Below are 72,089 nucleotides of genomic sequence, written 5' to 3'. Positions count from 1 at the left end.
AAATCACACGGGGCTGCTGAAAGGCAGAGCAGCCAGCCTCTCCCGCCTTGTCCCAAACTTTCTTCCTCTCACACCACAGCTGCCACTTTGCAGCACTGAGGTTTTGGAATTTAGCTCATTCAAATGCAAATATTTTGTGTGCTTCTTTAATAGTGCAAGGTTTCTTGTACTGAGTGTGAACTGGAGGTTTTAAAATCTCCAACCTCTTTTAAAGAGTCATTCTTTTTCCTTTGTTTCTACTAATGATGTGAACACTTGCTTCTTTTTCTTCCTTCAGCAGGAGTGGAAGACAGCAGTACACCACCTAGGCTGTCTTGTTCTCGTGCAAGACACCAGCACAGAGGATGAGGTCAATGACAGCTGCAGCTTTCAGGAAAGTGTCCCCTGTTCCCAAGCTCACCAGTCCTTCAGATACAGACCAGCCAAGTCGTTGCTATGAAACAGCACTGCAGCTGGGCTGGGTGGTCTCTGGGTGGTCTCACAGGGGCTGGGATAGCAGCAGCTTCAAGAAGCTGGATATGTTCTGGGCCTCCAGTACCACACCACAGCCCAAGTGTGGTCGAGTCGTCTTTTAGTCTTGCTGTTCATCCACGATCAATTAGTTGTGGAAATCAGGCCGAACCCCAGGTATCCCACTAGGTTCTGGGGGTGTACTACTCCCGCCCCTTCAGAGGAGTAGACAGAGGGGCACACAGGTACTGCAGTGCTTTGCCACGTGACAGACGCTGTGATGGGATGACAGGGAGTGGAGATGACCACACCCAGCACGGCATCTAACCACCTCTTCCCAGGCCAGCAAAGGCTTTTGGGAAGAGAAACTATTTAAGCTGAGAATAAAAGAGCTTGCATAGATTAAGGTGTGGAACAGAGGATGTTCCTGACAGCAGAAGCTGCAAGTCCAAGGCATGGAGGCCCAGGAGAGCCCACAGAGCGCCGGAGTCCAGGATGCAGGGTGGGCGGCGGGAGGCCACATGCTGGATGGGCTGAAAGGGCCTTGAAGGCCTTGAGACCTGTGCTGGGTTGTGCTGTGCAATGGAGGTGACAGAAGGTGCCATGAGGTCAGAGAAGAGGTGTGTGGCCACTCTGGAAGGGCAGGGAGCGCAGTGATCTGACTTAGAACCTCAGAGACTTTGAGCAAGCACTACAGCAAGGGAGCTAGGATCAGCTGCAGCTAACAGAAAAAGAAGGACTTCAAAAAGCAAATAGCTGGAAGGAGCAGACTTCTGGTCCTTGTGTTTGGAAACACTATACAGGCTCGACCTCAGGAGGCAGCTCTGCCTAGGAAGGCTCAGCACCTTCACTTCTGGACCCACTGCCTTAGGGCTTTGATCTCAGTCAGAGGCAGGGCTGCTGGAGGTGCGGGCTTCAGATATGGACTCCACACAGCCGGCCAGACACCGAAGCCCTTTCCAGACGGCTAAGGCATCTCCCTGTTTGTCTCCAGGTCTGTCAGGCTCTTTGCTCTGGACCCCCGCGCGTCCTCATCCTCCCTCCCCACTTTGGTGGCCAGGAGCTCCCAGGATCGCCCATCAGGTGGCTCAGGTGCCTGGCAGCCACTCACCACTATCTCCTTTGCTGCTGTCAGCACTTGCCTGTTTAAAAAAGATAAATTCTTTAACTTTTCTTCAACTTTTTATCTTTAAATAATTTAATACTAACCAAAAAGTTGCAAAGAAACTCCATATGTTCTTCTCCCATCTTTCCAAAACATCACTGTCCTAACCATAGTATAATAATAAAACCAGAACTTAGATTGGTGGAATACTAAGGATACGTCCATATACCTTATTTGAATTTCAATGTCCTTTTCCTTTTAAAACAAAATCGAAATATTAAGAAGGTACAAATGTCTTTAATACATAGATACCTAGAGCTTTTAGTGTACCCATCGCCAAAATAGTGTTCACTGTTCCCAATAGGTAAGATTTTGCCCTCCCTTTTTGGGTTCCAAGGTCTATTCCTGAGATACTTTGCTTAGGATAGTGGTTACCAGTTCCATCCAAGTGACCGTAAAAGACATTATTTCATTCCTTTTATGGCTGAGTAGTACTCCATAGTACTATACACCACATTTCATATACCACCATATACATTGCATAAACATTTTGAATTGTTATGTGTCTGTTGAATTGCTTTCTTAACCATTATATAATGGCCATGTTTGTCTTTTTGTACTGTAGTTGATTTAAACTCCATTTTATCTGTTATGAGAATTGTTACATCTGTTCTCTTTTAGTTCATATTTGCATAAAGTTTTTTTTTTTTCCCATCCATTTACCTTGAGTCTGTATGAGTCCTTGCAAGTCAGGTGTTTTCTTGGAGAGAGAAGATACCTGAGGTGTGTTTTTACATCTATTCAGCTAGTCCATGTCTTTTAAGTGGGCGTTAAGAGCATTTATTTATATTTGTGTTAGTGCTGATAACGTATACTTCTCTGTTCACCACATCGGATGACATCTTGTTTGGTTTTCCCGTTTGAGCTACTGTTTTATAAGAGCTGAGAGCTTTAACTTTTGGGTGTTTTCACCCTGGTGATATCTACTGTGATGTTCCATGCACTTTGCAGTTCTGAATATTTTCTGTAGGGCAAGACTAGTCGTCACAACTTCCCTTTAGTGTTTGTTTGTCTGAAAAAGTCTTTATTCCTCCATCATTTATGAAACGTAGTCTTTTAGAATATCAAACTCTTGGCTGGCGGTTGTTCTGTTTAAGAGACTAAAAATGAGGCCCTAGTCCCTTCTGGCTTGTAAGGTCTCTGCTGAGAAATCTGCTGTTAGCCTGATGGGTTTTCCTTCATAGGAAAGCATATTTGTTGCTTTCATCTTGCAGGGTGTAGAATTTTCTCCTTTGTTTTGACTTTGGCCAGGTTAACTCTATGTCTTAGAGATGTGGTATTTGCTATGAATATTCCTGGTGTTTGATGACCATCTTGTATCTGGATGTCTGAATCTCTGGCAATATCAGAAATGTTCCTCAATAATTTCCTCAAATAGATTTTCCACACTTTTTTGCTTTTGCTTTTTCTACCTCAGGGATACTATAATTCATATGCTGACTTGCTTCACATAGTCACATATTGCTGAATGATTGTTTGTTTTTCTTTGTTCTTTTTTCTGCATCTTTGACTGGGTTAGTTTGAGTCTGTCTTCATGCTTTGAGGTTCTTTCTTCTGCTTGGTCTAGTCTATTGCTGAAGTTTTCTGCTGTAATTTGAAATTCCTAAATGACTAATTTCTTTAAGTTCTGTTACATCCTGTCTTGTGTTTTATGTAGTGACTTTGTTATTTTTTGTTGATGTCCTGAATTGTATTTTCGGTCTCGGTTGTCAACTTTCTCTTCAATCTCATTTATCTCGACTGGCATCCATATTCTGAATCCCATTTCTGATATTTTGACCATTTTTTTTGTTTGTTTGTTTGGGTCTATGGCTATAGATCCATTGTGATTCCTTTTTTTTTTTTTTTTTCCATGTTGCCCGTGTTCTTTTGCTGGTTTCTTCTCATCTGAAACCTCTTCTCTCAGCTCAGGGCAAATAGTTCTGCAGGGCCCCAGGAACTCCCCTACTTAGTTAGATGAGAGCACTCCCTAGAGGTGCTTTTGTGACCTATTGTGAAAATCTGACTTCCTTGGGAGGGCTGATATGCCAAGAGCCTATAATGCAGCTGATTGGTGTTGTCCTGTTTCCCATGGGTGTCACAGTCCAAGCAGGAGCCGGAGGGTCTTCATGTGGTGTCCCTAGGCCATTGTTGCAACCCCGGGTTGGGGGCCGTGTGAGGCCCTCTCCACAGAAGCTGGCTCTGTGGGATCTTGTCTACCTAGTCTCCCCTCTACAGTGACAGTGGATGCCAAGGGTGTGACTTTGCTCCAACTGGGTCCAGGTGCTATGGGGCCTTGGGCCAACAGGTTTTTGGCAGAGCTTTGGACCATGGGGCTATTCCTGCCAGCCACGTAGTGGGAGCTGCAGGGGTGGGGCCACAGGTTCCAGTGGCAGTGGGGGGAGCCCCAGAGCTGGGACTGCGGAACCTGACAGCCCCATGAGTACCACTAGGGCAGAGCCTGGAGTGGAGTGGTAGCTTTGGGATCTCAGAGGCCGGCTGGACAGCTGGGCTCTCTCCTCGCCCATGTCCCTCAGAGCCAGCTGCTGTAGGGCATCTCAGGTGTCATCTGTGGTACCCCTTCTGCTCAAATTCCCTGTGTGGCAGGGAGGTGTGGGGCTCCATGTTAGTGGGTACATGAGAGCCTCGGCTTTTCCTGCCCCCTCTCTGGCTGGGGCAGCTGCAGCAAAGCTGAGCCCTGTGTAGACGGCCTGTACCTGCGAACTAAGCAGGGTGTCTGTTGTAGCAACCTGGAACCAGAGCTCGCAGGGCCCTCCCTGCCCACTCTCAGGTACCGTACCACTGCATAGACTCTGAGCAGCTACCCGATCAGTTTGGAGGTCTACAGTGGTGGGGGCCCCTCACAGCTGGCCCACAGTGCCTACCATGAGGTGGGGGGACATGGAGCTTTGGGGTTCCCTCCTCCTGTCCTTGCCCAGTAACCTTGATCTTGTGGAGTAGATTGCCCTGTTGCCTGCTCATTCACCAGGGATTCAGGATGCTCTCTCCAGGACAGCCCATAGCAGGTAGGCATCTACCTGCAGCTTCTGGTTGTTTCCTTGAGAGCAGCACATAGCTACCCCTGGTCTGCTGTCCTACCCCTGCCCCAGAGCCCTTTCCTTGGCTCAGGGTCCTGTCCAGAACCACAGGTGGCCTTAAGTTGTCATGTCCCTTCAACCTCCCCCAATGACATCACTTCTGTGCCTCCTAAATCAGAAGACATTTGATCTCCATGTTTCTCCACACTAATAACACGCTCTTCAATCTGATGGTTCATGGTGGTATCTGACAGGCTTCTCCACCATAAAGTTTGCTATTTTCCCCCATTTCAGTTGTGAAGTATGATATTTTGTAGGGAGGCATATTGAAACTGTGCCAATATCCTTTCCCTCACTGGTTTTATCACCTGTTAATGACTTCTGCCTACAACAGTTACTACTGTGATATTTATCATGTGGTGGTTTTTGTTTTAGTCTTTTAAAGAGCTGTGACAAGCTAAGGCTGGGCGTGGGACTATCTGAGAGTTAATTCTTGCTAGACCTTTATCCCTGGAGCAACTCCCTGGTCCTCCAAGGCCACCTGTGCCAACTGCAGACACAGCTCCGTGTCTGCCTTATGAAGCCGCCACAGGGAACAGCACCTGTTCCGGGACTCACTTTCTGCTTACACTTGATCTGCTGCTCTCACTGTCCTTCCCATTCTGGATCTGGATTCCAGGTTTTATTCCTGGGATAAATCTGAACCTGAGGCTTTGCATTTTCTTGGTTCAGGCTCCGTTGCCCCTCGTCTTTGGTTTATTGAGCTTGACCTCTTTCTAGGTTCTCAACTTGTGCAGTGCTCTGAATTTGGAGTCTGTCTCAGCCCTGATCAGGTAAGTCCTTCACACAGGTCCAGCTCTTCCAGTCCCCACACATTTGCTGAGGTGATCCCTAACATGTTCTCTTCAGCAGAGTAAAAGCCAATGTTGGACATAGTTAAACTGAATCAGGGCTACTTCTGTCATAAAAAACAAACTATGCTCACCCTGATCATCCACATGGGGGGGGAGCTGAGCAACAGGGAGAGGGAGGCACGTCCACAGAGGAGAAGATCCAACTCTGGGAGAGCTGGGCGTAATATTTCCATGTTGAAGTGTTGGGAAACAGTGTCTTAACATGAAGTAAGCTACTTTCAAATCCAGATGTGGGTGTAGGTGAGAACAGGATTGGGGTAAAGGAGTCAAGCCAGCCTCAGCAGCTGCAGTGCAGGAAAGCAGAAAAATGGCAGTGACAGTAATGGCATCTTTACTGAGCATTTACTCTCCCCCAGGCACCCTCCTGGGCTCATGACAAAGACTGACTCTTCTAGCCTTCCTGTCACTCTGCAGGGTGGGGCAGCTGCAGCGCTCACTTCAGCACTGCTGACTCTGGGCACTGGAGGAACCGAGGGCGCTCAGGCAGCAGCAGGCAGCTGGCTCAGCCTGCATCCCAAGCCTTACCAGGCATGAAGCCAGAGGGACATTTTCTTTGACTCTTGGGCTGCCCACCTGTGTGCTACCGTGTTGAGGAAAGAGAGTGGTGAGCTTCCTGGGTCAGTGTTTTTGGCCTAGAATTGCCACTGCTGGGGTCCAAGAAGGCCATGGTTGATAAGGAAACCCCTACTGATGACTGAACTTATACCTGCAAGGAGGATGCTTCCCCTCATCAGAATGTCCCTGCCAGCCCTTCTCTGTCACTGTGGGTGTCCCCTGGCTTCCTGCCTGTGACAGAAGCAGCCCCTGGCTCATTGGCAGCTGAGGGTCTGACTTTGGCTGTTGCATCCCTCAGTCTCACCTACCCAGTCCTGACCATGCACAAATCCACTCGAGACAGGAAGTGCCCCAAGTGACCTCTGAGCAGAGGAGAGGGGACCACACTCTGCAGACCAAAAAGAGGCCGTAGCCCCCAAGGGGAAGGAGAGAATAGGAAGGACTAAGGCCAACAATTGGTTAACACTTACCAATATGGCCGTGCCTTGTGTTAAAATCTGGAGATGTTGGCAGATGGCCACTGCCCCAGGCCCACCCCTGCCCAATACCTGTCAGCCTCATCACTTTTTCTCCTTCCAGCAACTAAAGGATTAATGTGTGTTTGGTTCAGAATTATGAGGCCCTAACCACTTGATACATATTTTAATAGCAGCACAAAGGAAACTAATACTGAAAATTTGGCAGAAGTGTAGACTTTCGTCTATCTTTCCTTGTTTTACTACAGAGAAGAATTTCCATGAAGCACAATGGCTCTCTGTGGAAATTCTGTTCTGTTTGGCAGCTTTTATCATGCAGCCCTAGTCCTGGAGATTCCTCCTCAAGTCCCTGCCTGGGCAGAAATACCAGCAGAGAGAATCCCTGTCAGCTGTTCAGGGTGGCCTTGCTCCTTGGAATTTCGTCTCCTAAGAAAGAGAGGCCGCCGGAGACCTGTGCCTCTTCCAAGGTGGTGGTGGGCTGTCCCTGCATTTGTCTGCTGGAAGAGAAAGGGACTTGTCAATTCTTATAGCCCTGTGTGACTTTCCTTTTTTTATACAGTTAATAGTTGAGATAAGCAGCCAACCTTTTAAACTCATTTAAAAGGCATTCCAGTCAAGGTATAAGGTGTGATGATTTGATACTCATTCACACTTTGTGATGACTGCCACAATCACATTAATCGACACACCATCGGCACCTCCTCATCTCTCGCAGGCTTGGGTGTGTCAAGGTCACTGAAAGGGTCAGATCTATTGTATTCAAAAGCAAGGGCAACACTCCTCCAAGTCCCTTGCTCCAGTCCCCTGTGCCCTTCCACCCTAAAGCTGCTCTCCTGCGACAAGCCCTCCACCGGCCTTGGAGTCCCCTCGCCTCCCCTTCTGTCACGGCCCCGCCGCACAGCTCACCCTTCCTCTCAGGTCCCCCTTTTAGATGACTTGTCAGAAAAGACTCACAAATTGTGTGATTGAGGAGGTGGAGCAGCATGAAGCAAGGAGAGGGAGGAGGAGAGGCAGAGGGAAAGCTCCACGTTCTGTCTGCTCTCAGAAGAAATGATCTGCCAGTCGTCCTCATGGCTGCTGCTCTGTGACTCTGTTTCAATCTGGGAAGATTCTACAAGTTAAAAAACAAACTCTGAACATGTTCGTTTTCATACATTGAAGGAGCTTAGGGATGACTGCAGTTAACAGCCTGTCATCACCAGGTGGGTCAGTGCTCAAGGAGGGCGCCCATGGGGGTCGCTAAGTCAGTCTACAAGCACACCCACTTCCTGTGAGCAACACAGCTCATGCAGTATTGGTCAGAGGTCGGAGGTGATGAGCAGGTGGTTCTCGAGCCTCCGTCTGTGCCTTGCATGGAACCTGGGGCCTCTCAGGCACCACGCCAGCCTATGCCTTCTGCTTTCCTTATAAGTCCCCCTTCCCTCTGCCTCGTCCACTGCTATTCCAAGTGGTAGGGCTCTCTCATCACCCAGCCCTCTCGGCTGGCCAAGCAGCACGATCAGTCATTCAGAATAGTCCCATCAGCCCTGTACTTTTCTCGGGTTCTTGTCTTCCCACCAAAACTGAGGTGCCAGTTCCCCGCTCTTGGGCACCTTCCACCTGTCCTTGCTCCCTGTTTGTCTAGACAGAGCTCCAGGGCTGCAGAATGCATCAGGATAACTGGCTGTCCCCGAGTGAGCACTCAGGATCGGTGCAAGGGTACCGGAGACAGGAGGTGTCCGGTGAAACTATAGAAGGAAAACTATATCTGAGAGCAGGGAGAGACAGAGTAGAGGAATCTGATCTCAAAAGCCTCCATCTGTGGAGTTTATACATTGCCTTTTCCAAAGCTGGTGACGGTTCTTCCCAGAAGTAGCAGCCCAGTTCACAGAAGAGGGAGCGAAAGCTCAAAGTCAAGTCACCTGTTCTGACGGCTTGCTTCCAGCTCTCAGTCCACTATCCTGTGCCTTTGGACATCCTTGCAACTGAGCAGAAGAACAAATGAATAAAACAGTCCTGCCATGGTGGAAATTTGCAGCTTGTTGAATGACTGTCTGCTGCCACAGCTCCTGCTCATCTGATCTCTGCATCCAGAATCCCAACGCTGACCTGCGCCTGCTGCCCACGTGGGTCAAGTAGGTACAACCCCACTGGCTCGGCCTGGCTGCTCATCCTGGCCGGGGTCTGCACTCCTGGAGTGGGCACTCACACCCCTGCAGGGACTCCGCTCTCCTCCTTGTCCCTGCGCTCTATGCCCCCAAAATCCTGCGCCAAGCCACATGGTGGCCCTTCTGGGCTGTGGGTTTCTGCCTGGCCATGTCCCTGTGACCTTCCTCCTGTCAATTATTTCCAGAGGCTATTTTCACCTCTATTTTTTATAGAATGGCCTTCTATTTTGTGCAGAAAGAGGCCATGACAGCGCAGCCCCCCACCAGTCCCTGCAGCTGGGCTCTCCTCGCGTCCTGGCTCTCAACAGGCTTTGTCACAGGCCCCAGGTCTGCCTACTCCTTACCATCCCAGAATCAGGGTATCTGAAGAATCAATAACCTCACCCTACTCTGTTTTTTCCCCAGGATACTTTTTGCTTTCTAACTGCGGCATACCTCCTCCTTGCTAAACGTCTGCCTGCCTGAGAACAAAAGGGCTCAGAGACAGGTCACCGTCCATGTTGTTCACTGATCCCAAGTGGACAAAACACCTGCTTCTTGCCAGCTATTTAACCAATAGTTGTTAAAGAAATAGTCTCACTGACTATTGTTCATGGCATATGAATGGATAAAGCTCGTGCCTGCCAAGTGTCTGGGCAGCACGGACTCATGTACTTGCCAGAGATCAGGCTGTGGCCGGTGATAGAATCAGGGTCAGTAACCGTCGGGTCAGGGCAGCAATGCAGGAGATGAACTGTGGTCTGTAAAAGGGTCTAAATTAAAGCTGCCTTTGGGTCCAGAAAACCAGACAATGGGATGAAATGACATGGCAGAGGAAAGAAGAGAGCTTTAGTATTTGTTTGGAGGATTTGGGGGGTTATTTTTCATTTTTTTTTTTAATTTTTTTTATCTGTTTCTTTATTTATTTTTCAGACAAAGTCTCACTCTGCCCTCAGTGGAGTGCCATGGCATCATAGCTCACAGCAACCTCAAACTCCTGGGCTCAAGTGGTCCTCTTGCCTCAGCCTCCCAAGTAGCTGAGATTACAAGTGCCCAACACAACATCCAGCTAGTTTTTCTATTTTTAGTATAAACTGGATCTCACTCTTTTTTTTTTTTTTTTGAGACAGAGTCTCACTTGTCACCTTTGGTAAAGTGCCATGTGTCATAGCTCACAGCAACCTCAAACTCCTGGGATTAAGCAATTCTCTGGCCTCCCAAGTGCTGGGATTACAGGCGTGAACCACCACGCCTGGCCTCCTGGTCTCACTCTGGCTCAGGCTGGTCTTGAACTCCTGAGCTCAGGTAATCCACCCACCTGGGCCTCCCAGAGTTTTAGGATTACAGGTGTGAGCCACCATGCCCAGCCTAGGGGGGACTATTTTTTAAATTACACTTTGAATTGTAGTACATTTGTCATTATCAATGAACTAATATTAACTAACATCTAAGCTTTAAAGTTGGGTTTGCTCTTTGTGTTGTATAGTTTTACAAATTTTGACAAATACATCTTATATATCCCCCATCACAGCATCACACTGAAGAGTTTCACTGCCATAAAAATCCCCTGTGCTCCAGACATTCACCTCTCAGTCCTGGCAACCACTCACCTTTTTACTATTCCTATAGTTCTTTTCTCTGGAATGCCATAGAGTTGGAATCATATGACATGTAGTCTTTTTAGACTGGCTCCTTTTACTTAGCAATACTATACATATAAGATTCCTCTATGTCTTTTCATAGCTTGACAGATCTTTTTTATTGCCAAGTAATTCTATTGTCTGAATGTACTGCACCTTGACAACCCATTCACATATCAAAGGAAGTTTGGTTGCTTCTAGTTTCTAGCAATAGTGAAAAAGGTTTTTTTTTAGGAGGAAACATGTGGCATTGCTCTCTGCTGGTGCTGTTCACAGAGCCCTGGAAGAGCGAGCCTCTCACACAGCCAGCCTGCTCCTCTCTGCAGGCCCCAGACCAGGTCTAGAGCTTGTCATGATTATCTGTCAAGGAATCTTGTGCTGAATTCTGAACCCAATATCTTCTGATAATCTGGCACATTTAGAAAACACCAACAAACAGCCATAAAGACAATTAATTAAAGGACGCAAAATGCTAAAGCTACTAAGGAAGCTCTTTTGAGGAAATGCTAAAGCTACTAAGGAAGAAGAGAGAACCCTCAGAGACTCTGGCAACCACCCTCCTTGACAGTCAAGGTGCTCACAGGAAAGAGGCCTCCCCTGTGCTGTAGGACCGTGAAGGAGGGAGCCCCCGAGTGATCCCAGGTTTGGAGAGAATGCTGAGGACACCCACACATTCTGTGTGGGATGTTGCCCCAACTCTGCATTAGAGAGTTGTCATCTGATAGTCTGGTAAATCCTCCCAGACACCTCATGTGAGCATGGTTCCAAAACTTGTCAATCAAGAGCATTTCTGAGTTGGAACCTTCCAAAACAACCTTGAAATGGGTCCAGTAACCTATATGATACAATTCTATGGTAATATGTCTCAAATGTCACGAGAAACGCTTGAAGGTAACTGAAGTTGATTTTTTTAAGTTAATTTTTAAAACTTTTAAATATGCACATCAGCTCTAGCTAGGGGTGTGGCCCTGCTGGGAGGAGGCAGGCCTCACTGCTCCCTGCAAAGCCCCTGCATTTCACATTCAGAGTGGAGCTCCTCTCAACTTCCCTTCAAGACTTTCCTGCAGGTCACGTCCATGGAGCCCCATGGTGCTGTCCACTGGGTGATGTGGGGTCCCTGCTTGTCTCCCATGTAGCTGCCCTCACCCAGCAGCTCACTCCCCTGCGGGTCCCCTCCTGGGTGGATGGGTAGTGCCAAGTTGGCTCCCGGCCAGGGCACAGTGGTTACAGCAACTCTTGAGAAAGAATCCCTGAACTAAGATGTTCAAGGCCTTAATTTTATGCCTGAATCTCCCTTTATCTTTGGAGATCCAAGTTACCTGGTAGTTTCCCTAACTGGAATTCTTAAAACCATCTTGGTTCTTCACCCATCACCCCCCACTTCCAGCCTGTGTTAAGTCTGTTAATGACACAGTCATTAAAAGACTGAAGTCCTAGCAATGGACATTCTCACCTGAGGCTGTCAGAGCCCCACTCTTTGTTTTCCGTGGCCAGGACACTCTCATTGGCTGGAGCCTGGCCCTGGGTTAGGAAATAGCTTCCTTATCTGAGAGCGGAGGCCTGGACACCCCCACCTTCGCCAACTCAGCCTTGGTCTCCTCACACGACAGTCGTAAAGGCAATTTTTACTCAGACTTACATTTCTTTTGGCTTCAACGGACAGCTATTTAAACTTTAATTTGGCCTTGCAGGTCGGGAAAGTAAATGTCATTGCAGGCCCTCATTTAAGATTAGACTTTGCATTTGACACCATTTCTGTCAGAGTAAAGGACGTAGAAATAACAAGCCAGGTTAGTTTGTGCACATTCATAAAACATCAAACATTGGCCAAGACTTGTCTTCTGACTATGCCCCATTAACGTGAATGTGTACAGTGCTATCCTTCTGTTAATAGCTTCACGTTAAAACATTATTTCATCAGCACCTGCCCCCAAATCCTCTGTTTGTTCACTCACTTGTGCCAAAATAATTGAGGAAGAGAAGAGGGGACTGTGCAAACAAAACCGGCCTTTGTGCTGATATGGGATCAGCAGTCATTTAATCCTGACCCAAAGCTGTATTTTCTTGAAATTTTCCTCAGTGGCAGATTAAAGAGCCCTGAAGAAAAGTTACTGTGTAAAGACCTTGAAGAGATAGAGGGAATTCCAAAACTTGTCCTGAATATTACAAGTCAAGTCAGAACTTGGGGGGCTTTGGGTGTGAAAGCAGTGAGGGAGAGGAGAGCCATTTGGTTCAATTGTATACTAGCTATGTAGCTGCTGAACAGAAACGAGGCTGGATGCAGGGCCTTGTGCCCACCGGGGCCCAGCACACAGGATCCTGCCACACCACACTGGGTAAATGCTACCACGAAAGCTGGACAGGTGGTGGTCTCTGTAGCAGAGGAGAGAGCTGTCCATTGTCTAAGGGATGGGATGGGTGTCAAGGAAAGCCACTTGGAAGGACTCTGGTTTAATGAGTTGCAGAAGTGGGAAGAGAAGGTGTTGTCAGCACTACTAGAGACACACAGGTTAAATAGGTCATGGTGTTTGGGGGGGCCATCAGTGTTTGTGGCAGAACTCCCTAATGCAATGGCTATAGAGTTGATGCATTTTGTAAACAGTTGCTGAGTTTCATGGGTGTGATAAGATCTCTATAAGTTTGCGCAATCTTATTGGATCAATGTCTCTGCTTTCAAAGAACCAGGGTTTGCACTTTGCAAATCAAGATATTTACCACGTGAGGACTTACTCACAACTTTGGGACCATGTGTTTATTACCACAGAAAACTACATTAATAAAAATCCAATTAAAAACGGATTAAGCTCATATTAATATGAGAGGAACCTGAAGAGATTAACAAATTTAGCCTCTTTTTCTCCCCAGGGATTTTTTTATTTTTCCCCAGACTGTACAGATGGATATGAATTCCCTTCCTGAGAATATTCCATGTGCCAGGACTCATTTCAGCCTGTGTGGAATGAAATACTTTCTGTTGTATAGGAAGCCACTTGTTCTTCCTCAGTTCTCCATAAACACCGAGAAATACTGATTAGGACTTCCCTAAAGAAATTATTTGTTTGTCCCTTGATCAATGGACTCCATGTATGTTTTGTGAGTAAAGACCAGAGCAACATTAATGATTTTCTCGATGGTCTTTAATATGGGTAAAACGTGCTCCCTAGGAGCAGCACAGCCCAGGCCATGGGTAATGGCCCCAGCCCACACACCCTTTCCCTTCAGCAATGTTCCTTGTTCTGCCTTAACCTTGCATTGGGATTTTTTTTTAGATTTTTTACTGTAAAGTTCATGTCCTCTACAAATGATATAGTGTAATTCCTAGAACCTTTATTTTAATTTTCCACAATCAGGAAATTCGTTGATTTATACCTTCTGCAGCAGTAACAAACTAATTCTTGATATTTCTTTTAAAAATATAAATAGCTTGAGGGAGGAGAGCAAGATGGCAGCCGAGTAACAGCTTCCTTGCATCTGGGCACCATGAGTCCGGGGAGATAGGACTCCAGGCATCTCTGGCTGGTGGGATCTGCCTATCATCACCCCTGCGAGGATACAGAGAGTCAGTGAGAGACTTCTGGACCCCAAGAGGAGGACTAAAACAGTGGAAACCCGGCAAGTGGTTGCGTGTGTTCAATTGGTCTAAACCCACCCGCAACTGTAAGTTCAGTAGCAACGAGACTACAAACCGGAAAGGCCTAACCTGTGAACTGTTTTGGTGTCTTCGGACTTGGCACTCAGTTGAGCTGCCTTGGGGAGAGCCTGAGCGGGAATGCAGAGAACTTTGGCCGTTGTCTAGGGCCCCAGTCTGAGCCGCTGAGCCAGACGGAGCTAATAGTGTTTGGCTGTGGGCCACAGGGAGCCATTGTGAGTGATCTGCCCCGGAAAGCTCCACCCTCAAGGTCGCAGAGCTAGAATCCGGTGGGACCTGGTAACCCAGCACCGAGTAGCCTAAGCGTGGGGTTTGAGCCGCCTTGCAGCCCTAACCCTGAGGGGCAGAGTGAGACCCATCTTGGCACACTGGGTAAGTGGATAGCCACTTCAGCAGTGATTCCAGCGACAAGCACTTTCCTGGGAAGGCTTCTGCTCAGCAAGTTTACAAGTTCAAAGTGCCTTTTAAGTGGGCTGAAGAGAGATTTAGGGTGTCTACCTGCTGGGGTTTGAGAAATCAGCAGCCTCCAGTTGTATCAGAACTGTGATTAACATCTCATACCCCAGAAGACCACGTGTTGTCCAGACAATATTCAACAACATATACATACTGCTTTGTTTTTGGTTCTGTTTTGTTTTTTGGGTTTTGGTTTTTTTGTTTTTTTGTTTGTTTTTTGGTTTGGTTGTTTTTTGTTTGTTTTGATGTTGTCGATGTTGTTTTGTTTTTTAATTTCAATCTTTTCCGTACAGATCTTTTTTCTTTCTCAATTTTTCTAGTTTAATTGTAATTTTCCATTGCTCCCTTTTTTAATAACTAGAACTTCATTTTTGCTACTGTTTCTACCACTAGTATTTGGTTTTCACCCAATTTTATCCCGTAAAGTTTTCTGTTTGCTTGTTTCGGTTTGATTTATAGCATTTTTGTCTTTCCTCTCTACTTGGTGGAGGTGGGGTACTGTGTCTGATCAGGTTAGCAAAGAGGTGCTGACCGCAAGTGAACCACCCAACTGGGCAGCCCCAGAAGGTGGTGTGTTTTTTAAGGTTGTGTCAAAGTACCCTACTGTACACCTATATTGCTCTGTCTCCCTATCTCTATGCATCTCTTCTTTTTGTCAATATTCCTTTTACCCATCCTCTCTCCTTTCTCTATTGTTTTTTCTTTTCACTCGGTCCTCCTTTCTTTCATCCCTTTCTTGCTCTTCAACCTTCTCACCCTTCTGGTCCTGTATCAAAAGGATGCATCTAACCCTTAGTCCACAGGCACAAGAACTTAAAGAGCAAGAGGAAGTTAAAGGAAAATTAGGGCAAGGAAACAGATAAAAGAAATAATTCATGAGGAAGAATCAGCAGAAAACTCCAGGCAACATGAAGAACCAGTCCAGAACAACCCCGCCAAGGGACCATGAGGTAGCTACTGCAGAGGATTCCACCTATAAAGAAATGTTAGGAATGACAGAAAGGGAATTTAGAATACACATGATGAAAACAATGAAAGAAATGATGAAAATAATGAAGAAAACTGCTAATAAAGTGGAAAATACCCAAAAGGAAATCCAAAAACAGAATCAAATAAGAGATGAATGATATGAAGAATATAAAAAGGATATAGCAAGCCGAAGGAACTGAAACAGTCAATTAGGGAACTTAAAGATGCAATGGAAAGTATCAGCAACAGGTTAGACCATGCAGAAGAAAGAATTTCAGAGGTAGAAGACAAAATTCTTGAGATAACTCAGATAGTAAAAGAGGCAGAAAAGAAGAGAGAGAAAGCAGAACATTCACTATCAGAATTATGGGACTTTATGAAGCGTTCCAACATACGAGTTATAGGAATTCCAGAAGGGGAAGAAGAATGCCCCAGAGGAATGGAAGCCATACTAGAGAATATTATAAAAAAAAATTTCCCCAATATCACCAAAGATTCTGACACACTGCTTTCAGAGGGCTATCGGACCCCAGGTCACCTCAACTCTAACTGAGCTTCTCTAAGACACATTGTGATGAACCTGTCCAAAGTGAAGACAAAAGAAAAGATTCTGCAAGCTGCCAGGAGTAAGTGCCAGTTGACCTACAGGGGCAAATCCATCAGAGTGACCGCAGACTTCTCTAATGAAACTTTCCAAGCAAGAAGACAATGGTCATCTACCTTTAATCTACTTAAACAGAACAATTTCCAGCCCAGAATTCTGTACCCTGCTAAGCTAAGCTTAAAAATTGGTAGAGAAATCAAATCTTTTACGCCACAACAAGACCAGCTCTACAGGAAATACTTCAACCTGTTCTGCACACTGACCACCACAATGGATCAGCAGCAAAGTAAGAACTCAGAAATTAAAGGACAGAACCTAACCTCCACACTGATGCAAAAGATAAAACTAAGCAATGGACTCTCAAAAAATAAGATGAATAGAATACTACCATACTTATCAATTATCTCAATAAATGTTAATGGCTTGAATTCACTGAAGAGACATAGATTGACTGACTGGATTAAAAAACACAAGCCATCCATTTGCTGTCTGCAAGAAACACACCTGGCTTCAAAAGACAAATTAAAGCTCCGAGTCAAGGGTTGGAAGACAATTTTTCAAGCAAATGGAAATCAGAAGAAAAGAGGAGTTGCAATCTTATTTTCAGATTCATGTAGATTTAAAGCAACTAAAGTCAAAAAAGACAAAGATGGACACTTTATATTGGTCAAGAGAAAAATACAACAAGAAGATGTTCCAATTTTAAATATTTATTCACCTAATTTAAATGCTCCCAGATTCTTGTAACAGACATTACTCAGTCTGAGCAATACGATATCTGATAATACATAATAACAGGGGACTTTAACACTCCTCTTAAGAGCTGGACAGATCCTCTAAACAGAAATTAAACAAAGATATAAGAGATTTAAATGAGACCCTAGAACAACTGTGCTTGATAGACGCATATAGAACACTCCATCCCAAAGATAAAGAATATACATTCTTCTCATCACCCCATGGAACATTCTCCAAAATTGATCATATCCTGGGAAACAAAACAAATATCAACAGAATCAAAAGAATTCAAATTTTACCTTGCATCTTCTCAGACCATAAAGCACTAAAGGTGGAACTCAACTCTAACAAAAACACTCGACCCCACCCAAAGGCATGGAAATTAAACAATCTTCTGTTGAATAACAGATGGGTGCAGGAAGAAATAAAACAAGAAATCATTAACTTCCTTGAGCATAACAACAATGAAGACACAAGCTACCAAAACCTGTGGGATACTGCAAAAGCAGTTTTGAGAGGAAAATTCATTGTTTTAGATGCCTGAGTTCAAAAAACAGGAAGACAGCGCATCAACAATCTCACAAGCCATCTTATGAAATTGGAAAAAGGAGAACAAGCCTAAACTCAGTAGAAGAAAAGAAATATCCAAAATCAAATCAGAGATCAAGGAAATTGAAAACAAAAGAATCATTCAGAAAATTAATGAAATAAGGAGTTGGTTTTTTGAAAAAATAAATAAAATAGATAAACCATTGGCCAGACTAATGAGAAATAGAAAAGTAAAATCTCTAGTAACCTCAATCAGAAATGATAAAGGGGAAATAACAACTGATCCCAGAGAGATACAAGAGATCATCTCTGAATACTACCAGAAACTCTATGCCCAGAAATTTGACAATGTGAAAGAAATGGATCAATATTTGGAATCACACCCTCTCCCTAGACTCAGCCAGGAAGAAATAGACCTCCTGAACAGACCAATTTCAAGCACTGAGATCAAAGAAACAATAAAAAATCTTCCAACCAAAAAATGCCCTGGTCCAGATGGCTTCACACCAGAATTCTATCAAACCTTCAAAGAAGAGCTTATTCCTATAATGCAGAAATTATTCCAAAAAATTGAGGAGGAAGGAATCTTCCCCAACACATTCTATGAAGCAAACATCACCCTGATACTAAAACCAGGAAAAGACCCAAACAAAAAGGAGAATTTCAGACCAATCTCACTCATGAATATAGATGCAAAAATTCTCAACAAAATCCTAGCCAATAGATTACAGCTTATCATCAAAAAAGTCATTCATCATGATCAAGTAGGCTTCATCCCAGGGATGCAAGGCTGGTTTAACATATGCAAGTCCATAAACGTTATCCACCATATTAACAGAGGCAAAAATAAAGATCACATGATCCTCTCAATAGATGCAGAAAAAGCATTTGATAAAATCCAGCATCCTTTTCTAATTAGAACACTGAAGAGTATAGGCATAGGTGGCACATTTCTAAAACTGATTGAAGCTATCTATGACAAACCCACAGCTAGTATTTTACTGAATGGAGTCAAACTGAAAGCTTTTCCTCTTAGAACTGGAACCAGACAAGGTTGTCCTCTGTCACCTTTACTATTCAACATGGTGCTGGAAGTTCTAGCCAATACAATTAGGCAAGACAAGGAAATAAAGGGAATCCAAATGGGAGCAGAGGAGGTCAAACTCTCCCTCTTTGCTGACGACATGATCTTATACTTAGAGAATTCCAAAGACTCAACCACAAGACTCGTAGAAGTCATCAAAAAATACAGTAATGTTTCAGGATATAAAATCAATGTCCACAAGTCAATAGCCTTTGTGTACACCAATAACAGTCAAGATGAGAAGCTAATTAAGGACACAACTCCCTTCACCATAGTCTCAAAGAAAATGAAATACCTAGGAATATACCTAACGAAGGAGGTGAAGGACCTCTATAAAGAAAACTATGAATTCCTCAGAAAGGAAATAGCAGAGGATATTAACAAATGGAAGAACATACCATGCTCATGGATGGGAAGAATCAACATTGTTAAAATGTCTATACTTCCCAAAGCTATCTACCTATTCAATGCCATTCCTATCAAAGTACCTACATCGTACTTTCAAGATTTGGAAAAAATGATTCTGCGTTTTGTATGGAACCGGAAAAAATCCCGTATAGCTAAGGCAGTTCTTAGTAACAAAAATAAAGCTGGGGGCATCAGCATACCAGATTTTAGTCTGTACTACAAAGCCATAGTGGTCAAGACAGCATGGTACTGGCACAAAAACAGAGACATAGACACTTGGAATTGAATTGAACACCAAGAAATGAAACTAACATCTTACAACCACCTAATCTTGATAAACCAAACAAGAACTTACCTTGGGAGAAAGACTCCCTATTCAATAAATGGTGTTGGGAGAACTGGATGTCTACATGTAAAAGACTGAAACTGGACCCACACCTTTCCCCACTCACAAAAATTGATTCAAGATGGATAAAGGACTTAAATTTAAGGCATGAAACAATAAAAATCCTCAAAGAAAGCATAGGAAAAACACTGGAAGATATTGGCCTGGGGGAAGACTTCATGAAGAAGACTGCCATGGCAATTGCAACAACAACAAAAATAAACAAATGGGACTTCATTAAACTGAAAAGCTTCTGTACAGCTAAGGAGACAATAACCAAAGCAAAGAGACAACCTACACAATGGGAAAGGATATTTGCATATTTTCAATCAGACAAAAGCTTGATAACCAGGATCTATAGAGAACTCAAATTAATCCACATGAAAAAAGCCAACAATCCCTTATATCAATGGGCAAGAGACATGAATAGAACTTTCTCTAAAGATGACAGACGAATGGCTAACAAACACATGAAAAAATGTTCATCATCTCTATATATTAGAGAAATGCAAATCAAAACAACCCTGAGATATCATCTAACCCCAGTGAGAATGGCCCACATCACAAAATCTCAAAACTGCAGATGCTGGCGTGGATGTGGAGAGAAGGGAACACTTTTACACTGCTGGTGGGACTGCAAACTAGTACAACCTTTCTGGAAGGAAGTATGGAGAAACCTCAAAGCACTCAACCTAGACCTCCCATTCGATCCTGCAATCCCATTACTGGGCATCTACCCAGAAGGAAAAAAATCCTTTTATCATAAGGACACTTGTACTAGACTGTTTATTGCAGCTCAATTTACCATTGCCAAAATGTGGAAACAGCCTAAATGCCCACCAACCCAGGAATGGATTAACAAGCTGTGGTATATGTATACCATGGAATATTATTCAGCTATTAAAAAAAATGGAGACTTTACATCCTTCGTATTAACCTGGATGGAAGTGGAAGACATTATTCTTAGTAAAGCATCACAAGAATGGAGAAGCATGAATCCTATGTACTCAATCTTGATATGAGGACAATTAATGACAATTAAGTTTATGGGGGGGGGAAGCAGAAAGAGGGATGGAGGGAGGAGGGTGGGGCCTTAGTGTGTGTCGCACTTTATGGGGGCAAGACATGATTGCAAGAGGGACTTTACCTAACAATTGCAATCAGTGTAACTGGCTTATTGTACCCTCGATGAATCCCCAACAATAAAAAAAAAAAAAAAAGACAGCATGGTACTGGCACAAAAACAGAGACATAGACACTTGGAATCGAATTGAACACCAAGAAATGAAACTAACATGTTACAACCACCTAATCTTCGATAAACCAAACAACAACTTACCTTGGGGGAAAGACTCCCTATTCAATAAATGGTGTTGGGAGAACTGGATGTCTACATGTAAAAGACTGAAACTGGACCCACACCTTTCCCCACTCACAAATATTGATTCAAGATGGATAAAGGACTTAAATTTAAGGCATGAAACAATAAAAATCCTGCAAGAAAGCATAGGAAAAACACTGGAAGATATTGGCCTGGGGGAAGACTTCATGAAGAAGACTGCCATGGCAATTGCAACAACAACAAAAATAAACAAATGGGACTTCATTAAACTGAAAAGCTTCTGTACAGCTAAGGAGACAATAACCAAAGCAAAGAGACAACCTACACAATGGGAAAGGATATTTGCATATTTTCAATCAGACAAAAGCTTGATAACTAGGATCTATAGAGAACTCAAATTAATCCACATGAAAAAAGCCAACAATCCCATATATCAATGGGCAAGAGACATGAATAGAACTTTCTCTAAAGATGACAGACGAATGGCTAACAAACACATGAAAAAATGTTCATCATCTCTATATATTAGAGAAATGCAAATCAAAACAACCCTGAGATATCATCTAACCCCAGTGAGAATGGCCCACATCACAAAATCTCAAAACTGCAGATGCTGGCGTGGATGTGGAGAGAAGGGAACACTTTTACACTGCTGGTGGGACTGCAAACTTGTACAACCTTTCTGGAAGGAAGTATGGAGAAACCTCAAAGCACTCAACCTAGACCTCCCATTCGATCCTGCAATCCCGTTACTGGGCATCTACCCAGAAGGAAAAAATCCTTTTATCATAAGGACACTTGTACTAGACTGTTTATTGCAGCTCAATTTACAATCGCCAAAATGTGGAAACAGCCTAAATGCCCACCAACCCAGGAATGGATTAACAAGCTGTGGTATATGTATACCATGGAATACTATTCAGCCATTAAGAAAAATGGAGACTTTACATCCTTCGTATTAACCTGGATGGAAGTGGAAGACATTATTCTTAGTAAAGCATCACAAGAATGGAGAAGCATGAATCCTATGTACTCAATCTTGATAGGAGGACAATTAATGACAATTAAGGTTATGGGGGGGAAGCAGAAAGAGGGATGGAGGGAAGGGGGTGGGGCCTTAGTGTGTGTCACACTTTATGGGGGCAAGACATGATTGCAAGAGGGTCTTTACCTAACAATTGCAATCAGTGTAACTGGCTTATTGTACCCTCAATGAACACCCAACAATAAAAAAAAAAAAAAAAACCCTACCAAGTCCACTAAGATTAGCTCTAAATGGTCTTACTGTTGCCCTCAGCACACCCTGGGAGACTGGATACATGTGGCAAAGAGGACACAGAGTTGTACTTAGGTGAGTTTTTCCGTCTTTTGATAACAGAGGAGTAAACTAAGGATGTCCTTCTAAGCCCTGTGGGATGACATTTCTGAGGCTGAGAAGGTGATGGTCTGAAGTCCTCTAGTTCCTTCCTGGAACCAGGCTTAAACGGGATAAACAGAAAAATGAGACTTCTCAAAATGGTGCAGAGATGTCTTAAGTTTTCGAATAAAATCTTGCAATCTAAGAAAAAAAAAAAAAAAGAAAACCAAGAAATGAAACTAACATCTTACAACCACCTAATCTTCAATAAACCAAACAAGAACATACCTTGGGGGAAAAACTCCCTATTCAATAAATGGTGTTGGGAGACTTTGATGTCTACATGTAAAAGACTGAAACTGGACCCACACCTTTCCCCACTCACAAATATTGATTCAAAATGGATAAAGGACTTAAATTTAAGGCATGAAACAATAAAAATCCTCAAAGAAAGCATAGGAAAAACACTGGAAGATATTGGCCTGGGGAAAGACTTCATGAAGAAGACTGCCATGGCAATTGCAACAACAACAAAAATAAACAAATGGGACTTCATTAAACTGAAAAGCTTCTGTACAGCTAAGGAGACAATAACCAAAGCAAAGAGACAACCTACACAATGGGAAAGGATATTTGCATATTTTCAATCAGACAAAAGCTTGATAACTAGGATCTATAGAGAACTCAAATTAATCCACATGAAAAAAGCCAACAATCCCTTATATCAATGGGCAAGAGACATGAATAGAACTTTCTTAAAGACAACAGACGAATGGCTAACAAACACATGAAAAAATGTTCATCATCTCTATATATTAGAGAAATGCAAATCAAAACAACCCTGAGATTTCATCTAACCCCAGTGAGAATGACCCACATCACAAAATCTCAAAACTGCAGATGCTGGCGTGGATGTGGAGAGAAGGGAACACTTTTACACTGCTGGTGGGACTGCAAACTAGTACAACCTTTCTGGAAGGAAGTATGGAGAAACCTCAAAGCACTCAACCTAGACCTCCCATTTGATCCTGCAATCCCATTACTGGGCATCTACCCAGAAGGAAAAAAATCCTTTTATCATAAGGACACTTGTACTAGACTGTTTATTGCAGCTCAATTTACAATCGCCAAAATGTGGAAACAGCCTAAATGCCCACCAACCCAGGAATGGATTAACAAGCTGTGGTATATGTATACCATGGAATACTATTCAGCTATTAAAAAAAATGGAGACTTTACATCCTTCGTATTAACCTGGATGGAAGTGGAAGACATTATTCTTAGTAAGCATCACAAGAATGGAGAAGCATGAACCCTATGTACTCAATTTTGATATGAGGACAATTAATGACAATTAAGGTTACGGGGGGGGAGGAAAAGCAGAAAGAGGGACGGAGGGAGGGGGGTGTGGCCTTGGTGTGTGTCACACTTTATGGGGGCAAGACATGATTGCAAGAGGGACTTTGCCTAACAATTGCAATCAGTGTAACCTGGCTTATTGTACCCTCAATGAATCCCCAACAATAAAAAATATATATATATATAAATAGCTTGATTCAATAATCAATTAATCCACAAATGTTTACATAGATTCTGCTATACACAAGGCAGTATATTCTTGAAACAATAAAATATTAAAATATATTAAGTGCACCAGGAAAATATATTGTTTAAATTAGTATGTAGCTAACACGGGTGTTAGGTGGTTAAAAAGTAATTCCCTGAGTTATTTCTGGGAGTTTCTTCAACAGAGGGGAGGAGTCACTGAACTGGTCTAACCTGCAACTTGCTTAGTGTTCAGCCTTCAGGAAATTACTTTCTTCATCAGTGTTGGATTGAGTGCCTTGTGGCGCCATCCCAGAGGGCCCCCTGATCGTTAGTGGGCAATAGTACATCATCTTGGATGTTGGCAAGGCGCTTGGTGGTGCAATTATCAGAAGCCTTTCAGGAGAGTTCTGATGTTGTTGGAGAAAATACTTTGAGAGGCCATTGGGAGCACCTGCCTGAGTAACACCTGCTCACTGGCCTGACTTGGGGGGCAGGCCTGGTCCCCACGGGCTCCCTGTTCTGGGGAAAGATAAGAAGTGCTGACACCAGCCGCCCTGCTCCCCTCCCAGGCGGCACTTGTCCTCTGGAAGAGCACTGAACAAAGACCACCCATCTGAAGGGACAGCTGATGATTGCTCAGCCCTGGTGAGCACCAAATTAGGTTTTTCCATTGTTAATGGCATCAGGACCAGGAGTCCCCATTGTCTCCTGTGAAATCTGCCTCAGCAACGCTGTGCTGAGCCTTTCACATGGGGGAAAGTCCTGAATTGGAATTTGTGAAATTAAGTTTCCCCACAGAAGCAGTGTTATAGTGTTAGGATATGTGTCTGGCCAGTGGCATCATACAAATGGTTTCAGTAGACATCTTTTCAGTCTTCATTCATGCCAGGCTCTGGGCTGTATCTCAAATACTCCTCATAAACCAGGGTTTGTTATTAAGGAAATGTGCCAAAACAGCATTCTGGAAACTTTCTGTTTTGTTTTTCCAGAAACATGCACACCAGAGTCATGTCAAACCTCTAGTTTTCCATTTTTCCATCACTGGTTATTAAAAAGACAAAAAAGCTATAATTCTACCTCCATCCTCAACAGAAACAGAAACCCAACAGTGTCTACCTGGTGTCCAACCCAAGGACGTGGAGCTCACAGTAAGGTAGGAACATGGACTTCATGTTTCCTTCCCACTAACTTGCTTGCCTCAGTGAGGCCCTGAGCATACACACCCCAAATTCTCTGCTGAGCCTCAGGAAAGGTACTGGTACCATGGACTGCTCCCACAGATGCACATGTGGGTCTTACACACCCCAATTCTCTGCTGAGCCTCAGGAAAGGTACCATGGACTGCTCCCACAGATGCACATGTGGGTCATACACACCCCCAGTTCTTTGCTGAGCCTCAGGGAAGGTACTGGGTACCATGGACTGCTCCCAAAAATGCACATGTGGTTCATTGCCACTATGACCTTTGCCCTCAGAGACTCCAGACATAGCACCATGCTTGCTGTAAAGCTGGTGTTCCACCAAATAATGTTTGCAAGTGAATGAATGAGCTCTGGCCAGGAGAAAATGAAGAAAGTTCCCCTATCTGGGTGGCCAGGGAAAGTGTCAGACTTCAGGGAATTGCCAGTGCAAAGTGGCTCAAAGAAGGAATAGCCAGACATGGGTGGACATCATGGTACCAAGGCAGGGCACGATTCTGTACCTGACTCAGGCTGAAATTCAGATCAAGACACATCAAGTTCTAGGCTAAATGCTGCCTGAATTTGCCAGGGCGGCACAGGGAGGAAGTATCAGTTCAGCCATGTTAAGGGCAGTGACTTTTCATCGAAGGCCCTAGAGGTTGGCAGCAGGATGAAGGCTTGTCCCATGCGAGTGAGGGTCGGGTGGGAGACAGAGTGAGAATGCCTCACACGCCAGGCAGCCACCAAGGCCTCCAGCAACAAAAAGTTCAAGACCATTTTATTTTCTAAAGATTCAGCTTGGTCCTCTCATAGGTCTGCTAACAGCAGGCTGTGGGGCTGCACCAATAGAAAAACAACAACTCCCACATGAGCCACACGTGTCCTCTGTTTTTGGAAGAAATAAGGCTTGTGTCTCTACATGACTCATTCACACTGAGGTGCTAACAACTGAAAAGTTTAAACCTAATGGAAAATACTTGCATTTTAACAAATACTCCCCCTCACTGAATCTCTGAATTCATCTGAGGTGTTGCAGGGATATTTTCAGTAGCATGATCTTCCCCGAGCCCGAGCATTTTTTTTACATGCAAAGACAAAAGTCATTACCTCGGGACAGAGGTCTGACAGTTGTTAATTCATGTCCAGGAACCTGAAATCCCTAAAATCTAGAATATTTTCTCTGTCACCCTGTGAACTAATTCTTTCCCTAGCGACTGCTTTTCTGAACTTTACTCAGACTTTTATTTAAAAACCAAAGAGCTGACCTCAAAGAAATGTTCTCAAATTTCTTTCACAGGAGGAGGTAAGCCAAGTAGACTATTGCATATCATGTAACCATAGCTCATAAAACATGAAATGGCTTGAAATAAATTATAATGTAGGAAAATTTGCTAGAATCATTATATTCTTAATTTAATTCTATCTGTTTGAACATATCAACCACTTCTTCAGAAACATTTTTAGTGAGCAAGGTGAGTGGAATTATTGCTCATGTTGTGTTTAGAAGATAACCCCAGATAAAAGGAAAATAACCAGAGATAAAAGTAATGAAGTAAATATTAATAAGTTCTTAGCTATGAATCAGCTATAGAAAATTTACCTAAGGTGGGAGTCAAGTGAAAAGGAAGGAAGAAAGGGAGAGAGGAAGGGGCATTCTCTACAGACATAGCCACTGAAGAAGCCTCCAGTATGGAGCCAAGAGCCTTTCATTCCTGACCTTCCTGCCTCCTGTCTGGCCTGGCCTGGCCTTGCCCAGGGTCCTGCTGCACCCATGTGAGACGCAACAGCTGTCTTCACTCCCCACCATCCTTGTTGCTACTCACCACAGCCCAGCACAATTCAGGCAGCCACCAAGGCTTGTGTCTGTGCTCAATTCCACCTTCTCTATCTTAAATCTCATGGCTGATTGCCAACATGGAAAAAAATAATAATAATTACACCATGTTGCAGAGCTGCACCCTCACAAGGGATGGTGTCTATATTCGGCAAGCCTGACAATTTCATGTAATTCTTCTGTCTTTGGTCAGAATTTTCTCCCTGTCTCTTTCTTTTCTTTTACAATCTTATCTTAAATTAAGTAAAAATTCTAACTATTTAAATACTTTTCTTATTCTTCTCTCATCACTTTTGCTGAGTTGCTTCGCATCTGCTTCTTCAAGGAAATTGAGGACATCAGGCCCGACTATCCCACATGCTGTCCCTGAGCTTTAAGTGTATCTCTGTGTGTGCATATTTTCTTATTATTTAATTTAAAACCAGAAAATACAGCCCCTGAAGAGGCCAGCATCCGTGGCCCTCCCCTCCTCTGCTGCTTCTGCTGTACTCTGGGTCTCCCCACCTGCCCTTGTCTAGCTTCTCCATGGCTCCCTCTTTCTTTGTTGGCTGAAATTCTTGGCTCCCTGCTCACCCTCTTATACACTCCTTAATTAAAGTCATGACTCTTCCTGGAATCCTCTCCAATTCTCTCCAGTTCCAGAAACAGGCACCTAACCACCTCCTGGGCATCTCCAAGGAGAGTGTTGCCACCTCTTTCTCCGGAGCCCCTTCCGTACTGAGCTGTAGCTATTGCCGTGAGGCTATTGCCGGTCATCAAAGCTCAGAACCTACAAGTTTAGAATTTTCCATCACTTTCTGTACCCCATCAAGTCACTATCAGTCCCTTCAATTTTACTTTATAAATATTTCTCCAATTTGTGCAGACCCTCATTTTCTTACCTAGGCGACTCATCAGCCTCCACGAATCATTTCTAGATCTCAAGTCTTGTCCCTCCATAACCTGTCCTCCTCACTGGTGTTTGAGCGTTCACCTTAAAATGCAAACCTGTTGGGCTTATCGTCTCTCAGAGCCTTGCCTCTGTCCACACAAGTGTGCCGCCAGAGCCTCCTGCCCCTTCACCGGGGGCACTGCCACCTCTGTCAGGCATTTCAGGATCCAGCTGCAGTGAACTGCTCATGGGCCCTGCACTTGATGGGCCCCTCCAGCCACCACCCACGCTCTTCTCTGGCCAACTTCTATCTTCAGACTCGACAGAAATGTCATTTCTCCTAGGACTCCTTTCCAATTCTTACACACTGTGAGGTTACTCCTGAGTTCCCTTGATGCTTTGTGCTTACCAACTTTTAAAGTCCTCTCTATTTCCCCTCCAGATGAATTGGACTTAAAAACACTTGGTTCTTTCCATAGCTGAGGACTAGCCTACGCTGCAGGGAGTGACCCGCCATCCTACACTTGCGTCCACCTCAAGACCGTGGACTGCACTTAACTGCTATGTGCACGCCTTTATGTCGGCCCTCACCAGCCAGGCATGTGACGACCTTGTCAAGTCTCCCTCGGCAACCACTAAGTCTCATGCTGTCACCTGTGTGCCTCTGATATCTGACAAAGTGACTGTCACAGAACAGGCACTCCATGACAACATGTGGAACATGAACACTTTCTGATCCTTCTCAGGGCAACATCTTTCTGTCTATATGACCTATGGGGACTACAAATTTTGAGTTTTTAGCCCAATTATTTATCAGTCAGGAGGATAAAAAAGTTTCCTCACAGAACGGAAATAATTAACATCAGCAAAACCCCATTTTTCCATCCACTTCCTATGCATGAATAAACCTAGCACCCTTCAAAAAGGATGGTGTCACTTGAGAGGTCATCTCTGAAAACTGGGTCTCGACTTTGGTTTTATTTGCTCTGTTAGGCTGTGGGCAGAATATCAATGAATCAGCTTATTATTTCTTTGCAAATATAATTTGTGCTGGACTTCCTGGACATGTTTAAGAGCAGGAAATAGCAATTTGTTTGTTCTTTTTAACTTTCCCTTTAAAATATCCAAAAAAAGTGTAAATAGCAGAGAGAGAACCCACAGCAGCACTGACGGTACAGGTCAGAACAATGAGAGGCCAAAATGTGGAGAGTTTGTGCAGGCCAGAAGCCGTCCTGGGCAGGGCAGGAGGCTGTGGGAGAACCTTCTCCAGATGTGCCCTCAGCACATCTGTCAGCATGGGCACTTTTTGCTCTAGTCCCACACTGAATCTTTCCTTTGTACCTAAACGAAATGACTTTTTTCCCCAGAATAAGTCTGAACCATTCTCAGACCTTACTTGATATGTAGATTTCTGCCCAAAATAAAGTTATTTGAATAATGACCTAACTCTGCTTCTATTTGCCCTTGGCCGGTAGCTCAGGGCCTCTGCACCCCGCTGAGTCTCAGGTGGACCTTCCTTGCTCAGTTAATGATTCTGCATCTTCCTGTGGTCTTCAGGCTCCTTCTTGATGTATGTTGGTGTCTGTACACCAGTACAGTTGGCTCCTTTTGTGTTATTGTAGCAACTTTCCACTAAGTACTAGGGGTTAGGTGTCCGGGTCTGTTTGACTGGGATGCTTCTTGAGATGCGTGGATTCCCACCTGTGCTCTTATGTGCAGAGCGTGTTAATTCACACTCACTCTAAGCCACCTGTGATGCCATCTTGGCAAGTGAATGAGTCAGAGCACGTTCCCTGACTCACGTCTCAGCCAGGAAGCTGCCAGCCGGGCTTGCTCATTTCCTCCTGACCTACGCTGGCCGCCCCACCCCATCCCCATCCTGGGCTGGGGCTCCTGCGCCCTGCTGTATCTGCAGGGCTGCTGACAGACTCTCTCTTCCAGTATCTGTGAGCAATTTCTTGGCCTGCTTCCTTCTGCTGCTTCCCCACTAGATGTGCTCAGAAAGCATGCTACCCCTTCAAGGAAAGCCTTTCAGAAACATAGGAAACAAAATGCCAGCTGGTTATTCCTAGGCTGAAATTATTACCACCATCAGGAACATGGATGTGCATAATTTATGATCCAATTCAACTCTCAAATTGAATTCTTGACTCTAAAGACTGAAACATGTCACCAGGCAGCTTTTTAAAAGTTTCAAGTGTGATTATACTGTAGCATTCCCTGACTTTGCATTCCTCCCCTGGAGTGTGAAAAATTCTGTCCATAGTGCAAACAGAATTTTTGACTTAAAAAAAAAAAAAAAAACTGATTAGCTCACATCCCAAAATCCCAAAATTGCAGATGCTGGTGTGGATGTGGAGAGAGACACTTTTACACTGCTGGTGGGACTGCAAACTAATACAGCCTCTTTGGGAGGAAGTCTGAATAATCCTTAAAGAACTCAAACTAGATCTCTCATTTGACCCCACAATCCTACTACTAGCCATCTACCCAGAAGAAAAAAAAAATCGTTTTATCATAAGAATATATGCAGTAGATTGTTTATCACAGCTCAATTTACAATCACCAAGATGTGGAAACAACTTAAATGCCCATCAACCCAGGAATGGATTAACAATACCATGGAATACTATTGAGTCATTAAAAAGATCGTGACTTCACATCTTTTGCATTAACCGGAAAAATGGAAAAGCAAATATCCAATGTGCTCAACACTAATATGAAGCCAGTAGATGGTCCAATACATGCCCACATAGGAGAAAAACTCATTTCAATTCAATTGGAGGAGGAGGGATGGGGGAGAGGGGAGGGAGGTTGGGGTGCTCCCACTGAATGGGTACGATGGACGGGTGTATGGCACACCTTTTGGGGTGCAGGACATAACTACAAGAGAGACTGTGCCTCACAAATTCAAAGACTGTGCTTTGGTTGTTTGTACCCTCACATTAACCTGAAATTAAAAAAAAAGAAAAAAGCACTCTGGCCTATAGCATTTGCCGATTTCTATTGTGTGCATATTCTCACCATAGCTGATTCCATGTTTTAAACTGTTTAACAAGCTGCTCAGGAAATTCCTGTGCATTTAACAGTCGGTGCTGGGGAGCCGGCAGAGCTGGCACCAGCACAGGCCTGCCCAGGGATTCTGACCTGAGCTGAGGATCCATGTCCAGCTGAGGATCCAGCCACGCACCTGGTCACCCTGGGGACAGACTGGTCTCAGCAAAGAGCATGTCCAATAAATTCCCCTCTACAACTTGAATATCACAGCCCAGCACATCAGAAACAGGCTCCAATCTACACAACGGGTGTTGTGTTTTCTGCATTATTTCTCTACATACTTACAATTGATAAAGAACAAGTCCGTATATTCTACAAACTTCTATAATAAAGACGTGTTTCTCTGATCTCAATGCTTTTTTACTGTTAAGGCTCCATGGAAATAGCTGTTGTGTTGCCCCAAGTTACCGTGTGCAGCACCCCCAGGCTGAGGAAGGGCTCACCCGGCAGCCCCTGCCAGGGCTCCCAAGCCGTGACTCTAATAATTGGGGGGATCCCTTAGGCACATGTCTAACCTGGAGGGTGGTTTGTTTCGATTCTTGGCCTAGGAAGAAAACCGAACAAGTTTGTGACTTTGTGACTATTTGTAACATGTCCTCAGTGTCTGTGGTTGACTTCTTCCAAGGTCCCCTGAGAGCAGAGCAGCCTTCGGAACGTGACCAGAAGGAGGACGCTGTGTCCCCCAGAATACCCAGTGCCTTCTCCCTGGCCAGGCGTGGTCTCTGCTCTGTGACATGGCGGCCAGGGCTGTAATCCAGGAGGGAATCCCCCAAGTGGTTTCTCTGTACACGGATAGGGTGAGGGTGCAGAGAGCGAGACGTTCTAATCTCTTTTGAATAAATCTGATTTTGAAGTAGATTAATCAAAACAAGTTTGTCATTGACACTCTCTGAGAAGTGACATCAAATCCCCCACTAACAGCAGTAGTGTGGGGAATTACCACTATAGCACACATGGGCCCACACACCTGCGACATATCAAGTGTTCAGCCACTGCTCCTCCCCCAGCACATTTCGGGCAGGAGAGAGACAGAGCAGTGGTTTGTGCCTAAGTAAGCAAAAAAAGATACAAGGGAACACAGCTAAAGACTGGCACTCAACTTTGGTGTGTGGATAAGAAGAGAGTGAGTCCCTGAGCAGGAGAGGGTGGCCCTGAGGAGGATCTGCCAGAAACTCTGCTAGGAGTTCCTCTGCAGGTATGGAAGGTGAGCCTACTCAGAGCTGGGCAGTGTCACCTCCTGGTTGCCAAATGTGTCACCCCAAACCCAAATCCCTTCACTCACCCACCATACGAGAGAGCAGAGAGAGCATGCCAAGGTTCTTTGGTTATTGTGAGAAAAGACATTAATAATTATAATCCTGAAACAATAAGGGAACAAAAGCAAAATTGCAAGACGGGAAAAAAGGCAGATACAAATACAAGAACAAGCTCAGAAAATTTTGATCTGTTCAAAGGAAAGTTTAAAGAAAAGAGGAAAAAAGGAACAGAAATAAAATATAGTAAACTGAAAACGTAAAATAAGATGAGAGAAACATGTGGAACTGCATAAATGATCACGCGAGTCAGGGATTGACAGTACACTCTGCAAGAGGTGAGGCTACCCATGGGTGTGGGAAATCCCCGAGCACTTCTCGCAGAGTCCTTTTATTAAGAAGACACATAATGGGCAGAAAGGTGACTAAGCAAAGACACGCAGGGTCTGTGTGCTCGGGGACCATGTGCTTTAGGGGCTACATGCTCAAGAAAATGATCTCATATAGGTAAACCAAAGGTGGTAAAAAGTTATGTACTGAAGGAAATGATTTCCAAAAAGACTACATGTGATTTCCTTCACTAATTTGAAGAATTAGTGAAGGAAAATGCTTAATGCTTAACATCAGCCTTACTACCACAGGACCCATCTTTGCTGCTCCGGGATTACTGAGTTACTTGGCATCTTGCCTCCAAGTGATAAGAAATTTCCAGGCTTTCCGGAAGAAGGTCTTATTCTCAGCAATTCCTCAGATGAGTTTTGAGATTGTTACTGTTATAGTAAGTATGATGTTCAATCCTTTACATGTTCCTGTAAATATGACAGTATTTGAACTAATTGATAAGCTCACATGTGCACAGAAGGACGTCAAATTCAGTGGGAATTGGGGGATGGGGAACAGAGGAGAGGGGCCAAAACCAAATGTGTAGAACGGATGGACACAACTATAGCCAGGACTCAAGCATTACAAAAAAGATCTGTGTAACCTGAAACATTTGTATTCCATTAATATTCTGGGGGGGGAAATGTCCCAGGAATACCTGCCAAAAGAGAAAAGGTAGAAGGCATTGCCCGTGAGAACATTCCAGATTCTCTCTGAGGACACACATTGGCTTATTGCTCAGAAACGGTAAGTTGAGCTCCTGAGTTGTTACAATATCCGTCAATCCCACGGCCACCTTGTCTACTTCATTGTTGTCTGTTAATTCCCCACATGTACTGAGCAGGAGCAGCCTGGCAATTGTCCTCTGCTGGGGTGCAGTGGCCACCACCCCTCCCCTGGCACCTGGCCCCTGCACCCTTCTGCCTGGCCTCCTCGGGCAGCTCTTGAACCTTAGAGAAGCACCAGGACGGTGCAGGGCAACACACTCTGTGCTCACGGACAGGCTGCGCCCGCCTCATCAGCACCAGGTCACCAGCCACACACACCTCTGTAGTGACTGTCTCCCTTCTTTCCAGCCACCCCCCATCTGCTTCCATTAGTGCCAATTCCAAATAAATTATCTGCTCAGGAGTCTGAGGAAAGCTCTTTCTATTAAATACCATGAGCTCGATTTTACTTTAAGCTCTCAATCCTACCCTATGGTCACTGCTAGGGAAGACTTACGTGCCTGACCCTCCTGGAAACCAGCACCCCCCACTCACCACACTCCTTGCTCTTCTTCTCCAAGACACCACTTGACACCCTACATGTTTTACTTGTTGTCCGTCATCTCTCTCCCTTTATGGAAATCCTGGAGGATAGAGGTTTTGCCGGTTTTTCACACTGACATGTCTGCCTTTGCCCACCATGTAATTGGTACAAATATGCACCCAAGTATTTGTTGAAGGCAAATTTTAAACAGTAATATTTGTTGAAAGGATATGGCCAGGAAAATGCTTTTTTCCCCTTCAAGATATTGTTTAATCTTACAAACTGTGGCTTTTTTTTTTTTTTGGTTTTTGGCCAGGGCTAGGTTTGAAACCACCACCTCCAGCATATGGGACCGGTGCCCTACTCCTTGAGCCACAGGTGCCGCCCAGTGGCTTTTTTTTTTTTACCTTGGTTAAATTTTAATACCCAAGTATAATAATTTTATTATCCTTTAGTTAATCATTCAATAAGCCTAGTCAATATTTCCTTTGACAACCAATTTCAAGGAGTTAGCCAAGAATTAGAGAGAATAGCAGCCCAACTGAAACAAGTGGCAATTGGCTCATTGATACGGAGTTTAATAATTTTGTCTTGGTTTTATAGGTCTCTGGTGAAAGACCTGGGTAGATGTGGACACATTTCTCCCACCGTGGGGGTGAACTCACTTAAATCTCAGCAACTTCAAGGAGCAAAGCCATTCTCATAATCACGATAGGATATGAATTTTAGAATAAAGACATCATTAGGGACACATAAGTAGAATCATACCATTCTCCAAAGTGATAGTATCCTTTAGACGGTAGGTGGCAATTAATGTTCTCACTGCTGAATTTTGGTTCAGACTGTGAGATCCTTCTTCCGAGGTGAGGTGAGAATCCTGCCTCCGCCTTTTCACTGAGAATGAACCTCATTTTGTCTCCTCGTGGGATACTCATGTCATAAAAGATAATTTCACTCCCTTACACATGACCATTGGGCATTTCCAACTTTTAGGATATATTTCCATCTTCCTAAGAAAATGAGTTCTTATCCATCTGAGACATTTTCTTGCCAGTTCAGCGAGGCTACGAAAAATGACAGAATGAGTCATTGAAGGAACGTTCCTACACAGACAGGAAGCCCTCTGTAATTCTTGTCGGTCTGAGTTCCTTTTCAGAGGAATCCAGAATTCATGTCACTCCTAAGGTCTTCTAAAGCGCTTTTTTTTTTTGTAGAGACAGAGTCTCACTTTATCACCCTCAGTAGAGTGATGTAGCATCACAGCTCACAGCGATCTCCAACTCCTGGGCTTAGGTGATTCTCTTGCCTCAGCCTTCTGAGTAGCTGGGACTACAGGCGCGCACCACAACACCTGGCTATTTTTTTGTTGCAGTTTGGTCAGGGCTGGGTTTGAACCTGCCACCCTCAGTATATGGGGCTGGTGCCCTACTCACTGAGCCACAGGCACTGCCCCTAAAGGGCTTTTAATAAAAAAAAAAATAAAATTAATAAAGTTTGCTTTAGTACTTCTTACAGATCCCTTGATTTGTTGGTTTATAAATACCTTTTCACTGGTATACTTATGTTAACTTGTTGCATCATTATTGCTATAGTTAGTATAATTTTGTTTATGATTTCTTTCATTACTTTTTTCTCCCACACCTATACAGAAAGTTTTTTTGTGTTAAAGAATTTCACAGAGGGCGGCACCTGTGGCTCAGTGAGCAGGGTGCCGGCCCCATATACCGAGGGTGGCGGGTTCAAACCCAGCCCTGGCCAAACTGCAACAAAAAAAATAGCCGGGCGTTGTGGCGGGCGCCTGTAGTCCCAGCTACTCGGGAGGCTGAGGCAGGAGAATCGCCTAAGCCCAGGAGTTGGAGGTTGCTGTGAGCTGAGTGATGCCACTGCACTCTACCCGAGGGTGGTACAGTGACACTCTGTCTCTACAAAAAAAAAAAAAAGAATTTCACAGAGAAGACCCCCCACACACACTCACACAGAAACACTCCCATTTATCACAAACATAGTAATGGAAGAATTGTTAGAAATCATATTTTGTACACCCAGAGATTTACAGAAACATAATGAAAAAAACTCAAAACAAGAAGTATTTTATTTTCTGCAAAGAGCAGCGTCCCATCCTGTGAGGTCTTGATATGGTTATTCCATTTTCTTTCAAACAAATGTGAGTGTTTCTTTAATTCTACCCCGTTGCTTTCCTGTTCCTCTTTGTGGAGTTTCTCTACTTCCGTCAAATATGGCTTTTCCCAGATTTTTGGCTATGAGTGTGGTTTTGTGGGAATCAAATTCTTAACCCATTATGTGAAGACAATTTTCTATGAAATTTCCTGGCTCATGCAGTCCTACATTTGAAAACCCAGCGATGAATCTGCCACAGGAAACTACCCTGCCCGTCACTCTCACTTCACCCCAAACTCATTTCCTGGTGGACAAGACTTAAAATAGTTGAAGCAAAATAATTCCAGGAATACAACAAATTATGTGCTGACCTCAGAAGAAAGTGCTAAGTTCATGGTTTGCCCCAAGTTCATTTCTAAGTTATGCTAAGATACATCACTGACCAAAAACCCCACCATTTAATGGTTTAGTTGAGTGATTTACTTTCAAAAATATTTCCAGATGTTCAAATTCACCTTCACTTTAAAAGGCCACATTTTTAAAGGCGGGTGACCTTGACTTGCAGCTACTTCATCAAGTTCTATGCTCAGTTTAATATGCTGGAAAGAAGATGTCTATTTGTTTTGCCCCCAGGCAGCTTTCCACAGCCATGGGGGGGGCAGCCCACGGGCCCCAGGGAGGTTCTGTGACACTCGGCACCCAGGCTGAGGGACCTTTATCACAGCACAAAACCAGCATTTGATTTGCCCTGAATGCAAAGAAAGTTTCAGAAAAAGGAGGCCAGGCTGAGGGACCTTTATCACAGCACAAAACCAGCATTTGATTTGCCCTGAATGCAAAGAAAGTTTCATCCTCTCTCTGAATGAGAGACTAATTATACCTACTGCTTCAAAGTTGCTTAAAAATATTTTAGCATTAGATGTATGCTCCTAGGAAAAAAAAAGTATATTTATGAAAAAATATAAGCTTCCAAAATGACCTTTCTCTGCAAAAAGCTCGCTGGAATCAGATATGCAGTGGGTTAATTTTATTACTGTAAATAGTATTCTAATTTATTGGCATAAAGTGCACCTTGCTTTTGGAGTTACATCCCAGTTAGAACATTTCCCCAGTTAGGAGTGCTGTTCACAGGCTCCGTCTCCTGTGCCCACCCGCGTGCCCATCCCACTTCTTAAGACTCACCGGTGTCCTCCTGTGGCCTCCAGGAGTTTCTGTTCTGACACTTGTCTGAGCTAAGACTATAGGAGGTGTTCTCAATACATCTGCCATTCAATCCTGTAATCCATCTACTGGGCATATACCCAGAAGACCAAAAATCACATCATAACAAAAATATTTGTACCAGAATGTTTATTGCAGCCCTATTCGTAATTGCTAAGTCATGGAAAAAGCCCAAGTGCCCATCGATCCACGAATGGATTAATAAACTGTGGTATATGTACACCATGGAATATTATGCAGCCTTAAAGAAAGATGAAGACTTTACCTCTTTCATGTTTACATGGATGGAGCTGGAACATATTCTTCTTAGTAAAGTGTCTCAAGAATGGAAGAAAAAGTACCCAATGTACTCACCCTTAATATGAAACTAATGTAGGACCTTCACATGGAAGCTATAACCCAGTTACAACCTAAGAATAGGGAGAAGGGGGAAAGGGAGGGGAGGGAGGGGGGAGGTAGCTGGAGGGAGGGGGATTAATGGGATTATTTATACCTGCGGTGCATCTTACAAGGGTATATGTGAATCCTAGTAAATGTGGAATGTAAAGGTCTCAGCAAAATAACTAAGAAAATGCTATGAAAACTATGTTAACTAGTGTGATGAAAATGTGTCAAACGATCTATGAACCAAGTGTATGGTGCCCCATGATCATATTAATGTACACAGCTATGATTTAATAAAAATAAAAAAAAAAAAGACTATAGGAGGTTTGGCACAACGATTAACAAGGTGGCCTTTAGGCTGGCTGAGCATAAATCCCAGCCAGCTCTGTATCCTTGTGGCTGTGCAAACTGAGTCCCTCTCTTGTAAACACTCCTGGCTGGAGCCCAGGGCACAGACAGCAGTGTGCGTAATTCAGTGTTTGGTGCAGACTAAGGGCTCAATATAGTATCTTATTAATATTATAATTATTTCTATTATTGTTATCATCAAATATAGGCCATCTAAATTATCTGTTGTGCTATTCTACAGTAGGTCTCCCTGAATGAGAATTATTTACAAAAAATACCAAAGCCAATATTCTTTCTTCGAGCTGTCTGTTTCATTCAGTCACTTTTTGCAGTCATTTCTAGTCTTTTTCTATTTTTTCATTTTTTAATTTATTATTTTTACATAGTTGCGATGATATTAACAGCATCATGATGTGCTGAATTTTAAATTAAATAGTAGCACATTATTAATACTCCAGGCGTTGCTTCTTTCATCGGAAACCAAAAGCTTTTATTTTATTTTTAATTCAGAATATTAGGGGGTTACCAATGTTTTGGTTGTGTGAATTGCTTTTGTACAGTTTGAGTCAAAGTCCTAAGTGTGATCCTCACCTGGACTGTACTCATCAGGTGTGAGTTTACAGCCCCTCTCCCACCTGCTGGCTTTCCAGTGAGTTTTACCACCAAATGTCCTTGTAGCTATTGATCAATTAGATTGAAAAATTAATATACAATTTGAGTTTCTTTTAAAGTAGCATTTTATATGATTGTAACGCTTTGGAGAAAAATATGAAAAACACAATAAAAGTAAAAATTAATTATGTCCCATAATATAGAAGCAACTATTATCCCTATTTAGGTCACTATTTAGGCATATATTCTTTTGTTTTTTATACAAAGCATATGTGAAATACCTTAAATGAGATGATATTATATAAAATACTGCTTTGTGAAATACCTTTTTCAGCTTCATAATACAGCATAAATATTTCCCCACAGCATAATTTTATAGAATCTTACTGTATTACTCTAGATAATTTATATTAATTGACACCATTTTATTGACCGTGTGGGGCATTTACCCCCTTTTTCTGGCAGTAAACCTATGCATAAAAATATTGTAGATATGTCTGATTATTTCGTTAGGAAATTTCTAAAAGTGTAATTATTTGGTCAATTTTTAAGGCCATTTAAAAACTTTTGACAAGCAGCACCAGTGGCTCAGTGAGTAGGACGCCGGCCCCATATACCGAAGGTGGTGGGTTCGAACCCAGCCCCGGCTAAACTGCAACAAAAAAATAGCCAGGTGTTGTGGTGGGCACCTGTAGCCCCAGCTACTCGGGAGGCTGAGGCAAGAGAATCACCGAAGCCCAAGAGCTGGAGGTTGCTGTGAGCTGTGATGTCACACTCTACCGAGGGCAACAAAGTGAGACTCTATCTCTTAAAAAAAATTTAAAAAGTAAAGTAAAAAATAAAAAAACCTTTTGATTCAGAGTAGCAATTAATGCTACAGAAAAACCACCCCAAAATTCTACTTTCATCAGTAGTAGTTGAAAATATCTTTTTCCTCATACTTTTTTCCACAATGAAGCTAATTAAATGTCCATCTATTTTTATGTGTTACTTTCATCATATTTTCATTTCCAACATTCTTCTGTATTTGGATGGTTATGCTATTTCTTTTTTATGAAAATTTCATGTTTATTCATTAAAAAATTATTGACTTTATTTTTTCTTATTTATGTGTTATAGCTTTTACAAGTTTATTATCCCTTCGTAGACTATATGGTTTCTCTCCTTTGTCATTTATCATTTAAATTTGGTTTTGCTTGTTTTTTCTATTTTGAACATTTATTTGTTAATGTTCAAATTAATAAATTGCATATGTTGTGTTTTAGTAGCTGTAAATATATTATATGTGATAATTACTAATGGTGGTGTGCACTGGAGCAGAGCTAGCTCCTGCCATTTAGAGCACCCTAGCTTTTAATTATTATTTTACTTTTGCCTTGAGAAAAACAATTTGCTTAGCTCTCTGGTGAGGTTCTTCGCTGATTCTGTAAGAGCCCTCGCCTCATTTCATTTTCTGACTCTGTTCCTTTCCTGTCCCAGCAAGTAAAATCAACTGGTGTTTACAGAAGGGATAATCCAAGACTACCAGTGATCACAGGTTTCTGGAAGACAGATGATAACAGGATTCTTGGTGTAATACTTGCATTAAAAAGTAAATTATTGGTAAGAAATAAAAGGGAAATTTTAAATCGTTGCAATTTCATTCTAGTTTTTTCTGCAATTATTCTTTCTTCTGAGTCATCCACTTCTGTTTCTTTCTCTCTATGAGATCATTCCCAGGGTACAAATGTGAGCTGGCAACGTCATTCTTAAAGTGAACAAACAAAACATCCCAAATAAAAGACAAAAGGGCCCTCTGGTTCCACATCGTCCCCTCACACCTCCCCTATAGACGTCTCTGGTCATGCTCTGTCCACGGACGCAGCTCCTGTCCGGGTCACCGGTGTGCCCCATCTTGTTACGTCCAGTGGTTACTCCCCTGTCTTATTTCCCGAGCTTTCAGCAGCGACAGGCAGAGAAGACCTGAGCCCAGAGCTCCCCTCTCACAGCATCTCTGCTCTTGGTCTCCTGTCCCCCAGACCCCCAAGGTTTCCCCCTGTCCTGCTGTCCCCTCAGACTCCTTGGATCATCTTTTGTAGGTGGCTCAAAAATACTTGCAGGCTCTAGAATTAATATTAGGCTCATTTTCTTCTCTATCTTACATAATCTCCCTTTAAGACTTTATCCTGCCCAGTGAATTAAAATTCCATCTAAAGGCTTTTAATGTCCTGCTTCTTCTACTTGAGGAAATGTTTTTGAAATTGCTCCTTGAGATTACGCCATTGACTGCTTGACTTCAGATGCGCTGCTGGGTTGGGATTACACTGTACTATACCACAACTGGGTTAGTTATTCGCCTGTTGGTGGACGTTTGGGTTGTGCTCCATTTTTGGTTATTGGTTATGCATATTTGAGTCTTTATGTGGATATTCCTTTTGGGAATGTAGAAGTGAATTGCTGGGGCTTTGCAGTGTGTATCTTTATAACTAACGGCCAAACTATTTTCCAAAGGGGCTGCACCATTTTATATTCCCACTAGACATGTGTGAGTTCTACATTCTCCATGTTCTCACTATTATCTGTTATTGTCGGATTTTTTTAATTAGCTGTTCTAGTGGATAAGTAGTGGTTCTAATTGGTGCTGTCTAATGAATAACAACGTGGAGCACCTTTTTAATATACTCTTTGCAAAATGTTCTTTCTCATTTTTTTTTTAGGTTATCTGTCTTCTTGTTACCGAGTCGTATGAATTCTTCATGTATTACAAAAACACAGTTTGTCAGATATGTGTTTTGGGAATACTTTTTCCAGTTTATATCAGGCTGTGTCCCCTACCTAAGGTCATGACTTCCCTTCCACCAGCTCATTGCACAAGACTCTGCTTCTTTCTGGATCGAGCACCACAGTCTCCCCCTTCCCTAGGACACTGCCTTCCAGGCCGGGCAGCACTCATGCGCAGAAGCTCTTGTGCGCACACTTTCATCAACCCTTCCTCTGAAAGTTAACCCTCCTTGAGCCGTGTGTCTCCCTCAGGCCCTCTCTTCTCCTTTCTCTATTTCCCCACCCTTTCCTTCTCTCTTTCTCTTTCTTCCTCCACTGGAAATAAAGTTCATGAAAGAAGTGGTCAGTGTGTCTTAGAAGTGACCCCTGTACCTTTTTTAAAAGCCTTGCTAAATATGGGTTGAATGAATAAATACGGGAATAAAGAGCAAAATTTTGCCCAGGAAAAAAAGCATAGTTTGATTCTACACTAATAGATGGCTTTAACAAATCTTGAGGATGATATGAGAGTTTCTCATTCTACAGCCCATTCAGGACAGCTTCTTCAGCAGGATAGAGTCAGCATGAGCCTGGGGGCTGGTGTCCCCGTTAGCAGACTGTCCCCATAGCAGAATCATCTGCAAAGTGTCTTTAAGTGTCTGTAGTACACAGCTTCTACTAGTCTCTAAGACATGGCTTCCCAGGATTCCCCTGAATTCACCTGCTAAGTCGGTATCTCTAGGAGTGGCTTCTGGGAATCTCCCATTTTCCAAAATCTCTCCAAGTGAGGTTAGCACAACGGATCACTTCTCCACGCGACCTGCACCACCATTTCCTGCCTCCCATCTCGTGGCCGTAAATCACATCTCTCGGCAAGTTGGAGATGAGGGTCAGCATGGGCACAATGAGGCATGGTTCCAAAATGAAAGGAAAACACATATAATGTTTACAAAAAGATTAATAATGTTTGGATAAGCGTTCTCTCAGCCTCAGTCCTTGAAAAACACATATCAGTCTATCGTGGCCTTCAAAGGCAGAATCCAGTCTTATATTTCGGCAAGAATTTAAGAACTTGATAACGCTTGCTCGTAATCTAAACATTTCAGTCTTCCTGAAGTGAAATTAATTGTTTTTATATCATCTCAGCTAAGAAACATTCTAAAGGATTCTATTGCAGTGCAAAATGCTCCTTTAAGTCTAAAGCAAAATCCTTATAGAAATGAGCCTGCTTTACAATCTGGCCACCATCAGGCACAAGTCCACACAGAGCTTCATCCTGGAGAAAGCTGAGCCCTGAGGGGTGGATGGGGCCTTCCCAGTCGTCTCTACGTGAACCTGACATGCCTCTCAGGCTTGCCCTTTCCCTGCACACCCTCCTTTCTGTCCTAACCAGCTGGGCTGCCCCTGAAGGCTTCTGATCCCTTCACATGACTTCAGTCTCTATTTCATCCTGAACCCTCCCTGCTATAAACTCTGTCTTCTCAGAGCATGGTTCCACTCACGTCCCTCTCAAAGTTAGCAACGCCCCCCATCTCACCGTCCTCTAAAGACATTTTCCAAATTCCAACCTCAGTCCTTTGTTTTCAAATTTCCTACTTGTTCATCTTCAGTTCCAACATTTCTAGGACAGGGACTCTGGGACAGCCCTCTGATGGGAAGCACTGGGGGTTGCTGCCAGGGGGCTGTTTTAAAGATCGCAAGTTGGCCTTATCTATTTTTTTGAGCTCCAGTTGGGGGTATCCTGGGCATCATGATTACAGAGTGTGGAGATGGGAGGCTATATTCTGATAGACTTTCTGTTGGTGTGGCTACTGATTTTTTTAATCTTCCTAAATGCCCCCCTTCATTCCATGACCTATCCAATGTCTAGTCATTTGACAGAGCTGACCTCAAATCCAAACTTGTTATAAATTATTCTTGAAAGTTCTAGTAACCTCCTCAATGCTCTTTGTCTAATCCCACATTATGCATTAAGCTTGGAGATACATCTGGCCTCTCCAGCTAGACCTCCAACCAGACCAAGCACAGGGAATTCACTTTGCACATCTTTCTCTGTCTAGTACTTAACATGGTTCTGTTAAGGAAGCAAAAATTTGGCTGATATTTTCAGTATATTTACTTAAATCAGTAAAATTATAATGGAAACAAAAAAATTAAGCTTGTGAAAGTAAGTAATGATCAACCCCAAAGTGTCTTGAAGATGTTTTGTGCCAGGGGACCTGGGATCTAGTCTATACTGGGAACTCTGCTGAGTAACATTCTTGCCCAGTTTTCCAATATAGCAGAACCCCTGTGAGTTGATCACCCAAAGGACTGTAACAAACTGGTCAACATACGGAAGTAGTCAATAGAGGGAACTGAGTCCACCATACTGATAACACATGTGGTGTGTGCAGTCTGTAAACATTAGGTCAACTCAGGGAAGTGGTCAGTGTAGGGAGGTGGTTAACCATGGAGGGTTTATGATATTTACAAACCATTTATTTGATAAGGGGTTAATTTCCAAAATATATAAGGAGCTCTTACAATTCAATACCAAAAAAAAAAAAAGATGCAGTGCATTTATTTATTATTATTTTTTGAGGCAGAATCTCACTTTGCTGCTGTTGGTAGAGTGCCCTGGTGTCACAGCTCACAGCAACCTCAAATTCTTGGGCTCAAGTGATTCTCTTGCCTCAGCTTCCCAAGTAGCTGGGACTACAGGTGCCCAACACAAAACCCAGCTATTTTTAGAAACGAGTTCTCACTCTTGCTCAGGCTGGTCTTAAACCCATGAGCTCAGGCAATCTACCCGCCTCAGCCTCCCAGAGCGCTGGGATTATAGGCCTGAGTCACCATGCCTGGCCTAATGATGTAGGTTAAAAGTGGGTTAAGGACCTACATGAACATTTCTTCAAAGAAGACATGTCAGAGGCTGATAGGTACATGAAAAAATGCTCAACATCACTAACCGTCAGGGAAATGCAAATCAAACCCACAGTGAGGTGTGTTCTCCCTCCTCTGAGGATGGCTATTATCAAAACAGCAAAGACGGCAGGTGTCGAGGATGGGGAGAAACTGAAACATTTGCACACTGTTGGTGGAATCAAAATGGTATAGCCACCATGGAAAATCAGAGGTTCCTCAAAGAAATAAAAATAGAACTGCTGGGCTGCAGGGAGGGTTCAGGATGAAGTAGACACTGAAGTCACGTGAAGGGGTCAGAAGGCCCCTGCGGCAGTCCGAGAGGTTTCTTAGCTGAGATGAAGTAAAAATATGATCCACCAATTCAGTTCAACTTCTAGGCATTTATACGAAAGAATTCAATTCAGAATCTTGAAGAGATATTAGCACTATGTTTGCTTCACCATATCAACCATATCCAAGGTGTGAAAACGGCGTGAGTACATGCAGCCCCGGTGGAGCAGACAGTGCGGGCGCAGGGGACACGCCAATGTGATGATTCATGGCCCAGGCAGGTGGAGCAGAGAGCCGGGCCTGAGTCACCCTCCTCAGAATGAGTAAAGTTTGTGAATTGCTTACTTCTGGAATTTCTCATTTCAGATTTTTGGACTGTGACTGAACACACGTAACTGAAACCAAGGAAAGGAAATGGCAGACAAAGGAAAACTACTGCACTTCAAAGCATGTTGTACATGACAAATAGGTACAATTCTCTTTCTCAACTAAGCAAAGTAATAAGAGGTAAAAATAAATAAAATGTTTACTGACATTAAAGAAAAAATTATGGCATATACACATATATGGACCATTATTCAACCTTAAAAAGGAAGGAAATTCTAACAATTCTAACACATTGCTGCACCGTGGGAAAACTAAGAAGACATTAGGCTCAGTGGACGATGCCGGCCACTCACAAAGATGGTGAGCAGGGCCTGGCTGGGCCTGGAAGGAGGGGACGGGGCATCACTGTGTGTCAGGTGGTAGAGGGTGCTCGACAGCATGAGTATGCTCACTGCCACCAACTGGACACTTAAAAGTGGCTAAGATGGTACATTGTATGTTCTGTACATTTTACACAATAACAATTTTTTTAAACTTCGGGAAAGGAGATTCTGGGAGATAGGTCCCTTTAACAGGCTGACATGCCTCAGATGCCTCTTAAGTATTTTTCCCCTTTGCTCTTCTGATGGAGCAGAGTAAAAGTCACAGACAACTCGGGAAACTGATCAGTGGCAAGAAGAAGCTCTTAGGGAAGGAGGCAGCAGGGATGAGAAGCGGGGAGCCCCCCACCTGAGGGCACCACGCAGGGTCTGTGGTGCAGGGATGAGAAGGGGGGAGCCCCCCACCTGAGGAGCACCACGCAGGGTCTGTGGTGCAGGGATGAGAAGGGGGGAGCCCCCCACCTGAGGAGCATCACGCAGGATCTGTGATGCAGGGATGAGAAGGGGGAGCCCCCCACCTGACAAGCACCACGCAGGGTCTGTGATACAGGGATGAGAAGGGGGGAGCCCCTCACCTGAGGGCACAATGCAGAGTCTGTGGTGTATGGATGAAAATGGGGGAGCCCCTCACCTGAGGGCATAATGCAGAGTCTGTGGTGCAGGGATGGGAAAGGGGACCCCCCCACCTGACAAGCACCACACAGGGTCTGTAGTGCAGGGATGAGAAGTGGGGAGTCCCCTACCTGAGGGCACCATGCAGGGTCTGTGGTGCAGGGATGAGAACGGGGGAGCCCCCCACCTGACGAGCACCACGCAGGGTCTGTGGTGCAGGGATGAGAAGAGGGGAGCCCCCCCACCTGATGAGCACCACGCAGGGTCTGTGGTGCAGGGATGAGAAGAGGGGAACCCCCCACCTGAGGGCACAATGCAGAGTCTGTGGTGCAGGGATGAGAAGGGGGGAGCCCCCCACCTGACGAGCACCACGCAGGGTCTGTGGTGCAGGGATGAGAAGAGGGGAGCCCCCCACCTGACGAGCACCACGCAGGGTCTGTGGTGCAGGGATGAGAAGAGGGGACCTCCCCCACCTGACAAGCACCACACAGGGTTTGTGGTGCAGGGATGAGAAGTGGGGAGCCCCCCACCTGAGGGCAACACGCAGGGTCTGTTGTGCAGGGATGAGATGTGGGGAGCCCCCCACATGAGGGCACCATGCGGGGTCTGTGGTGTAGGGATGGGAAAGGGGAACCCCCCACCTGGCGAACACCACGCAGGGTTTCTGATGCAGGGATGAGAAGTGGGGAGCCCCCAGCCTGAGGGTTCCATGCAGGGTCTGTGGTGCACCCCAGGGGCTACAGCCTCAGCTGCAATTCAGACTTCACCTTACACATGCAAACAGTGTAACCTATTCATGTCTACTCTCATATTAATCTGAAATTTTAAAAAAAGAAAGCATGCAGATTACCAATTTGAGAAAAAGATCGTCATGATGGCCTCAACTTCATGGATTCATGGGGAAGATGGAATGTATTGAGGAGAAGAAAGGGAACTGTATGGCCTGCAAACAATTCAAGGGGGAAAAATTCTCATTAAATACCTATTCTTTTACAAAAATCTATCAAAATACATTACACATCCATCAAAATACATTACACAACTTTCAAGGATGAAAAACACACATAAAAAAGTATAAAGGAGAAAAGATGTCAGAAGTTATCTTAGTGTTTTTACAAAACAGTACTTAAAAGATTATAGCAGATGTAAATCAATCAATGCAATTAAACATAATTGCAATAAAGCAACGAATTTAAACATCATAAAACAGATTAAGTCATTACTGGTTCAACAAATGCCCTATCTCTCTGTCTCTCTCCATGTATATAGAGAGAGAGTGGGAAAGAAATACAAAATATTATCACAAACTATCTTTAGGAGTTGGGATGGTAGAAATTATTTGTCATTATACATGTGCATACTTTTGCATTGGGTGAGTTTGAAGCAATGATAATACCTCACTTTTATAATCAGAAAAGCTGTAGTGCTATTGCAAACAAAGTAGGAAAAGCTCCCCATTTCTAGGGCAGACTTTTTCCAGTAGGGATGCAGACAGGTAGAGAAGGTGCTCCTGAGTGATCGCCCTCCTGAAAGGATCAGGACGTGGCCAGGGGCATGAGAGGGTTTAGCCAGCATCCTGCAGTCCTGCCTGGGCCCCTGGAGGAAGACGCCCAGGGCTGCCGGTGCAGGTTTATAAACAGGGGAACCCAGGCTGCAGCAATGACGCTGACTCGCCCACAGTGAAGGTATGAGTCAGCAGCAAGCTGGACTCAGGTCAGCAGCTCTTGTCCAGAGCAGTGTCCATGGCCCCAGCAGCTGCTGCAGAGAGCCCCAGGGGGGCCTCTGTCCCTCCCGGTGGGGAATGCAAAGCATGTGGTGTGATTGCATAATCAGGGACTGGGACTGGTGCTTCCAGGCCCTAGGACAGCCCAGCATAACTGATGTGCTGCTTTTTTCTGAGCCTGACTGAAGGAGGGAGGCATTTCTTTTTGAAAACAACACAAATCTTGCTTGACTCTTGCACAATAAATACAGCAGCAGCAGTGCAGGTTGGTAGTCAAGAACTGGACTATCACAGTTACACCTGGCACTAATCCTTCCTTCCATTTAGAGCACGGTTTTAAGTTGTTGGCAGCTTCATGGCAAGAACGAGCTTATCGGTCAAGAGAGCAGCTTAAGGTTTGTCACTGGAGGCTCCTGGCACAGTGGTGCTGGCTGACCCTGGAAGCCTCTTGTCTTTGTTGGTGAGCTCTTCATTGCTCCTCAACTCCTGGGTTGAGCCTGTGTAGATTTCTGAACACACAGGCCTAGACTAGTTGAAATTAACCAAGTATTTCTCAACAATCTGTTCAAAATTCATGCAAAGACACCTTCCTCACGACTTCCTCAGTCTCTGACCTATGATAGGTGGTTCTCACTCTGGCTCCAGGAGGCAGCTGCCTTGGGAAGCTGAAAAACTACAGTGCCTGGTTGTAGCGCCTCCCCAGACATTCAGACCCCAGGGGGAGGGTGACCAGGGCTTTGGGGGTTTTCATTAGGATCTAATGAGTGGTGAAAGCTGAGAGCCTTGGTTTGACTATGGCCTATCTGTGCCACCAGTGTGGCCCTTTGGAGTGGAGTTCAGGCCACCCGATACTGCTGAGCTCCACACTCCCTCTCTCAGGAAACCTGGAAACTGGAGACAAACCTCTGGGCTTTTTTTTTTTTCATTATTAAATCATAGCTGTGTACGTTAATGCAATTATGGGGTACAATGTGCTGGTTTTATATACAATTTGAAATACTTTCATCAAACTGGTTAACATAAGCTTTCACCGCACTTTCTTAGTTATTGTGTTAAGATATTTATATTCTACCCTTAGTAGATTTGTACCCTTGTAAAATGCACCTAGGTGTGGTCCCACCAATTACCCTCCCTCCTCCAAGCTTCCCCCCTCCTCTCCCCCCCCTTCTCTTTCCCCTTCTTCTTGGGCTATAGTTGGGTTACATCTTTCATATGGAAGTGTGGGTGCTTATAAAGTAGTTTCATAGTAGGGCTGAGTACATTGGATACTTTTTCTTCTATTCTTGAGATACTTTGCTAAGAAGAATATGTTCCAGCTCCATCCATGTAAACATGAAAGAGGTAAAGTCTCCATCTTTTTTAAAGGCTGCATAATATTCCGTGGTGTACATATACCGCAATTTATTAATCCATTCGTGGGTCGATGGGCACTCGGGCTTCTTCCATGACTTAGCAATTATGAATTGGACTGCAATAACCATTCTGTTGCAAATATCTTTGTTATAAAGTGATTTTTGGTCCTCTGGATATATATACCTAATAAAGGAATTGAAGAATCGAATGGCAGGTCTATTTTTAGATCCCTAAGTGATCTCCAAATATCTATCCAAAAGGAACGTATTAGTTTGCATTCCCACCAGCAGTGCAAAAGTGTTCCCTTTTCTCCACATCCACACCAACATCTATGGTTTTGGGATTTTGTGATGTGGGCTAATCTTACTGGAGTTAGACAATATCTCAAAGTGGTTTTGATTTGCATTTCTCTTATGATTAAGGATGCTGAACATTTTTTCATGTGTCTGTAGGCCATGCACCTGTCTTCTTCAGAGAAGTTTCTCTTCAAGTCCCTTGTCCACCTTGAGATGGGATCACTTGTTTTCTTGCTAATACATTTGAGTTCTCTGTGGGTTCTGGTTATTAAACCTTTGTCAGAGACATAACCTGCAAATATCTTCTCCTATTCTGAGTGCTGTCTGCTTGCTTTACTTACTGTGTTCTTGGCTGAGCAGAAGCTTTTTAGTTTGATCAGATCCCAGTAATTTTTGGTGTTGCTTCAATCCCAGGGGGGGTCCTCCTCATAAACTATTCTCCTAGGCCAATTTTTCAAGTGTTTTCCCTGCACTTTCTTCTAGTATTTTTATAGTTTCTTGTCTTAAGTTTAAATCTTTTATCCAGTGAGAGTCTGTCTTTGTTAATGGTGAGAGGTGTGGGTCCAGTCTCAGTCTTCTACAGTCGCCAGCCAGTTCACCCAGCACCATTTATTAAATAGGGAATCTTTTCCCCACTGATTGTTTTTAACTGGCTTATCGAAGATCAAATAACAGTAAGTAGCTGTGTTCATCTCTTGGTTCTCTATTCTGTTCCAGACATCTACTACTCTGTTTTTGTGCCAGTACCATGACGTTTTGATCACTATTGATTTATAGTATAGTCTGAGGTCAAGTAGCTGGATTCCTCCTGATTTGTTTCTATTTCTGAGTAATGTCTTAGGTATTTGAGTTTTTTTCTGATTCCATATAAAATGAAGTATTTTTTTTCAAGGTCTTTAAAGTATGACAGTGGAGCTTTAATAGAGATTGTATTAAAATTGTATATTGCTTTGGGTAGTATGGATATTCTAACTATGTTCATTCTTCCTAGCCATGAGCATGGTATGTTTTTCCATTTCTTAACATCTTCAGCTATTTCTTTTCTTAGAGTTTCATAGTTCTCTTTAAAGACATCTTTCACATCCTTTGTTAGGTAAACTCTCAAATATTTCATCTTCTTTGGCACTACTGTAAAAGGAATAGAGTCCTTGATGGTTTTTTCAACTTGTCTATTGTTGGTATATATAAAGGCTATAGATTTGTGAATATTGATTTTGAAACCTAAGACATGTTTTTCTTGGTCACTTCTAAGAGTTTTGTAGTGTTTTCCAAATATACAGTTATATCATCTGCGAAGAGTAAAAGTTTGATCTCTTCTGACCCTATGTAGATACACTTGATCACCTTTTCTTCCCTAATTGCAGTGGCTAAAACTTCCATTACAATGTTAAAGAGCAGTGGAGACAATGGGCAACCTTACCTGATTCCTGATCTGAGTGGAAATGATTTCAATTTAACTCCATTAATACAATATTGGCTATGGGTTTGCTGTAGATAGCCTCTATCAGTTTAAGAAATGTCCCTTTCATACCAATTTTCATAAGTGTTCTGATAATGAAGGGATGCTGGATATTATCAAAAGCTTTTTCTGCATCAATTGAGAGAATCATATGGTCTTTGGTTTTTATTTTGTTTATGTGATGAATTATTTTTATAGATTTACATATATTGAACCAGCCTTGAGACCCTGGATAAAACCCACTTGGTCATGGTGTATAATTTGCATGATGTGTTGCTGGATTCTGTTTGCTAGGATCTTATTGAATATTTTTGCATCAATATTCATTACAGATATTCATCAATAATTTTCTTTTCTTGTTGTATCTTTTCCTGGTTTGGGGATCAAGGCGATGTTTGCTTCATAGAAAGTGTTGGGTAGTATTCCTTCTTTTTCTATATTTTGGAAAAAGTTAAGTAATATAGGTCCTAGTTCCTCTTTAAAGGTTTGATAGAATTCTGATTTGAAGCCATCTGGTCCTGGAATTTTCTTTTTGGAGAGATTTGGGATCATTGATGCTATTTCAAAGCTTGATATAGGCCTATTCAACATTTCCACTTCATTCTGGCTAAGTCTAGGAAGGTGGTGTGCTTCCAAGTATTGGTCTATTTCCTTCAAATTTTTGTATTTCTGAGAATAGAGTTTCTTGTAATATTCATTAAGGTTTTTTGACTTTCTGAGGAGTCTGTTGTTATTTCATCATTACCATTTCTGATTGATGATATTAGAGATTTTACTCTTTTATTCTTTTAAACTTTTATTCCAAAGGTTTATCTATTTTATTGACCTTTTCAAAAACCAACTTTTTGATTTATTGATGTATTGTATAATCCTTTTTTTTTTTCAATTTCATTTAATTCTGCTCTAATTTTGGTTATTTCTTTTCTTTTGCTGGGTTTGGGATTGGAATGTTTCCAGTTGCTTGAGATGTTCCATTAAGTTGTTAACTTCCCCTCTTCCCATTCTTTTGAGGAAGGCTTGCAATGCTATAAATTTCCCTCTTAGGATTGCCTTTGCGGTATCCCAGAGGTTCTGGTAATTCATGTCTTCATTATTGTTTTCTTCCAAAAATTTGGTAATTTCCTTTTTAATCTCATCTATAACCCAGCTATCATTCAGTATAAGGTTATTTAGTTTCCATGCTTTTGTATGCGTGTGCAGATTCCTGTTGTTACTGAGTTCAACTTTTATTCCATAATGGTCTGAGAAGATGCAAGGAGTAATTTCTATTCTTTTAATTTACTGAGGTTAGACTTGTGACCTAAAATGTGATCCATTTTGGAGGATGTTCCATGGGCTGATGAGAAAAATGTGTATTCAGTTTTGTTAGGATGAAATGTTCTGTAGATATCTGTTAAATCCAATTGTTGAATGGTTAAGTTTACATCTAAAATTTCTTTGCTGAGTTTCTTATTGGAGGATCTATCCAATACTACCAAAGGGGTGTTAAAACCTCTGACTATTATGGTGCTGGAGGAAATCAAGTTGCTCATGTCTGTTAGAATCTCTCTTATAAATTGAGGCACATTCTGGTTGAGTGCATAAATGTTAATAATTGAAATCTCATTATGTGAGAGTGTTACCCTTAACAAATATGAAGTGACCATCCTTATCTTTCCTTACTTTTGTTTTAAAGCCTATTGTCTCTGCAAATAAAATTGCAACACCTGCTTTTTTGTGATTGCCATTTGCCTGAATTATAGATGACCATTCCTTCACCCTAAGTCTATATTTATCTTTTAAGGTAAGATGAGATTCTTGTATTCAGCAGATCTCTGGCCTGAGTTTTTGTATTCAGTCAGCCAACCTGTGCCTCTTTAGAGGACAACTTAAGTCATTCACATTAATTGAGAATATTGATAATCCTGGTAGTATTTTGGGTATCAAGTTTTCAAAAGTTCAGTGGACATTTTTAATCCTTTCACCACTGTAGAAGTTGGAATTTGATCAAAAGTTTATGAGTGAGTTTACTTTGGTGGTAGAGGATTGTGCTGGTTATTATGGAGGAAAGGTCTGAGAATGTCCTGGACAGCTGGTTTAGTTATGGCAAATTTCTTCAACATGTGAATGTCATTAAAGTATTTAATGTCTCCATCATAAATGAAACTCAGTTTAGCTGGATACAGGATCCTGGGTTGAAAGTTATTTTGTTTTAGGAGGTTAAAAGTTGATGAGCACCCTCTTCTAGCTTGAAAAGTTTCAGCACAGAGATCTGCAGTCATTCTAATATTCTTCCCCTTGAAGGTTATGGTTTTCTTACATCTGGATACTTGCAGGATTTTCTCCTTCATATTAACTTTAGTGAAGTTAATTATAATGTGTCTGGGAGATGCCTTATTTGGGTTGAGTCATGCTGGGGTTCCGAAACTGTCTGCTATCTGAATTTCAGAATCTCTTGCTATATTTGGGAAGTTCTCCACGATTATCTCTTTGCATAGAGCATCTGGGCCTTTTGAAGTAACCTCATGGCCTTCAGGAATTCCTATAAGGTGAAATTAGTTTTCTTCAAATTGACCCAGAGCTCTCTGAGAGAATGATCTATTTTTGCTCTCCACTTCTCTTCCTCTTTGAGCATTTGGAAGCGTTCAAAAGCTTTGTCATCAACGTCAGAAATCCTTTCCTCTGCCTGCTCCATTCTGTTACTGAGGAATTCTACTGTATTTCTCAGATCTTTGAGGGCTGCAAGCTCTTGCCTCAATGTGTCAAAATCTTCAGTAATTTTGTCTTTGAATTCTTTGAATTCTTGAGACAACTTTTTAAATGCTCCTTGAATCTGTTAATCTTATTTTCAATCTAAATTCTGAATTTGATTTCTGATATCTCAGCCATTTGTTTGTGAATGGGATCCTCTGGTGTGTCTGCTTTGTTGTTCCTTGGGGCAGTTGATCTACTCTGATTATTCATGTTGCCAGAGTTTTTCCACTCATTCCACCCCATGATTATATTTCACCATTTGGCTAGATGAACAGATAAGGTGAAATTGGATTGGGGGCTCCTGGACTAGTGATTAACCAGCCCTTTGCCCAAGATCTTAGACTGGTGACTGCAGGTTTTCCCCTACAGCTTTGCAAATTACCTGTACAGTACTACGGCCTGACACTGGAAACCTGCTTGGTGTGGTGGGGCTAAGTGGCTCTGTCTTGTTTTCAGCTGGTCTCTGTCCAATCCTAGTGAATCAGTAGCTCTGGGTGGACGTCTCAGCTATGGAGAAATACAAGCAACTAAGGCATCCCGCCTGCCATGAGCAACAATTGGGAAAGGCTGCCTCCTGCCAGCCACACATGCAGCAGCCTGAGCTACCCATCTCTCTGCTGCCTCTGCACACCCCTGGTGCAGAGGAGGCCTGGAAAGTATGTGTTCAGTAAGAATTGCAGAGTGTACTACCAGACTCTTTCTCTGAAATATGGGGTGCCAGAAACTGTACACACATTTACAGAGATGCTGTGTGTCACTTTTCAGAGTTGATTGAAGGCAGCAGTACTGATCAGGTCACACCATTTTAGCTCCAATTCATATGTTTTTGCAGAATGACCAGTTTTATTCCCAACAAAATAGCTTATACATACTTTTCTTTGCACCCCCGTATATGTCTTCTTTAAAATCACAGAGTTTCTAGTTAGCCATAACATCATGCCCATAAGCCTGAGGATCTCTGCCTCCTTTGTTCACTAGTGACACCTGCGTGCTTGCACTAGGCAGCTGAAGCTAACAGCCAAGGAGAGCTCTTTTTCCCTGGCCAAGACATGGCAGGTGGTTAGGGACTATGGCACCTCTCTGCTCTCTACCCAGCATTCGTGTTAACCTTCTTGGCTCCCATAAGCAAGCTGTGCAGACATGCCTCCACCTCTGGCTTCCTCTGCTGCAGGACAGACTCTGCAACAAGGACCTGGAACATCTTTGTGTAGCTGGTGCCCAGTTCACGCATGTCCTTGACTCCTCTGCCTTTAGTTCGGGCACCAGAATTCCCCTTGAGAGGAGCACCCTGGCTGGTGACCACAGTCCCACCTGCCTGGGTTTGCCAGCTCCTTGCAGGTGACTGCACGTTTTCTCCCACCTTGTGTCTGCCATGCCCACACAGCTGACCCAGCTTTCTACTCTTGGTTCTGCTTCCAGGTGCCAAAATCTGGATCATTCCTCTGGCACAATGAAAATTTTTTTCATAATATTCTCTTCCTAGATAAATGGGAAATGAAGAGGTTGTTAACAAAAGAACCATCAACAACCAACAAGCACAGGTAATACATTTTAAACCTTGCTGATAATCAAGGCGATACTTATAGAAACTACAGGGAGAAACAAGTCTCCACTAATCAAATTAGGAAATAATTTTAGATAAAGTATGATAAGATCAATCTCACACATTGATGGTGGGGTAGAAAGTAAAATAAAATTTCTGTAAAGCAATTTGACAACATGTAAGAAGGGCCTTAAAGTATTTTCACTCTCATTTCCAGTAACCCCTCTTCTGAGACAATATTATGAGACTATAATCAGACTATAATCAGAAAGATGTAATTATTATTATTTACTGGGAAAAAAACTGGAAGCAATCAAATAACCTATGTTAGAGAACAATTGAATAAAACATCAAATACTGCTTGATGGAATATTATGATGCCATGAAAATACTACCTGTAAATAGTTTTTTACTTTGGAAACACTGTGATATGAAAGTAAAGGGAGAATATAATATGCTATATACTAAATGATGTCAACTGTGCAAAAACTGTACAGAAAAGAATGAGGTAAAATAACCAAACAATGAGTCACTCTACGTTGTTGTATTGTGTGTTCTCTTTTACCTTCACCTTTAAAAAATATTTTCATTTTTTTTCTTTTATTAAGTCATAAACACATAGATCATGAATACATTTATGCATATGTGGGGTACAGTGTGTTGATTTTTTAATACAATTTGGAGTGCTTACATCAAACTAATTAATATAGCTTTCACTTCATTTATTGATTATTGTGTTGAGACATTTATGTTCTATATTTGATAGATTTCACTTGTACCCTTGCAATATGTTCCATAAGTGTGGTCCCACCATTTACCCTCCCTCTACCAAAACTCCCCTCTCCCATCCCTACCCACTCCATTTCTCTCCTTCATCCTGGGCTACATTTGTGATCTATCTTACATAAGAAAGTGTGAGTAATTATAAATTGGTTTCATAAAAGTACTGAGTACATTGGATACTATTCTTGAGATACTTTACTTAGGAGAATATGTTCCAGCTCCATCCATGTAAAAATAAAAGAGGTAAAGTCTCCATCTTTTTAAGGCTGCATAGTATTGCATGGTATATATATATATATATATATATATATCACAATTTATTAATCCATTCATGGGTTGATGGGCACTTGGGCTTCTTCCATGACTTGACAATTATGAATTGAGCTGCAATGAATAATCAGGTGCAAATATCTTTGTTGCAAAGTGAGAAGAATCAACAATGTTAAAATGTCCATACTACCCAAAGCAATCTACAGATTTAATGCAATTCCTATTAAAGCACCTCTGTCATACTTTAAAGATCTGGAAAAACTAGTACTTCATTTTATATGGAAACAGAAAAAAACCTCGAATAGCTAAGACATTACTCAGAAATAAAAACAAATCATGTGGAATCACGCTACTAGACTTCAGACTATACTATAAATCTATAGTTATCAAAACAGCATGGTACTTGCACAAAAATATATGGAAAAGAATTGAAAACCAAGAGATGAAACCAGAAACTTATCATCATTTGATCTTCAATAAGCCTATCAAAAATATAAATTGGGGGAAAGACACCCTGTTTAACAAATGGTGCTGGGTGAATTGGCTGGGGTCTTGTAGAAGACTGAAACTGGACCCACATCTTTCACCTCAAACAAAAATTGACTCTCACTGGATAAAAGACTTAAAAAAAATTTTTCCACAAATACCATAATTAGTCAGTAAAAAACGATGTAAAAACTAAATAATTTTACATAGGCCTGGCTTGATATGTGACCGATAGGGAGTAAAAGAGTAAGCTACCAAAGTATCTGGTAAGGAATACATGTTTGTTAGGTTTCAGGCACAATTCCAAAACATGAGAAAGAAATACGAACTGTTAGGCTTCGATGGGACCAGGTGTCAAGTGCCATGTTCCCAGGTCCTTGGTTCCCAGTACTGAAGTTTGGGAGCACTGGGAAGCAGAGCAAGCAGGCAGAGTGTCCGAGTCTTATTAAAGCATCCCACATTCCACAGAAGGAGCGGGTCAGCCCTGAGAAAAAGATTTCTCCTTTTAGGCTGATTTCCTAATTTTATGTTAACTGGGAGGTGGAATAGTCATGATTTTTCTTGGAAAAGGGTGGAGAATTCCCAGAACTATCATTTCTATCTTTGTAAGACAATTTCCTGAGCCTGCCAACATTACCTGTGTGTAAATGTCACAGTGCTGGTGGGTGTGAGTTTTGCTGATGAGGGCAGGTCATTTAGGGACACTGTTACCTGAACTGTGCGCATGCCCAGAAACTGTCCATCGAGGCCTCCGTCTTACCTATCTTCACGTTGTGGTTTCTCTGTCTTGTTTTGGTTGGTCTGTCTTGGACATCCTCTATTGTGGACCTAACATCTGGTCAGTCCTCGGGGACCCCCTTGACATGTCCCCTGTTCTTGGGAGCCCTGTCTAGTCAATTTGTTCCTCCTAGTGGACAAAGCCTCTACAGACACCCCCAGACAGAGCATCTGTCTCCTTCCTCTTCATTCCTACCTGACAGAACTATTCTGAGGTCCTCTCACTCAACATGAGTTGACAAGAGTGACTGCCTGCTGTTCCAGGCAGTCTGGGGTGGCTCAGTCAGGGTCATAGGAGGCTGCCACTCTCAGTGGGGGGCAGACAGAATGGCAAGAGCGAGTCCTAGGATGGTAACTCACCCTGCGATGTTAGACGCGCAGTGTTCCTGAGCGTGCTGAACAGGCTCTTTCTCTCCCGTTTCTCCATATCCTGAGAAACCACAGGGCAGAGTGCAGTGGGGTGCAGGAATGAAAGCCAGCAGAAAGGCAGAGACACCCCTGGGGGCCTCTTGGGTAGGAAGCACTGATGGATGAGACCTCTTGGGGCAAAGAGAGCCACTCTGACACCAGGAAAAGGCAAACAAGTGTTCAACTTTACACTCAGTCACCTGTTTGCACTGGAAAGAGATCCCTGCTCTTGTTACCTGTGAAGTCTTTCTGTCTCTGTCTCCCTGTTCCCCCCACACCCCCGCTGAGTCACACTCAGGTGCACATACAGAGACTCTCTCTTTTGCTTAGACCTAAGGAAAGGTGACCCAGTGGCCCAATCAAAGCCAGATTCCTTCCCAAGCTCCTGGGCCAGGGCCCAGGGGTGAGTGGGAGATGAGCACCCAAACGCTTCCCCTTCCCTGGAGCAGGGGCCTTTCCCACCCACTTGGGCACATCAGCTGGGCACTGAGTGTTGTAGGGAGATGCCCCGACGTACCCCAGCAGCTGAGCTGGGCACCAGCTTCCCAGCTTTGCAGCGTGGGAAGCAGAGGAAATTATAAGCATGCTTCCCAGGAAACAACCCTTGGTGTGGGGACCCTAATTTAGGGTGCCAGAAGGTTCAGAGTGATGAGGCCTGTCTGCCATAATTACTTTCTTTGCCTTTTTATAATACCAAAGAGTAAAGACAGTCATTTGTTGGGGGTATTTCAGTAAGCAAATCTCTATGATGCAAAGCAAGACCGGTAGTCAGTACTCTTCATGGTGGGAAGGGAGCTCGCCTGCCCTGCTGCCCCAGCAGGCTGTCCAGCAGCCCAGGCACCAGCCCACCCACAGCCTCCGGCCCAGCAAGTGGAGCAGGTGCCGCTGCAGCAGACTCGAAGTTTCCAACAAAGGCAGTGGGTGGTGTCGACCCGAATTCATGAGTTATGCGAAGGGTCTTAGGCGAGGGTGTCCCTGAGTGGCCTCAGGCACCAGCGTGTCCGCGATGTTACGCTCAGGTGGCACAGGGCTAGGTGTGTGGCGTGGCACTGAACTGAGCCCACTTCTCAAATATGCTCCTGAGCCCCATTTCCCAATTCTGTTCAGGTGTCTGTTCCGTTGCCATGTCCTTGCCATCCTAAACTATCTCCCTGTGTCCAAAGCATCCTCTTCCAGTAACAAGACCAGTAGAATGCAAAGCATTCCTAGAACACTTTTTGAGGAGAAATGACAATCAGCCCGCCATTGCACTGTTATCAGAATTTCTTTCTTCAGTAGGTCCTTGGTCTCAGGAATTCAAAGAATGAACCCAAGGACCACATATCAGTGGTAAGATAGGATTTTCTTAGACAGAAAGGAATACAGAAGGGTTATAAAGCACCAGAGCTTCTGGACAGAAGGACTAAAAAGCGCCAGAGCTTCTGGTAGAGGGAAAGACCCAAGTAGGGAGTCTCTGCATGGTCTCTTTATCTAGGGATATTAGGTCTTGAGAATTACTCTTGGCCAGGACTTGGCAAATGGAAACACCGTTTTCAATGTTATTGAGTGTTACTGACGAATGAATGCAGTCCCTCCAGCTCAGCGCAAAAGGTCAGGTTATTCCCTTCATGAAATTGCCCAGGCCTAGGGAAACTGGGGTCCCCGTCCAGCCTTGAATGGGGGAACCCTGTATCAGCATTATACAAAATCACTGCACATCCATCTTTGGGTGAAACAATATAATGCCCGTGAAACAGTTGTCAATGCACAGAGCTGCATATAAACCTCAGTTATTGTCACAGTCTAACTGACAGAGCTCCAGTCGTGAGCCACCCACAAATAACCTGTAAGCACCTCCCACAGGCCAAGCAGCATTTTGAGCCCTGGGGATAAGGGAATGAGGAAAAGACACAAATTTTTCAGACTAGTGGACCTTCTAGAAAGAGATAGTGAAAATAAACAAGATAGGTAAGTAAAATAAATTACACATTGGGGAATAAGAAGGGCAAGTGAAAAATTAAGCAAAAAGGAGGAGTTGCCAGTCTGAGGAGGGTGGGAATGTTGGATAAGGCAGCAGGGAAGTCCTCCCCCAGGGTGACAGTTGAGTGACTTGGAGGCCAGCACAGCTGCAGCTCCGCAGACTTAGTGGGGTGGAAGCAGGAGACAGTGAAGCAGGAGCAGAGCAGTGAAACTTCTACGGGTGTGGCCTCAGGGGACATCTTAAGGCCCTCGGCCCTTGTTCTGAGACAGGAGGTCACTGCAGGACTCGGCACTCATCTCACCGAAACTCCATCACTCTGTTTTCTTTTCCCAGTCCTTTCTTGACCTCAGTTGTCCTGTGTTTAGAAGAAAAGTCAGCTACTGTGGCTGTGTGCCAGGCCTACCACGTGTACATCCCTCTTAATCCTGCCGTGGGCTTTCTGATCTCTATTCTGGAGGCTAATGAAAGTAAACAACTCTCCCAGAGACAAGGAGCTAGTGACTGACCAAGCGAGGATTGAAACCGCTCCGTTATTTTCCACGCTAGTGTTCACACTGCCTTTCACAGAATGAATGCAACTGTTACAAGGACTGTAGTCCAATCCTGGGGACAAAATCCAGTCACAGCAAGACCTAGTTAAAATGCAGACGGTACCTGGACAGTACGCACAGCTCACAAAGGCCTTTTGCATCTACTGCACCATTTGATAAACCCAACAGTGCCACAGGCATTACTGCCCCAGGTCTAGAGAAGTGCCTTGCTGAGACAGACAGAGCGCGGACTGTTAGAGGCCAGCAGCTCACTCATTCCACTCACCGCCAGCCCTGGAAACCTGAGGAATCAGTGAGCAGAAATGGGAGACAGGACACTACTGCAAAGCCCTCCCCTGACATGCAAGTCTAAGGCTGTGCTGATGAGCTTCGTAAGGTGGTCCTCGAGGAGCAAGGCGGCCGCCAGAGCCGGCTCGGATGCAACGCACCCTCCAGTCAGCACCGTGCTGTGCTGTGTCAGCTGACATACATTCACCTCAGTTTCCTCTTCAACTCCTCATCTCCCACTGACCCACCCACACCCTGTGTCCCCAGCTTGACCCAGCTCCCAGTAGTAATCAGGCTCCATCCTGGGGCTCACCTCCCCTTGGCAGGCTGCACTGCCCTTGGTTGGGACAGCTGTTGGCTAAGCCTGATGGGTGTCTATCCCTTCCTGCCTCTGCTCCCCTGCCCTTCACCTCCTTCTGGTGGACACAGCGGCCCCTCCTGGCAGCTGGGCTCGGTGGTGGCCTGCGGGGCAGACCTGCTGAGTCAGACCCCAGGGGTTTCTCAGGTAAGGTCACCTTCGGGACTGGTAAAACCCACATTGCCAGACCCCTACCCCCGAGGTTTTGATTCTATCTGGAGCACAACCTGAGAATCTGCATTTCTAACAAGTTCTCAGGAGATGCTGGAAATGCAGCACAGGGCAGCAAACCAAGGATGCCACACCCTGGTCCACTGGGTAACAGAGAGCAGCGCGGGCTGTGAGTATTAAAAACTACTGGGGCACAAACTATTCCCTGAAAAAAATGGGTTAAGAAGCCTAGGATTCCCTAATACAGACACAAAAGACAGCCATTTATTTAACAAAGACTCGTTGGGTCCATGAGAGGCAGGACCTGCTCCCCAGGACCTTGCCAACCCCACATTCCAAGCTGTAGGTTGCTGCAGGGCTAAGCTGCATGTACTGTGGAAAAGTCTTCCTACCAATGGTGTGCTCCCAAAGTTCACCAATTTAAGAAACACAGCTAAGCCTTTCCAACTGCCAACCACAATCCAGGCACTTTCAGCATGTTGACCTCTGTACTCTGCACGGTAGCCACAGAAGCAGATCCTATGACTCCCCACTTGCAGATATGAGAACTGAGCACAGAAAGGATAAGTCACCTCCCTAAGATCACAGAGAAAGGAAGTGGATTCACATACCACAATCCAGACTCCAGAGTCCATCCACATGATAGAGATACCTGATTAAAATTAAGAGATTTCTGTTAAAAATAGTATTATAAACAAATGTACATAAAATTTGAAAATAAAAAGTGACAGTCACAAAAATGTGTATCAGCCATAACCCACCACACACAGAGCTATTATTTACTTTTTGGTATCAACTTTTATTAGGCACGGGCGGGAGGGGCGGGGGGAAGCTACAGTTATATGGCACCTGAGACATAGAAAATTATTGTAATATATGTTTTATATAACAATTCTTAGAAATGCAGTCTACATATGATTATACAGAATGTGTGTTCACTGAAAGAACTGAAATAAAATACAAAGAGCCCCAAAATAATAAACATTCAAAATTTCAGGGCTATAAACTCATACTCCAGGAGCTGATGAGAATTATATGGAAATCGAAGAACCTCTGTAGAGCCTGCTGTGCTGGTGCACAGCTGGGGTCCCAGCTACTCAGGAAGCTGCAGTGAGGTGTGTTCATGCCACTGTGCCCTAGCCTGGGCAACAGAGTGAAATCCCTTCTCTCTCTCTCTTTTTTTTCCCATAACTTTTATTGTTTTATCTTGCACTTTTTGGTCTTTAATCCATCTTGAATAAGTTTGTTTTTGTTTTTTTTGAGACAGAGTCTATGTTGCCCTCTGTAGAGTGCTGTGGCTTCACAGCTCACAGCAACCCCCAACTCTTGGACTTTAAGCGATTCTCTTGCCTCACCCTCCCAAGTAGCTGGGACTACAGGGGTCTGCCACAATGCCTGGCTATTTTTTGTTGCAGTTGTCATTGTTGTTTAGCTGGCCCAGGCCCGGTTCGTACCCGCCACTCATGGGGCATATGGCTGGCGCCGTAACCACTGTGCTACAGGAACCAAGCCAGATCCCTTCTCTTAAAAAAAAAAAAAACATCTATATAGAGCAAGATAACAAGAAGCAGGAGGAACGTGTCTCCACACTGACACTCACAGAGCTCCCGATTTCCTAATTTGCTTCCTTACATTGATGTTTTTACGTTGTGCTTTTTTGTTATTATTGAAGATGTGCCTTCAGATATTGCAGCTATTTTATTTTGTATTTTAACAGTTTTAATGTAGCAGAGACACCTAAGAAACCACTCAATCTCCCTCATTCAAGAATTTTCTGGCGGGCACCTGTAGTCCCAGCTACTTGGGAAGCTGAGGCAAGAGAATCGCTTAAGCCCAAGAGTTGGAGGTTACTGTGAGCTGTGATGCTACAGCACTCTACCCAGGGTGACACAGTGTGACTCTGTCTCAATTTAAAAAAAAAAGAATTTTCAACTCTTCATCTTAACTCAGGCAGGACAAAAAGACACAAAAAGCTTAAGATCTTAGAGGAAGGACTTAACATAAAATTGGTAAATATATGGAGTGTTAATTTCCCTGGAGGATAGCAGGGAATACAGAGATATTTTAATTGAGTTTTTTGCACTGTTAACCAGTGCTTTGTTATGTGTTTTTCTTTGACAATTTCACTTGGAGATTTTTCTCTAACTTGCTGAAAGATGAACTTAGAGAAACATTTCTGTGCTGTTATTCATTTGCGTTTAAGTACATGCATTCTGAAAATAGTGTTTCCTGAAGAATATTCCTTGGACGTGAGTCCTTCATGCTGTTCCACCAAAGAAAGGCTCTGTAGTCTACTGTTTGGGAAATTTCACTAATCCTCCTCCGGATCTGTGCATATCTGAGAACTTCCACAGAAGAAAAAAATAATTAAAGCCACTTCATAAATTTTGATCACTGTGACAATCTTAATTATTTTTCACTCTATTTAAAGGCATTTTGTGTGCCCGTCATATCCGTGCCTGGAGACCTTACCAACACTGACATGTATTGGTCACATTCCCCAGAGGGCTGCAGGGCCAAATCTAGTTCGTCCATGGCCTTACGCTGCAGTGGCATTAGCAGAAGTGTTTTGTTCTCTCTGCGCTTCTTTTCCTGTGTGCAGGGAGGGCACAAAGTAAATCAGGGCTTGTCTGCGGAACCTGGAGGAAGCCAGAGGTTCCAAAAATACAGGCGTCCCTGTGCCCAGAAGAAGCCATTGTTCTTGGAAATCTGGCTTACTTTCTTCAGAGGATAACTTCCTAGGTGAAGAAAAATACTATTTAAGCTTCTCCACGCCAGACTGTCCATCGGTCACAATATGAGTGTGGCCTGGACAAAAGGAACAGGGAACCAGGAACCTGAGGAAGAGGCTCGGCAGACACCAAAGGCTGTTTGTCACAACCCAGTTGACTTCATTCATACAGCCTTTTAAAACTCAAATCCATTTTGTAAGGGGCCTAATCCTCTAAGAAAAGCAGTTATGCAAAGGAACAGGATGCTGAATCAAAGGGATTTGTATGAGTGTCGGGTTACTGAACTTTCAGCTGCTCACAGGAAAAGTACCTTCCACTCCCCAAGCCAAGTCCCTACAAAGTCACCCCACACTAAGGAGTGCCCTGCAGAATCGCGTTCCCTGCGTGAGACCAAATTCTTGGCTTTTGAAGGGACTTCTCCAGAGCCTGAAATTGACTCCGAACAGCAATCCCTCTATGGCTTTGTTCAAACTTGGGATCTCTTGGTCGTGACTCCAGCAGTAACTGAAAGAAAAACTGCACCACCCTGAGCTGTGTGAGGCCTCCTGGGAAGCACCGAGCCTTCCTTCCTGATTATGACCCTCCTGGGCCACAGTTGCCACTGCCCCAGGTGAGCATGTTTATCATTCATAGCCATCATTTTGTTGTTGCTTATTTGTTTTACTTTTTTGTTTTTCAACAATAATTCTAATAATATTACTATGTATGTATATAATAACATGTTAATACGTACTTGTTAACATACTGTCCATGACTTATGTCTAGGTCTTTATAGCAGAAACATAAACATGCACAAATATACACTTGGGAAGCTCCAAGGAATTTCAAATTTTCAAACATAAGTACGTGGCCTCCTTAAGAATGTTCTCTGTTGTTTTGGGTGAGCAGTATTTATGCAGCCAGAAAGTGAAAACTTTCAAAAATGTACAACTAATTCCAATATAAAGAAGAATGTGTTTTGTTTTGTAAAAATATATTTTCTCTAGAAATATCACTCTGAGCTGACAAAGGTCTGAAAGTAAATGTAGAACTAGGCAATAAAAAAGGACTCAAGTATTACCTGACATCTGGAAGATTCTTCTGGTTTTTTGTTTGGTTTTTTTTTTTCCCATTACCTAGGTTGCATAAATTCCACTTCTCCCCCGAGGAATATTTTCTTGGTATTTACTCCAGGGAAAGCTGGAAAGGTGCTCTTTCTCTAATCCACGTAGCATATCGTCTTAGTGATAGGGAAATTTTTCAGGTATCAATAAATGAATTGTAAGCACCAAAATGTTCTTTTCCTTGCCTTAGATGAAATCCTGCTGGGTATCTTAACTATAAGCCGTAAATTTTTTGGCTATAACACGAATAGTGACCGAAGGAAGCAACAGGCCGGCACCCTGCCCTGTGCCCGAGGGGACGTCCCCGCTGGCCACAGCCGCTGCGCTGGACTCACGGCGCGGACGAGCCTTGGCCTCAAAGCACGGAGGGTGCAGTTATCATCTGTCATCGTAGTTATCCCCCATTTCTCAGAAGAAGAAACCAAGCAGACGTCACAACTAGTCAGAGTGGTGTAAGAATCAAAGCCCGCTGGTTTAACTTCCTGGAATGTCAGTTCTCCCTTAAACTGAAAACGCTCCTTAAATTGATAACAGTATCTGGCGAGCTCTCCTTTAAAAACTGTCAGAGCAAGACGAACAATTAAATTATATATTTACTTGACTTTGAACAATCAACCTTTCTGAAATCTACTTGGATTTGAGTAGATGCAAGAATTGCTCTACTCTGACGTCACTCGTCTGACGTCACTCGTCTGGCGTCACTCGTCTGCAGTGTCAGGGCCGTCCGGCTCAATCGCCCTGTCCGCAGCCGCATTTTGCCCCAGGGATACCGTACTGATTACTCACTGGCAGCTGTTTGCCAGTTCCTGTGATTTTCGTACGTGCTACTTTTAAGGGATTCTAAGTACAGCAAGTCTAAAAATAAAACATGTCTGAACAGAAAAGCAGAAACTCCGCTTTCACCTAAGGGTAGATGACGTCACACATCAACACGAGGATGATGACGGCAGCAGCTGGCAATGGCCGCTCCCGGGACCTGGACCTGTCCCCCTGGGGAAGCTCGGTGTCCGCTCCGGTGGCTCACGTGTGTTCAGTGTGCAGCCCTCCCCCTCCCCCGTCCCTGCCTCAGAAATCAGAGTTACGTACGTCCTGCTTCAAGCCCCAAGGTCCCATTATTTCCGGCAACCAGAGTGATCTTTACGAAATATAAGCCATGTCACGTCATCGTCCTCTCCCCCACCACCCCTGCTCTCAGGACCCTACTGTTCCCTCACGGGACGTCCTCCCTGCGGCTGCAGGGCCGGAGTGGGGAGCTGGGGAGGGTGGGGGATGGAGGGTTCGCGGTTCCCGGTGACTTCTCGGGCCTCGCTCCCCGCTGGCTCTGCCCTAACCCCCGCAGCAGCCCGCAGCAGCCCAGCGCACCCTGCTCCCCGCGGGAAGGGCTTCTAGCATCTTCTGTAACTTACATATTTGTGTGTGTGTGTGTGTGTATTTATCTCACCTGATTAGAACGTGCCTTCCAAGAAAGCAGAGATTCTTGTCCTCTTTGTTTGAACTGACAAATCTTAGCACTCCAGGTGCTGTGTTTACAGAGTGAGCAAATGAATTAAGGCGTGATTAGATGCCAATAGGCCCCACCCGGGCCTCTAAGGTCAAACAGGATGGCAAGCCTTTCTATTTAATTTGCACAAGCTGTCGGTGTAAAGGCAAATGATGACCACGCAAAATGAATTTAAATACGAAATGTATAAGGAAAGGCATTGAAATCAACATTATTGGCTTCAGAGAAAGTAAGATGTGATAGAGGAAATGGGTCCCAGTTCTGAAGCTGACTAAAGTTCCCTGAAAATGAGTCCTGCTCCACCATTCAGCAGCCAGGTGACCTCACCTGAGCCTTGTCAGCACTGGAGTCCTGGGTCCCCTCACTCACACGACAGTGAATGCTGCTGTGCTCTAAGTTGTCATGGAAAGCAAATGAGTTTATATATGTAAAACGCTTAATTTGAAGTAATTGCTTGATAAATAAGAACTATTAGGGCTAGTAATAATAAAAAGTATTTTTTTAAATATATAGAGATCCTCAAAACTATCTGAAGGAGAAAACATCTCCCTCTTAGTTATGGTAAACAATTGGCATTGAATCAATAAATATAAATATTAAATTTTAAAGCATGGGCAAGAATTTGCCTTTGACCTTTGAAAATCCCATGGAAGTCACATCCCCTCTGAGAACACCTCTGTCTGGCGAAACACTTCCCAGCACTTTAAATCATGTTATGTTTGGTACAAATATCTTTCTGGTAAACATCTGCCATTCAATCCTGTAATTCCTCTGCTGGGCATATACCCAGAAGACCAAAAATCACAACATAACAAAGATATTTGTACCAGAATATTTATTGCAGCCCAATTCATAATTGCTAAGTCATGGAAAAAGCCCAAGTGCCCATCGATCCACGAATGGATTAATAAATTGTGGTATATGTATGTATACCATGGAATACTATGCAGCCTTAAAGAAAGATGGAGACTTTACCTCTTTCATGTTTACATGGATGGAGCTGGAACATATTCTTCTTCGTAAAGTATCTCAAGAATGGAAGAAAAAGTACCCAATGTACACAGCCCTACTATGAAACTAATTTGGGACTCTCACATGAAAGCTATAACCCAGCTACAACTTAACAATAGGGGGAAGTGGGAAGGGGGGGTGGGTAGAGGGAGGGGGATCGGTGGGATCACACCTGTGGTGCATCTTACAGGGGTATTTGCAAAACTTGGTAAAGGTAGAATGTAAATGTTTTGGCACAGTAACTGAGATAACGCCAGAAAGGCTATGTTAACCACTGTGATAAAAATGTGTCAAATGGTCTATGAAGCTAGTGTATGATGCCCCATGATCATATCAATGTATACAGTTATGATTTAAGAAAAAAAAAAGAAAAAAAATCATGTAACAGCAATTCTTGCATCTATGCAAATCCAAGTACAATTGCCATCTCTGTTTAGAGAAAGGTTGATTGTTCAAAGTCAAGTAAATATATAATTTCATTTTAAAATATCAATAAACCCATTCATTTGAAAACATCAATAAGCTCAATAAACACATTAGATACTAAAATAAATACCTTTTTAAAAATTACATTTTGGGGGGCAGCACCTGTGGCTCAAGGAGCAGCGTGCCAGCCCCATATACTGGAGGTGGTGGGTTCAAACCCAGCCCTGACCAAAAAAAAAAAAAAACTGCAAAAAAAAATTACATTTTTTAAAGAAAAATTTAGTATAAGGGGTTAAGACTCTTTCATGGTTTTGCAAGTCTCTTTGACGTCTGACTTAATACAAGAAAACTGCCTTTCCCCCCCCCCCCTTTATATACTTAGGGTATACGAGTTAATTCTGTTACATGTACATATCAGATAGGGGTGACGCTTAGGCTTTTAGTGCACCCGTCACCTGAACAGTGTACACTGCACTCAATCTGCTTGTGCATTTAATCTGTTGTGATATCACACATACTGCAGCCTTTAGAAACCTGTCACCCACTCACAAGAAAATGAGAGTGAAAAGGGCAAATAACATATTAGCATTACAGCCATGCATCACTTGGTAACTGAATCCATTCTGAAAAATGCAGCTTATGCGATTTCCTCATTGTGTGATGGTAGTCCACACATGCTAACCTAGATGGTGCCGTTTCCCACACACCCACGCTACATAGCACACCTATTGGTCCTGGGCCACACACCCGTGCAGGATGTTACCATATCAACCTCGTAGGGTGTAGGCAACTGTTACCCATGGTAAGTATTTGTATTTCTAAACATATGTAAACATACAAAGAGTACAATAAAAATATGGCAAAAAAGATTTTAAAAAATGGTGCACTTGTATAGGGCACTTGCCATAAATAGAGCTTGCAGGACTGGAAGTTGCTCTGGGTGGGTCAGTGAGTGAGGTGGGTCAGTGAGTGGATGTGAGGGCCCAGGGCCTCACTACGCAGGAGATACTCAGGCTACACTAAACTTAGAGAAATGGTTTTCTTTCTTTAATAACCAATTAATTAGCTTACTATAACTTTTTACTTCATTAACTTTTAAACTTTTTAACCTATTGACTTTTTCGTAACAATACTCAGCTTAAAATACTGTGCAGCTAGCTATACAAAAATATTTTCTTCCTTTATATATCCTTACTGCAGGAACTTTTCCCCGTTTTTAATTATTTTAATTTTTTCTTTACTTTTTAGACATTTTTGCTAAGAACTAAGACACAAGCACACACATTAGCCTAGGCCTACACCTCTTGCCCCACTGGAAGGTCTGCAGAGCAGTAACAGGCATGGAGTTGTGGTCTCCTGTGACAGCAATGCCTGCTTCTGAAAACCTCCTGACGGACCTGCCTGAGGCTGTGTCATAGTTACTTTTTTTTTTTTTTTTTTTTTTGTAGAGACAGAGTCTCACCTTATCGCCTTCGGTAGAGTGCCGCGGCGTCACACAGCTCACAGCAACCTCCAAATCCTTGAGCTTAGGCGATTCTCTTGCCTCAGCCTCCCGAGTAGCTGGGACTACAGGCGCCCACCACAACGCCTGGCTATTTTTTTGTTGCAGTTTGGCCGGGGCCGGGTTTGAACCCGCCACCCTCGGCATATGGGGCTGGCGCCCTACCCACTGAGCCACAGAATAATAATAAGCACATTCTACAATGATAGTAAATACATAAACCAGTAACATGTATCATTGTTACCAAGTACATATACCGTACAACTGTATATAATAACTGCAAGTAACACACTTCCCTATCCCTGGGGCCAGTGGGTTTGTTTACGTACATCATCAAATATGTGAGCACTACTCTGGCGCCTTGCCATGGCTGCACCTTCCCTAAGTGATAGGAGTTTTCCAGCTCCTTCGTGACCTACGGGATCACAGTTTGTATGTCATCTGTCATTGACTGAAATGTCATTTTACAGCCCATGACTGTATCATGATGAGAACTAATTTCACTTGTGGACTCTCTGACGTGGTTTTAGAAATAACTCCTCCCATCCCTGATTTCCTTGAAACAGAACTTGGAGAACCACTAGACTACATTCTGGTCTTTTTCTTCTTTTGTTCTCTTTTTCTTTTCTTAATTGTAATTGACAACTGACCATTGCACAGCTGCCCCTCAATATCTGCAAGTTCTGCATTTGACAAATTTTTTTTAAATGAAAAACAACAATACAACAATAAAAATAATACAAATGATTTACACTGTATTCATTATTATAAGTAATCTAGAGATGATTTAAAGAACACAAATGTGTATGGTTTTGTGCGAATACTATGCCACCTCACGGAAGGGCCTTGAGCAGCCATAGGTTGGGATATTTGCAGAGGACCGGGAACCAATCTCCTACAGATACCAGGGGAAGGCTCTATAAATTTATGGGGGACAAAGTGTGATAGTTTACGAATATAATATGGAAAATTAAATCAATCAATTTAACACATCCATCACCTCACACTATTTTTTTGTGTGTGTGGTGAGAACATTTGAAATTTACTCTTAGCAACTTTAAATGTACAACACTCTGTTTTTTAAGTGTCTTCAACCCACTGTACAACAGAACTAAAAACACCCATGCATTTTCCTTCTAACACACTTTGAACCCTTTGACCGCCACACTCCCATTTCCCATAACCACCTTCTACTCTCTGCTTCTGTGCACTCGATTATTTTAGATTTCACAGACACAGACCCCCACAGAACAAATTTCAATGATCCCCCAAATAACCCTGCCCTTCTTAACTTACGACTTGACCTTTTGAGACAAAGGAGCTGGGATCCTGAAGGCCTCAGGCAGACCTCCTGACGCCAAGATTTTCCCCACCGCCTGCCCCTGTGCTGCAGCCCCTTGCTAGTTACACCTGCCCTGTGCACCTGGCCCCTCCTTTAAAAGCCCCGTATCTCTGTTAGTCAGAGAGATGATGTGAGGCAGCCTCTCCTGTTCTCCCAGCAAAATGTCTGTCACATTAAAAATTCCTTTCTCCCTTGGAAATCCTCAGTGTCTCAATAACTGGATCTTTGTGCAAGGAGTGGCTGGACCTAGAGCAACTCCCCCCCACCCCCAAGGTTCCACAGCACAGTGCCGCAGGTGCTGTCTGTGCCGGGTTATCTCACTGAGCACGCTGTCTTCCAATCCTCTCCACGTCATCAGCGCCACAGAACTTTTTCCTTTTGAAAGGCCGAACAGCACCCACTATGGATGTGTGTAGATACCACTTTTTCTTTATTCATTCATCTGCTGATGTTGACTCTTATTGGTTGATTCCAACACTGGACACTATTGCAGGAAACAAGGGAGCTCACACGTCTTTTCTACAAAGTGATTTCACATTTGGGGCTAAATACCCAGAAGTGGTATTGCTGGATGGTGATTCTATTTTTAAATTTTTGAGGTACTTCCATATAGTTTTCCACCATGGCTGTACTTAGTCCCACCAACAGTGGACGCTTTGCTTTTTTCTCTTGCCTACTTTCTCTGGCAAGAATGTACAATACTATGTGGTGTGGAAGTGGCGAGAGCCAGCATCCTCATCCGGATCTAAGAGGACATTTTTCAATGTATTATTATTAAATATAATGTTAGCTGTGGGTTTCTCTTGGGCAGGCTTTATTTTGTTGAGGTATGTTCCTTTGATGCCTATTTTAGTGATAGTTTTCATCATGAAAGGATGTTGAATTTTTGTCAACTTTTTTTCTTGAGGGTTAATCAAAGTCGAAATTTTGACAGTTTATTGAGAGAAAAACTTAAAAGATGGAAGTTAGGACCTTTTCCCCATTCCCTTTACTCTTTAACTGAGAATATTTTGAGCCTTAGGACAAAGATTCCAAAAGCCTTGGGATAAAGAGTATAATTTATGCTAATTCTTGCACCTGACTTAAGGAGCAGAGTCTTCACCACACATTAGTGCCAAAGATTCAACAGTTGCCTTCAAGTGACTTGTAACACAGTTATATGAAGCGCTGAGTTCTTTGAAATACATATACCTGATAAAAAAATTCATAAAACAAATTGTAGTCTTCACTGAAAAACATTTTTTCAGAAAATTTTTTAAAATCTTACAAATGTTAAAAGTAAAAATGTTACCCAGTTTTCATGAAAATGCTCGTTACATCAAATAGGAAAAAGTCTGCATGGATATTGGAAACTAAAGACGACAGTGAACATATACCAGAAATTGAAGGACATGTCGCTAATCACCAGTTGGACCAGATTTTAAAATGCCCTAAATGGACAACATGTGCTCTATTCTCTGAGCCAAAGTGGTGAAATCAGTCTGGAGCCTCGACTGACCCCGCTCCCGACCCCCACCAGGGACCTGCAAAGGGGGCTATTCCACAGCCCTTCGGGAATTTTTGTTTTTTCTCTGCAAACCATTATCACAAAAACCCTGTCATCAAAACAAATGCAGCATTTTTTTTTTTTTCACCAAAGCAAAATTTTGGGAGCTCCCTTAAAACAGAAAGAGCTGAAGCGGTGAGTACCAGGCAGGGATGTGAAGAGATACCCAAGTTTAGATTTTGGGGGCTGAACCTACACAAGAGGTGGGAGACTGGGTGGGAAGCCAGCGGGGTTCGGGCCCAGGGGAAGCCTAGCAGGCTCGGCCCTGCCCTGGCACTCCCAGGGGCAGGAGGAGGGGTGGGCGCCGTGGTTGGGAGCAGCAGGGCTGGGCTCCAGGGAGTGTGCTGGGCACCCTGGATACCTGTTCTCTGAGCCACAGTCCAACTGCATGGAGTTGCCCCCTTCCTGGCTTGGACCTCAGTGGACTGTGTGCATGGCTTGAAAGACCCTTTGACACTTGGCATCAGCTGTACCCAGTGTTTTGTGAAGGAGCTGAGGAGATTTGGAATATAATGATTGGTAAAAAATAAATAAAAATGAAATTGGCCTGAAAGAATTTCTCTTCGTTGTAGGGTAAATAAGCCTAAATTATCTGCATGCACATTTAGCCC

This window comes from Nycticebus coucang, chromosome 11, assembly GCF_027406575.1.
Source record: "Nycticebus coucang isolate mNycCou1 chromosome 11, mNycCou1.pri, whole genome shotgun sequence".
Lineage (NCBI taxonomy): Eukaryota > Metazoa > Chordata > Mammalia > Primates > Lorisidae > Nycticebus > Nycticebus coucang.
Note: the sequence above shows the minus strand (reverse complement) of the source record.